At 41.4% G+C, this 65,294-nt stretch overlaps 4 protein-coding genes and 1 non-coding gene across 8 annotated transcripts in view; 3 read left to right on the top strand and 2 right to left on the bottom strand.

The window, feature by feature from the left end:
- Positions 1–8,439: 8,439 nt before the first annotated feature.
- On the bottom strand, positions 8,440–15,855 carry pdap1a (pdgfa associated protein 1a). The gene is made up of 6 exons (XM_012863160.3): positions 15,691–15,855; positions 12,220–12,302; positions 12,072–12,146; positions 11,839–11,963; positions 11,616–11,767; positions 8,440–9,019 (listed from the first exon to the last, which is right to left on the bottom strand). The coding sequence occupies exons 1-6, from the start codon at positions 15,701–15,703 to the stop codon at positions 8,994–8,996; spliced, it is 474 nt and encodes a 157-aa protein (XP_012718614.1). The 5' UTR covers positions 15,704–15,855; the 3' UTR covers positions 8,440–8,993.
- Positions 15,856–16,888: 1,033 nt separating this feature from the next.
- cby1 (chibby homolog 1 (Drosophila)) lies at positions 16,889–19,508 on the bottom strand. Its single transcript, XM_012863049.3, has 4 exons — positions 19,139–19,508; positions 17,775–17,880; positions 17,563–17,675; positions 16,889–17,364 (listed from the first exon to the last, which is right to left on the bottom strand). The coding sequence occupies exons 1-4, from the start codon at positions 19,214–19,216 to the stop codon at positions 17,284–17,286; spliced, it is 378 nt and encodes a 125-aa protein (XP_012718503.2). The 5' UTR covers positions 19,217–19,508; the 3' UTR covers positions 16,889–17,283.
- Positions 19,509–19,900: 392 nt separating this feature from the next.
- trnar-ccu lies at positions 19,901–19,973 on the top strand. Its single transcript has one exon. It is a non-coding gene; the product is annotated as a tRNA-Arg (tRNA).
- A 243-nt stretch (positions 19,974–20,216) lies between these two features.
- LOC105926658 (phospholipase B-like 1) lies at positions 20,217–32,583 on the top strand. Its single transcript, XM_021316846.2, has 11 exons — positions 20,217–20,241; positions 20,740–20,960; positions 22,147–22,230; positions 22,319–22,460; positions 22,535–22,681; positions 24,610–24,754; positions 27,511–27,711; positions 29,045–29,185; positions 29,258–29,443; positions 29,790–29,896; positions 32,383–32,583. The coding sequence occupies exons 2-11, from the start codon at positions 20,803–20,805 to the stop codon at positions 32,557–32,559; spliced, it is 1,488 nt and encodes a 495-aa protein (XP_021172521.2). The 5' UTR covers positions 20,217–20,241; positions 20,740–20,802; the 3' UTR covers positions 32,560–32,583.
- A 6,396-nt stretch (positions 32,584–38,979) lies between these two features.
- Positions 38,980–65,294, top strand: part of kctd17 (potassium channel tetramerization domain containing 17) — a 30,713-nt gene continuing 4,398 nt past the window's right edge. Inside the window, exons 1-6 of one of the 4 annotated variants that reach the window (XM_012863108.3) lie at positions 38,980–39,469; positions 54,364–54,472; positions 55,825–55,916; positions 59,459–59,602; positions 62,417–62,542; positions 62,879–63,020. In XM_012863108.3, the coding sequence (XP_012718562.2) occupies positions 38,990–39,469; positions 54,364–54,472; positions 55,825–55,916; positions 59,459–59,602; positions 62,417–62,542; positions 62,879–62,980 (1,053 nt within the window). In that variant the 5' untranslated portion in view covers positions 38,980–38,989 and the 3' untranslated portion in view covers positions 62,981–63,020. Of the gene's footprint in view, positions 39,470–54,363; positions 54,473–55,824; positions 55,917–59,455; positions 59,603–62,416; positions 62,543–62,878; positions 63,021–65,294 lie in introns of all 4 variants that reach the window. The other 3 variants (XM_012863107.3, XM_012863110.3, XM_012863109.3) reach the window with 3 other exon arrangements.

Here is a 65,294-nt window from a genome sequence, read left to right as displayed (position 1 = left end):
ACGTTTTTACTAAAATGTTTGGGTTATTTCTTCTCCCTTTAAAAATAAAACTAAAAAAAAATAAAAAAATAAATAAAATCTGCATTTTATTCTCAGTCTGTGTTGAAGGGGTTTTGGGCTGCTCTTAGTCTGATCCCTCACCTAGGACCTTTTTGCCATGGAGACCTTATGATGGACATAAAGCCTCTGACAGCGTAGCTCCTAGGATCACAGGGACACTCAAACCCCTCCACCACGATAAGGTGGCAGCCCACGGAGGGGAAAAATAAAAAAAACTTTTGGTGCTTGGGTAGGTCATTTTATTTTTGGTGTTTTTCACCTTTTGACTTTGTACCTTTATAATTTTCATTGTTTATTTTTATCAGTTTTTAATTTTTGGTGTTTTTATTTTATTATATTTTTTTGGTTTAGATTGAGTTTTTATTTTTTTCCATTTTCCCCATTTCTTTTTTGGTTGGTGAGTGGGTTTGTTGTGGGTGTAGGTTTTTTTTTTTTTTTTTATGTTTTTTGATTTTTAGTCGTTTTATTTTTTAGTGTTTTTCACCATTTGACTTTATACTTTTATCATTGTTTTATTTTATTTTTTAATCATTGTTTTAAAGTTTGGGTGTTTATATTTTCTTCGTTTTTTATATTGATTTATTTATTTATTTTTTCAAGTTGGTTATTTCTGTTTTATTATTGTTAGTTTACCACTTTCATGTTTTGTGTGGCTTCTTTTAAAGCCCTTTTTTTGGTGGGTGTAGGTTGAGGCCTTTTTTGTTTTGGGCCTTTTATATTGTTTTATTTTTATCATTGTTTTAATTGTAGGCATTTATATTGTATTGGTTATTTTCTCTTGTTAATTTTTTTTAATTATATTTTAGTTTTTGTTTATATTTAGTTTTACCATTCTCATATTATGTGGCTGTTTTAAAGCCATCGTTTGGTGGGTGGACTTTTTTTTTTTTTTCCCCCTTTAAACAGCCATTGGTGGATGTAAGTTTTGTCGTTTGTGTTTCTCCACCATTGATTTTCAACCTTCAACCTCAGATTCCACCAACATGCTGGTTCCATCAAACCCCCAGCAGATCACAACAGGCCACAGCAGATGCTTCACAAACAGTGCAGCAAACCACAAAGACAGGAGGATTTTTACCACAGCAGAATGACTCTCAGCTCATTTACTGTCAGAGAAAGCAGAAAGCTCTGGCCTTCATCATCATCATCAGCTCCTACCGTTAGGCGTCTCTCCTACCTTTGAACAGCTTGATTGCAGAGATCCTCTTCGTGTCCATCATCGATCTGCCGCAGATTCTTGACGCCATGTTTTCTCCTCAGAAAAGAAATAAAATAAAAAAAATAAAAACTGAAAAATAAAATAGTCCATTTTAAATTTTATTTTTGTTAGTTTCTTAATTTACCACTTTCATATATTGAGTGGCTGTTTTAAAGTCATCGGTTGGTGGCTGTTTTACAACCACTGGATGTAGGTTGTTTTTTGGGTTTTAGTCATTTTTTGTCTTTCACCATTTCACTTTTTACACTTTTACCATTTTCATTGTTTTTTTTATTTTGTCATTTTTTTGGTTTTAATTTTAGTTTTTATTATTTTCTTTTTTATTGCTGATTTTTTAGACTTTTGTTGGTTATTTGTCTCATTTTAGGTTTTTTTGTTTGGCATTTCTCATTTTACCACTTTGTGGCTGTTTTGAAGCCATTTTTGGTTGGTGGCTGGGTTTGTTGTGGCTGTAGGTTGTTTTTTGGATTTTAGTCATTTTATTTTTTGTCTTTCACCATTTCACTTTTATCATTTTCATTGTTTTTTTATATTGTCATTTTTTGGTTTCAATATTTTCTCTTATTGCTGATTTTTCAGTCTTGTCTTAGTCTTTTAGTTGTTTTTTTAAAACATTTTTATTTATTTGGTTTCTTATTTTACCACTTTGTGTGGCTGTTTTGAAGCCATTGTTTGGTTAGTTGGGGGGCTTTTTAAAGCCCTTTTTGGCATTTTTTTTTAAGCCCTTTTTTTTTTTTTTTTTTTTTTTATTATGACTTAATGTCAACTTTCTTCCAGTGACATAATTCATCACATTCACCCACTTGATCACAGACCAAAAATTATTCAGAAAACATCCACCATGTACTTCTGTTACCAGTTTCCTTTCACTCCAGTATTTGAGGCTTTCATTGGTTGAAGACCGGCTACAGGAAGTAGCAAATCACTTCCTGTTTTTTGGGTTTAGAGTCCATGCCCCTTCCCAACATGTTGCTGTCCACATTCCCCACTAGTTTCCTTCCATCTGGTGACTTCCCAGTCTCAACAACAATTTAAGATTGGCATTTCCATTTCTTCTTAATCCATAAATCAACCATGAACTCATAACTTCATTATCCATCATGGACAAATCTTTAATGTGATATCCTGCCCCAAGCAGCTCATCCAGGTAATTAACCTCCTTCGTTGCATCAGCATGTCCGTTAAAGAAAAGGCAACAATCCTGAAGAATTTTCCATCTGGATTTACCTGAAGGCAATGAGAAAGTTGTTGCTGTCAGCGTGTGAAACCTCCTGTTCATTACCAGATCTCCTCTGAAACCATTCAAATCCATCTTTGAACAAACTTCTTCCGCTGGCCTTTAGTGTCCCATTCCTGATGTGGCTTCAGTGGATTTCTCTTTTTGTCTATAGACTCATGGTTTCATCAGGAATGTCCTTGTTTCCTTATATCGTCCAGTAATTAGTTGCAGTCATAATTTCCTGAGCTGTGATTGATGTCCTCTCTCCAAAACAAAATAACAGCTCATGGTGTTTATTGGATCCAGAGGTCCTTCGGGCATTTATACCGGATCAGAACATTCCTTTTCCACATCTTTCAGTTTCACCGTCATGTTTCTCTCTTCAACATTTTTATTATCCACATTCAATGTTTAGATTTACAGAAGTAGAAGCTGATGGTTTTCCTCTTGAAGCTGGTTTATGTGATGCACTTGCTCTGCTTTCCACATCCGATACATTTCTGTTTCATTGTAAAAGAAAAAAGTTAATTGCAGCAGTCGCTCCTTTATCTATTAAAGAAAAAGGATGAAAGGAGAAGAAACTGTTAGATGCAACACATGATCAAAACTCAGACAGGATCCAGTTGGTCTGTAGAAGGAGAACATGGAGTTATTAGCAGCAGCTCAGCGACGCCCCCTGCAGGAAGGAAGGTGTCAGTGATTCCCCTGAAGTACTTTACATTTCTCAGATATTTAGACCCCAACTAAATATTAAGCATATGCATTTCAAAAGTTATTTTGATTTAAATACTGACGGTTGTCTTTAAAATTTTAATAAAATACTTTATTTTAACCCAAAGACATCTTTGGTCATTGACGTTTATGTCAATATAGCTACAATTGTGGCTTTAATATTTTTACTTGAGTTTTATTAGTGATATTTACTAAGCTTCCGATTGACTTCCTGGAGAGAACGTTCTTCCTGCAGCTTTTAGATTCACCAAAGCTTTGGCAGCCATCTTTGTTTCCCCACCACTGATTTTCAACCTTCAACCTCAGATTCCACCAACATGCTGGTTCCAGCAAACCCGCAGCAGATCACAACAGATGCTTCACCAACAGCACAGCAAACCACAAAGAAAGATTTTCACCACAGCAGAATCCTTCTCAGCAAAGCACAACTTCCCAGCACAACACCAGCCAAACACTTTGGCCTTCATCAGCAGCAGCAGCAATCCCCCGCAGCAGCTCCTACCTTTAGGCGTCTTATTGTGTCACTTACCTTTGTAGATCAGTCAAATAGCTTTTAACTAGATTTGCTAAACCCTTAGCAGCCATTATCTTTCCCACCATTTAACCCCTCGACGGAGCATCAAAACCTCCCAGCACAGCAGCAGCCAAACGCTTTGGCCTTCATCAGCAATCAGCAGCACCTACCTTTGTTGTCTCACCTACCTTTGATGATCAGTCGAACTTTTTATTTTATTTTTATTATTATATTCACCAAACCCTTAGCAGCCATATTTGTTTCCCACCATTTAACCCCTCGACTCTCGGCGGAGCATCAAAACTTCCCAGCACAGCAGCAGCCAAGCGCTTTGGCCTTCATCATCAAACACCTTCATCATCAGCAGCAATCCCCGCATACCTTTAGGCGTTTTGTTGTGTCACCTACCTTTGATGATCAAACAGCTTTTAATTATATTCACCAAACCCATAGCAGCCATATTTGTTTCCCACCATTTAGCACATCGACTCTCGGCGGAGCATCAAAATTTCCCAGCACAGCAGCAGCCAAGCGCTTTGGCCTTCATCATCATCATCACCCGCAGCAGCTCCTACCTTAGACGTCTTGATCCGCCGCTCCAGCAGTTTTCTCTCCTACCTTTGCAGATCAATCAGCTTGATTGCAGAGATCCTCTCAGTGTCCATCGTCGATCTGCCGCCGCTTCCTGCCGCCATGTTTCCTCCTCAGACGTTTCAGCCAAACCGCCTCCAGAAGCCGAAGTCGGGCCGTTCCTCGTCTTCTGCGCTGTTTAGACAAAAGAAATGGCTTTAAAACTACATCAGATGGGAAATAAACAACCTAGAATAAGGTATCAGAAATAAAACTTACCGGAAAGTAAACAGCCACCTGCGTCGTCCTGTCACTGTGACCTGAGATTCCAACAGGTGCATTAAATAGGCGCCAAATCACAAAGTCTCCGCCTACCAGTGATGTGACGTTCGCGGCCGATCCGACTCTTTGGAACGACTCTTTATCCTGAACTAGGACTCGACTCTCTATGACAGCTGTTTTTTTTTTTTCACGACTTTGCTCGCTTTAAATTATTTGGACACACATCAACTGCTATCACTATTTTTATTTAATTTGAGATTATAAGTATTTAATGGGAAAATAAATATAATACAACAAAAGGGGGTAAGAGGATTGTTGTTTCTGCCAAAGAAATTAAAGTCCACTTTTTTCTTCTATTACATTTTTCTTTTATTATGTTTCTATATTATAAAGAACCCTTAAAGGTTAATAATGGACACCCTTCTAGTAAAGAACTGCATGAGTAATTGACATTTATATCTTAAAATGTTATGAAAATAAATACATAACCATTTTTTCCACTTTGCATCCTTTGAATAAATATTAATTTTACTTAATGATGATATATTTAAATTCATTTGGGAATTTCACTCAATTTCTTTAAATGGATATAAAACTATATTAGTGATAAACTGGCTAAACCAACTATAATAGTGCATTGCCACCACTGGACTGGAATGTGGACAGGAAATTAGTAAAATAAATAAATAAATTACTAATAATGCTTAAACTAAGTCAGTAACTTATTAGTAGTAACTAAATTATCTGGTTGTGTTTTACAAAAATAACATGATTTGACCTTTTATTTTACTTACATCATCCAAAAATAATTGTATTGTAAATTTGATACTAAATTTATTTATTGCTACTTTTAACAATCTTCTTTTGGATTTATATGATAATGCAAATACATAAAAATATAATTTGCTTTTTCATGCAGACTGCAGTTGTCATCGTCCTGTTGCATGTTTACCACTTACTTCAAGTGATTTAAGTTTAACCTATTAAAGTGTAATTATTTTAGTTTCCAGTTTTTCCCTTTTTTTCTCCTATATTTTTCAGTCTTATCAGTCTTTCTGTATTACTTATACCCCAGGCTGCCACACTATCAGAACCAGCTACATATTTTTACACATAGTGATAAATTATATCATTCTGATTTTCAATCCACTTTAAACTACATCAGTATTAATGCTGATTCTACCATAAATCTGTAGTTATTTAATATATAGAATATAAGCAGCTGCTCCAGTATTTCCTGATTCTTATAGAGAGACAAACACATGAATAACTTATGAAATAATTATTCAAATAAATACAGAAATATTTTTTAAATATATAATTATTTATATTTGCATAAATTATATGTTTAGACTTTGTTTAAAAAAATTAGATAATGATTCTGACCATTTTCTTGGTTGTTTCTGTTTCCATCTGAGCTGAAAAGTAGTTGCTCGTGGGTTATGCAGCACATCCCACAGACATGAATACGTATATGATGTCTATGGCACATCCTGTTAAAGTCAAACAACTTCCGGCTTTCTTTTATCAGAACATTAATTCCATGTTCAAATTGGAATATCCATTTTGCATTCTTAAAAAAAAGAGGAATAAAATAGTTACATACAGGAGGTCAATGTAACGTGTGCAAGGCAAAGGAAAATATATTAATTAATTAACAGGCATTTACATACAAAAGCAATCTCCAAAGGTATAAATATATATAACGTATTAAAATCAACAGTTAACAGAGACAGACCCATTTCAGCAACGAGACAATTTCTTGCATCACATTAACTTTAGCATTTTGTCAAGATAAACCAGAAATTGTGACGTGTCACTACAAATTTTTTGTATATGTCCATATTTGTCAGCTAACAAAGATAAGGAGGAATAGAAGATTTTGAGTGCATTTTTAAAACATATTAATGAAGGTTTTGGATTTTTCCATTTACATACATGTTTATGATATCTTCCCATTATCATGCTAATATTAACCTTGTCAGAAATATCCCAACCAAATATCAAATATTTGGTTAGGATATTATATTGTGTACAATTATTATACATATCAACCAAATATGCAGGTTCTGCCAAAAATGACCTGTGACTACATGAATAGAAGAGATGTTCAATAGTTTCAGGTTCTTCAAGACAAAAAACGCAGAATCCAAATCTTTTCTTAAGAGTTTCTGCTGTTGGGTGATAACTATTCATAATTTTATATTGTACTTCTTTTACTTTTGGTGAAATTGGCCATTTTAAATATTTTAAATATGTTCCTGTCACCTGAATCATTAATTATATTTTTTGTCGTTCCAGTATAATCATGAAAGGTTTTACATTTAAAGGCTTTCCCGATAAAATGATTATAAAAAATGTTATCCCTGACAGGCAATTGATAATTTTTTTATTCTGGCAGGACCGCTTGTATTTCTCATTGAGTGTACTTTTTATTAAACTCAGTAGAGCAACAGGAATTGTTTTGCATACTTTGCTGAATTCTGCATAAGAACAGTGGACTTAAATTTTTTTTTAAAGGTGTCAGAATATAAGAAATTTTCATGCTCATTTATTAGATCTGTGACAAAGATCACATTTTTATCAAACCAAACTTCTTTAAATATGGGTTTCCTGTTAATCATTATAGTTCTATTGTTCCACAGTGTGGAGCCATGCGGGGTAAAATTATGGGAAAATATCTTCCAATAGTGTAATATCTGTTCATGGAATTAAGATTTCACAGGAAGTTTCCTATTTTTATGATCAAATTTCAGCACGAAACCCAGCCCTCTAACTTTCTTAAAAATATTTTTGGGGATATGAAACCAGATGGATTCTGTCTGTCACCACTGATTCAAAATCTAGTGTTTTCAAACCTTTTCTATAATCTTTAACCAGTTGTTATTTTTTAACATGTGTTTTTTTTTTCTCCATATAAAGTTGTATATTATAGAATAAGCTTCTTTGATGTTTTTTGGAGATCGGCTTCAACTAACTTTTGATTTATAGCCCAGGAGGTTTTTTGGGAGCCAATCAAAATAACATCAAGAACCATAAACAGGCTTTCAAACCGTATCCCACTCCCAAAGGTTCCCCCATAAAACTCTGGTTCTGGTCTTCTAGAGCTTGAATAAATTCATTGTTTTCGAGCGGGACAGCAAAAAAAATAAATAAAAAACTTACCTTCTGTAAAGTCAAAGCCACACCCTTAGTGATAACAAGATAACTCTTTGGGCTTTAAGAAAAATAAATGTTTAACACAAAAATTGTATATTTCCATAACACGTGTCAAAAGAGACTTTACTAAATGGTTATATATGAATTTCTAATTTCCTTTCCTGCCTAATTCTACATTGCATGATGCACATTACTTAAAAAATGTAACTTATAAACAACGGGCATTTATTCGGTGTAACCCACACTGCGCTTTGGTTTGTTGCCTCCCAGAGATAGAAGTGTGGATAATGAGCTCTTTGGAAAAACTTCCAGACTACTGAAGGAAACACGCCTGCATTTCATGTGAAACCCATCAGTTCTACCTTGATCGCTAGTGATGGTGAGACCATATGGGTACTATATTGTTTGCAAATGTGTGTCTGCATCTCAATTTGTGTGTGCAGTGGGATTTGAAAATGTGTAAATAAATCTGTAAATGTGTGAGATTTGTGTGTCTGTACAACAATCTGCAAATGTGTAAAACTACTTGTGTGTGTAATCCAGTTTGCAAATGTGTAAAAAACAAAATCCACAAATCTGCATTTAGATCTACGAATGTGTACCAAGATTTGTAAATGCTTCTTAGATCCGAATGAAGGAGGTTAGAGCTGCAGGCCCGTCTGAAGGAATGAAACACTCAAACAAAACCAGAACAATTTTGCTTTATTCCAAGACAAACTGAAACAGCACATGAAAGTAACTGTTTACGGCATATAAACCAAGATCGTGATATTCAAGACTCTGAACACAATAAACTGTAGAGTTGGATAATTATTAGAACAGTCTCCTGCTGTCATCAAAACTGGCTTAAAACCCACACTGTAAAACAAGTCCTGCAAAGGTCGATTACACCAACGGGGGAACATTTGGGAATCCAAAGGAATGAAACTTTTAGCAGCTTTAGACGTAAAAACCCTGGTGAGAAATAACGACGAGGCTGTGAAACACTTAGTAAAGCAGCTCAGGTCTCCTCTTAAACCGTCACATAATCCAGAAGAGACCCGCAGAGGCTTTCCAAACGCTGCATTCCTCCTCGCCCAGCTCTGCACCACCTGGTTTTGCTGTCCAGACTGTCAGAGAAGTCCCACGTCCCTCTGGTCCGAGGCGAGGGACCGGCTGATCAGACGTCTCTCAGTGTTGGTCCTGCTGCCTCCGTTCCCCTGAGACTGAAGAGTGTGTCGAGGCGTCCAGGTGAGGCACTAACGCTTCGCTTGGGCCTCTTCCACTGCAGTAAAACAAGAGAAAGAGTTTAAGCCCAGAGGGATTCAGGAGCTATTTCCACCTGAAATTACACATCTGGCATTAAAAAATTTTCTTCAAGTGGAACCACTATTACAAATGTCACCATGTCTGATTTATAGGTGATTAAACAAAGAAAATCCAATTTTCTGAGCCTCGCCTAAATATTTTTCCAAAATAAACACTGCAGAAAAATACATGAAAAACATAAAAGCCTCAGACTTTGTATATCCACATCTTGATTATAGCTGCAGCACATCTGGACTGTTTCACAGAGGTTTTAGTGCGCAGATTAACAGGCGGACCTGTGATTTTGGTTTATCCAAAGATGCCAAATGTGTTTTTCACCTTATAAAAAAAAAAAAAAAAAAAAGGAACCGAGTCAAATAAAGTGCTGATTTCCATTGTAGGACGCCTTTTGCACATGAACAGGCCTTTGGTACTAAGATTTATCCTGTGCGTCATCAACATGCACCATTGTGCACAGCATAAATCAATAAAATGAAGACAAATCATGACCCATTTCTTTTTAAAACACAGTTAGAAGGGTCTTTTCACGCCTCTGTGTTGCTATGGTGGTAAATGTTGAGAGGGAGGAAAAAAACAGCGCTGCAGAACGTCACATTGTTAATTGGTCAGAGCTGCAGCTCGTGCTCAGCAGCTGGGAAGGAGAAGCTCCGTTAGGCAGTGAGATTACGGCCCAGACGGGCTTTACCTTGTTTAATAGGTGGGACTCTAGTTTTTAATGATACCGACCTTGGGGTCAGTATCAGAATGGAGTTAAGCATGTCTGCAAAGCGAAGCATTTTATTGAGAGAGTCAGCCATGTTTGATAGTTAGGCTGCATTTTGTCTGCTTAAAATGCTGCAAAACCTAAAGCAGGGGTGTCAAACTCATTTTGGTTTAGGGGCCGCATTCAGCTTAATCTGATCTCAAGAGGGCCACACGAGTTAACTCACTGCAAGATTAAATAGAACTAATAAAAGTGGACTTCTTGTTGATTTTTATGTTAAATTAATTTCACTTTTACACAATATATTATGAATAACCTCAGCGTTTTTAAGAAAAATGCAATTTCAACAATACTTTTACTCAGTTAAACATTTACTTGTGCATTATGCATAAGAACTGATCACAGTGATTGTACAATGTTGAAAAACATTTATTCACATTTTTTGGAACTTAAAAACACTGTCCTAGATGACAAAATACATCAAACAGATAAAAATTAAGAAATGATTTAAAATCAATTTTCCACATCTGAAGCTCAGTGCTACCATCTGCTAATTAAAACACAGCGCCCCTCGTGGACAATATAGGAACTGCATATTTTCAATTAAACGAACTACATGTTTTTTTTCAATAATTGTTTCATCATTCTCTTCCTTTTATCTCCTCTTTCTTTCACCTTTTATTTTTTTCTTCTTGTTCTTCCTTTCCTCTCCTACTTTCCCATTGTAGTGTCCATATCATTTGAGATATTCCCCGCATGAATCATAATAAAACTATTCACATTCATAAATCAATCGGAGCACTATGGCAAAAGCAGTACTGCTCCACTTGTGAAAGTCAAATCTGATGAGCTCTTTTTGGCATTATAATTCTTATTGATTTTTTTTTGAATAATGATAATGCATTTAGCCACTAGGTCGGACTAAATTGTTCGGCGGAACCGGCCCGCGGGCCGTATGTTTGACACCCCTGACCTAAAGTTCTTGTGAAAAAAATACTTTGTTTTATAAACATTAAAGCCTCCTACTTGAAGGTATTTAATAAAGAAAAACGTGAACGTTTCTGACAAACTTTTAAAGCTGATAAAACAGCCGTAGCTCTGTTAGTCCCAAGATCAGGCCAAACGGGTTTAACAGGTTAAGCTCGCCTAGCCGTGTTTAATAAAATAAGATTTTTACATGAGTACATCTTTAATGACTACCTGACATATTTGGTCTTATTTGAATTTTATGTTTGCAGAATTTTGTTTATGACTTTTAAACTGAGCAGCCCACCCTGAGTCCCGCCTGCATTCTTGCATCATCGACTATTTTAAAATGACTTTCATTTGTTTTCTTCATTTCCCTTTGATGAAATCTTTTCAAACTTTAATGTTTTATTGTTATTATATTTTACTGATTATAGCTGAAGATGTGTTTTCATGCAACGTAAATTTACTGCTTATATGGGATGGAGGAAAAAAAAAAGAAAAAGACGACTTTGTCATGACTTTTGCACGCATCTCAGGCCAACATAGACTAATCAATGAACCCAACAGTCGTGTTTCTGGGCTGTAGGAAGCTGGAGTACCCGTAGAAAACCCACCATGCACAGAGAGAACATGCAAACTGTTTATAGGTAGACAGCAGACTGGGATTTGAACCCAGGACCTTCTTATTGTGCAGCCTAAATCTATATATAAGCATCTGCTATGCAAGACTGAATTTAATGAAGCGATTCAAAAGACGGCTTTGAATAAACATGTTTCATATTTTTTAAAGGAGCATTTTAGTGTCCCAGTAGCTGAGGTGGACAACAGAAGATAAACTCACTAGTTTATGTTCTGTTAAAGATTACAGGTGTACTCTCACCTTTCCTGAGTTCCTCTCTCTTCTTGGCAGCTTCCTCTCTCTGTTTCTTGATGATGGCGAGTCGGGCCAGATCCGCCCGGGCCTGTTCAGTCTTCCCCTCCAGGTGGAGCTTCATGTAACGTTCCTTAGATTTCTGCTTCTCGATCTCCTCTCTGAGCAGCAGAGGACAGACGAGTCAACGGCGGTGCTAGAAGACCCCCCCCCCCTCAGGTGTGACACCCACCTCTCTCTGCGGGACAGCTCTCTGGGAGCAGCCACGTCTATTTCTGTCACCTTTTTGCTCTTCTGGGAAACACGGTTTGGATTCTCAATTTCTATGAGGCCCTCCACTCCACTCCTCTTCTTAGACTGGGGGGTGAAAACAAACTTTTTTTTTATAGTAAATCTCTTCATGTCAGCGGAAAACTAAAATAGAGTGGTTCCCTTGGCTAAAATCTTTCAAGCGGCTGCGCTCACCTCGGACTCTTCGTCGCTGCTGCTCTCCTCCTCAGACTCTGAGGAGCTCTCCTTCTCTGCTCCCCCCTTCTCCTCCTGTTGAAGCCACAAACATCAGCCCCCCCGCTGTGTGAAGGACAACGCGTTGTGCTGCAGGTCTGTCACTCACCATCTCTCTCTGGAGCCTCATCTGTCGGTCGATCTCCTCCGGGTTGCTGAACTGCTTCCCTCGGCCCTTGTGGCCCTTTTTCCCTGCAAAACGTGAAGGTGTGCAGGAATATATATATATATATATATATATATATATATATATATATATATATATATATATATATATATATATATATATATATATATATATATATATATATATATAAAAACAGTAAGTGATCCAAGATGCTCCACATTTCCTCACCGACTCCCTGATGAATCTAAAATAACACTTTAAATTCTTCTTCTTCCATAGAAATCTCTAAATAACCAGAGTCGGTATAGTCCAGAGTTTTTAGCGCCCGTCCTGCAGGTTTACTCGTGGTTTTTGGAGCATCTTAAATTATAAAAAGAAGGCGCTAGTTCGGTACACCGGTACTAATTTGGTACCGGGGTACTGTGGCATTTAAAACAGTGCTATACAACATTTTGACTTTTCTGTGTTGTTAGATTTGGGCAACAACACATAAAAGCATCGATCGGTCTGCAGTTTACGGTTCTTGGCGATCAGGAAGTGCAGCTGCAAGCCCTGCCTTAAAAAAAAAAAAAGAGATTTAAGATGAGACTATATCGTTTATAACGAGATAGTATATGTTGAGTTAAAATTCTACTTTTTTAATGTATTCCCAGGATTTACACTACATGTAATTGATCGCGGCAAACCGCCACACCTTCAGAATGCATTAAAAGATAAGTTAAAACAACATAAAATGTGTGATATAGCATAGCTACTGTATATTTGTGCACTTATTCTAATCATAATCTAAAACAAAGCTGAATATCATGAAATGTTAAAATTTACTTTATCTTGAAAAACAAACCCCTCAGGCTCCTGTCACAGCGAAACAGGCAGAAAATAAATTTTCCTGCTACCCTTGCTAGCTTGTTTTAATTTAAAATAATTGTATTTGTTCTCATTGTTCTAGCTAAATGCTTTTTAATTATTCACACTGTTCTAAAAGTGCTTTGATCGCATTAAGAAAATGTTAGTGTTTTGAATAGTTTATTTTATTTCAAAATTGTGTGCATTAGAAATGCTTGTCTTTGTATTTTATTTTGTGATAGATATGTTATCATTTTAATATTTATTATGAAAATGAAGCCAGTAATGATATTTTTGTGTTCCTTTTTTATTTGAAAACGTATTGAAATATACTTTTTCATTCAGGTGTGTTGACCACCAGGACTGAAACATGCGACTGACTTTGGACACCACGACCTTAAACTTTCATTTCTAATAAAGCTCCAATTTCTTTTTGTGATGGATTTATAATCACAGACTGCTGGATTTTTTTTCTTATTTCCCCTTAATTCTTGATATTCACACATAGCCACACTAATATAAAAATGTTAGTTTCTTTTTTAACTTGGCAGATCATTTTTCCTGACAGCACTGCCGTTTATCTGCTTCCCTTTCAAGTCATAGTTTCAGGATAAACACGCAACAAAGAAAATATCTGCGACAGATTATGATGATGTTCCTTCCTCCACGTGTTAATTTCTGCTGATCAACGCGCTTCTCTGGGCAGACGGACTCTGGACAATCACCTGGTGGCTCATCATGAGGCTTAAAGAACCCAAGAGGGACTTAAGTCTCCCTGCTGCCCTTCCAAGCAGAACCCTGGTTCTGTTGGGGGGGGGGGGGGGGGGGGGGGGGGGGGTTGTTGCTACCCAACACTCGGTTCACAGTCAGCCTGTGTTTGCTCAGGACAGCGGCGAAGCAACCAGTCAGTGCAACCGGATGGTTCTCCAGGAAACCTGCAGGATAACTCGCTGTTATCTAGAAAAAGCAGGAAGCACTAGTGGGATCGTGTTCTTTGAGTTCTCTAGGACTTCTAACACAACCCAGTCTGACTTTACATGTCAGAAGCTGCAGAAGAAACAAACGGATGGTGAAATAAATGTCAAATCAGAAGTGGAGGAGTTTAAATACCCCGGTGTTAACGGGGTATTCAAGTACGGGCCGCACTTCTGCAGGATGCTGCAGACGGTCTGGTAGGGTAGCAGCTCCAGTGAGTTAAACATAAAACGGGCTTCCTGGTTCTGGAGCCTCTAGACCGGACTGGAGCGACCCCCCATAGAGAGAAAAGCATAACAAACAACCCTGATCCTCCTCTTCAGGAGGCAGTAACTCAACAGCACTAATGATAATGACGTAAAGATAGAAACCTAAACAATGAATCGTTTACATCATATCTATTATTTTGGGGCAAATAAAGTGTTTCTGAACTGACTTTGTTTATTGCCAGATCAATTTACCAAGTGACAAATTTTACTGAAATGAACTGGAATATGTGATTCATGAGTGAGTCTTTAAAAAGAACAAAACATTCACGTGAACCAACTGAACTGAATCACTTCAATAACTGATTTGTTCATTTCTCAATTCAGCTGAGGTCAGCTCTCTGTTTTTTTAAGGTGTTTTATTTTAACCGAATGTCAATCCAGACTTTTAATTGGTTTTTTAACGGATGGAAGGATACGGATAGATAATACAGTGATTTATGTAATGGATTTGTCTGGAATTATATATGTTTCTGGAAGTGATACATTTTTGATAAAAAAGTGTATTCAGAGACGTATGTTTACCTTTTTCCATCTGAGCTGACTGACTTCCGGTTGCTAGAACTTCAACATAAGGTAAAGAGGAGAGGCTTGAAACGCCCTGACCTTTTATATGACCCGCTTTTAAATTAAAAAGGAACAAAAAAAGGCAGGTAAAGTTCTATAAACGGAACACCTATAACCACTAAAGCCATGGTAATTGGCTCTTTTGAATGTAAAGGAACAGAAAATGCAGTCAAAACTCTATAAATAGCGCACTAAATGTGAACTAAGCTATATTGCCTGTTTTAATAGCAGGGAACCAAACGTGTAGTTATATAAACTGAACGAGTCAGTGAACGAATCTTTTGAATAAATCTTTTGAATGTACTGAATCCATAGATTCAGCACACTCAAAAGAACTGTCAAACCATATTTCAAGTTGTTTGCTAAGCGCTATGTTAACAAATTACAAAAGAAGGATGAACCGAATCCAACTGAGTCATACTGAGATGTTTTTATGCTAAGTTGCTAAGCTACCCTGACGCTGTTTATCGTGTAAAACTACCTTCCGTCCACTAGGGGCCACCAACCGAAAACCTTCAAGTGAGCTAATCAACTGTACATTTGCTAGTACGTCTTAATTTATAACAAAATAAACCACGAAATATAGACTCTCAAACTGTTTCCCGCACTGACTTTGACGGCACAAAAAGGTTTGGAAACTGTTAGACTTATATTTTCCGTCTGAAATAATAGCTGAGGTCCGGTTTTCTGAAGCGCTGTTAGCCACTTAGCATGCTAACAGCTAAGCATGTGCCAGTTGAGCGGACTTTAAGCGACTCTAAAGCAGAAACAACAGGTGAATTGCCATTAAAATACTCACCACCGCGCGGCATGATTTACAGGTAAAGACACGGAAGAGGACAGGGTCAACAAAACATCCGCGGAGTCCGACAGAACCGTGTCGCTGTAGGCTGCGGCTGAAATAAAAGGCTACGAAGGAAACTACTTTGTCTCTCGCGCTGTCAGCCGACTCGGCGCTGTCAGCGCATGCGCCAAAGGGAGGAGCGAGCCAATCGCAGCACAGAGCCGCAGAGTGAAGCTGAGATTCCTCCAATAACAAGGAAGCGCCATCTCCAGTAGCCCATTCATAAAGGCAGAATCTGATAGAAATCTGTTAAAAAATGCCCAGCCAGCTGTGTGGCCTTATATTCTTAGAGAAACATTGAGCCTGCTGTGATTATCAACATGCTGTTTTACTTTTTAGAGATTTGAGTTAATAAAAATCATTAAACAGATAAGTCAAAATAGTAAAGAAATATGTGCCTTGTACACATAACATCTCTGAAGTGAACTTTGTACATGACCTTTCTAAAAGGGTCTTTGTTTATTATGCCATGTTATAGAAACCATGTGTGGCGACATAGGACCATCACTTAAATACACCATAAATCTAACTATCATGTTCTGCCTATTTGCTGTCGAGGGTCAGGGCCTTGAGTCATGTTCAAATATTTGCATGTCGATTATCTACACTAAAATCAAATGAAGAGAAAAGCTCATGGCGTGGATGTGAGGAGTTATTGACAACATTCAGCATCCTGCAGTTCTGAAACAGATCCGGGACAAGGACCCTCCGGTGACCCTTTAGTTCCCCTAACTATCCTCTGCAGGAGCCTCTTGGCCTGATGTTGCAGTGTCACGTTTGACATTTTGTAGCGTAACACTTTTCATCACAGCAGAATACTGAGAACCCTTAACATCCTTTCTGCACATTAATTTGTTACCCGTATGAATAATACATTAGAAAATTACCAATACAGAAAAGATCAGTTATAAATAAAAACATCATTTGGATTCCAAATTACATCTTACAAAGAGATGTAAATATGGATATTGCTGTATAATCAGTACTTAGCCATCTAAATACTTCTAATAAATGAGGACTTTTGAATTAATTCTCCAAACTAAGTTGGAAAGTACTTTTTGGAAACTTCTAAAATAAAAAACTATTTCCTATTCCTTCTGTTCCAAAGGCCAAGAAAAAACAAACAAACGCATAATGATGAAATATTACAATGTTTATCCTTTTTTTATTTATTCACATTTTATACAAAGAAAACAAACATGAACATGAGCATTATAAAAGAGAATGGTAACTGTTTTTAAATGCATTTCACATGTAAGATGTATAAAAATAGGCTTTGTAATAAAATAATCACATATTAAAGAAAATGTGATTTATTGAATGGGATGCAGAACAAAAGCAGGAAGCAGCTGAATCCAGTACTTCTTATACAGTGTTAAACGCTGAATTCCTTATTGTGAGGAAAAAATGAGTCGTGATTTTAATTTTATTGACTTTTCTTCTTTTCTTCTTAAAAAACAGTTAAAAAAACACGTATAACCGTAGAACTTTCTTTAAATAAAACAACAAAAACAGGTCATTCAACAACACAGATACCAGACTAGATCATCATTTCTTTCTTCGATGTTGAGTTTTCATATCTTCAATTTCTTTCTCCATCAGATGGTACTCCACCGTAGTTTCTGTCAGCTAGAAAGAAGAAATTAATTCACGGATTTTAATGCTTTAGTGAATTTATTAGCATAACCAGGATAAAGAACAGATGTAATTTGGATAACACATGACAAACACGTTGTAAAGAATTGGAAGTGACACATGTAGGGGTTTGAAATTTCATATAGTCTCTTTATTATCTGGTCATAGTAAGGAGAGAAAATGAGCTGTCACCATGTCCATCAGAACTTCGATCTTTGATTTTAGGAGATTATTTTCTTCCTCCAGCTGCAAATTTCTTTTCTTAAGCCGCTGCACTTCCTTATTAGAAGTATTTCCGCCAGATTCTGGTTAAACAAACACATAAAACTCGTCCATTTACAGCCAGAAATGCTGAATTTTCAGCTTAATATGTCTGGTTTCAGAGTAACAAACATCATCCTGACCTGTTATCCACTGTCCATCTTCAAACTTCCAGCTCTGGCCTCCTATGGTCATTGCAGGAGGTCCATATTCAAGGCCAAGCTCGATTTCTCTTGTTGATCGATCCAACTAAAACACAAACACGAGGGGAAATTTACAGAAAATGTTGCATACGGAAAGGTTTATACAAAAAGAAAATTGTAAACACTTTATTTTAAGAAAGGCAAGCCTGGCCTTTAATTACATTACTTTTTTGGCACTGATTATGCTACAAATAACACTATAATTCAGCGCACTGCAAATATATGCATACCTCTTTAATTTTTTCACATTACGATCACAAACTTCAATGCAGTTTATTGGGACAGACCAACAGAAGTACATAACTGTGAAGCTGAAGAGAAATAATTAATGATTTTCTAAAAAACAAAAAACAAAAAAAACAACTACAATCTAATTTTTGGTGTTGTTTTTTCAGGAGCTGGGCTTGGCCCCTCAGGTCCAGTGAAGATCTCTGAATGCTTCAGCAGACCAGCTTTGTGGAGAACAGCTTGGAGATGGTCCTGGACTGGCCTGCAGAGTCCTGACCTCGACCCGACAGAACACATTTGGGATGAATTTAGGATGAACCAAAGAAAACTCAGCCATCAGTCCTCAATGACTAGACCTGTTGCCACATCATGAAGGTCTTGCCATCAGACACCTGCTTCCAACCCACAGTCATGTAGACAAAGCAGGCAGCGCTGTGAGGATCATGCTCTTTGATTTCTTCAGCGCATTTAGCCAAGCCAACTTCATTTGTAAGCACTTTAAAACAGCACAGCTGATCAAGAATGAACAGCATATCTGATAAACACATGAAATAAGTTACAATCAAGAAGAGCTTCTCCAGAACATGAGAGCCTTCCCGCCTGCAGCCATCAGCATCTACAACAACTTGTTGAAGAAAAGTTAAACCAGCATTTGCTTTCCCATTGGGATTAATGAAGAATATTTGAATTTGAATTGAATGGGAATTAAAGCGGAGACTGAGAGCCAGAAATTCTCGTCCAACATCAGTGTCTGACCTCACACATGTGCTTCTGTAAGAATGGTTAAAGATTACCATTAAAAACTCCAGAACCGCCTTCCCAGAGGAGTTACAGCTGTGATTGCTGCAAAGATGTATAGATAAGTTCATATGTGACAGGGAGCGAATCATTTTAGCAATATTAGAGCCTACTGGGTACGTGACATTTGTTTTGCACATACATTTATACGGGGATATCAGAGCAAAGGGGTCAAAACAAATACTGGCCAAGTTCTCAATGTTGCTTTTTGGTTCCAAACGTTGCAGAATGGGAAAGGGTTCAGAGGGTGTGAATACTTTAGGAATATCTCCACTCACCGTGTGAAGACTGGACAGAGATGCAGATTTGCGGGGCGGAGTCTTCTTGGGACTGAAAGTATTCCCGAACAGCGGCATCAGGGATTCTGTAAGGTCCTAGGAGGATGCTGTGTCGGGTCCAGTTGGGCTCAGGCGGCTCGTTGCTGTTTATCGTTGCTAACGACACCAAGCTAAGCCTCGCGGAACAACACAGACGATCTGAGAGAATTACTGATGACAATGAACCTCTAACGTCTAAATAAACTCAGTTCTTATCGTATAACCTTAATATACTACTTATATTCCACTTCGGCATAGAACATTTATTTAACGCCCCAATGTTATGGTTTAAATTCGCTTCGAACGTGCACCCTGCTGCGCAAGCGCGGAAGTTCCCATCGTTACTCGTGTATGAGACAAGCTGCGTTCAATGACTCGACTTTAGCTCTTCGCTAAATGTCAAGTATAAATACATTTTTGTTGTTTCTGTAATGAATAAAATATCCAGCGCTCCATTTGAAATAGTGGTTAGACTTAATTTCACACTTTAATATGCAAATCCCCCCCCTTTTCATACGGTAATGGTATCGACCATTATGCTATACAGCGAAACTACTAAATATCAACGTAACTAAGTAATCCGAGTGCTTAAAATCCTGCTGAATAGACAAATATTATGACAAGTGAAGGAATAATGAACAACGCTATCAAATATTACCAAAAACAGTCAGTAGTAACGCTTGAGCATTCAAATTGTTTCTCTGGTGCCCTGTCTACTACGCAGCCCCAGTGGCCTAATGGATAAGGCACTGGCCTCCTAAGCCAGGGATTGTGGGTTCGAGTCCCATCTGGGGTGGTTCGCTTTTATTCTTCTCCTTAGATTTTTTTTTTTTGTGTGAGGTGTAAAACTTTACTGAATAATGTTTATCTGCCGTTCATCCTCTTGAGTTTTTGGCCGCAGTCGTAGTCGAACCGCTTTGCGTGTTAAAGTCCATCCAGAGCTGGTATTCTTAAATTAAAAGCTTTGATGGGAAAACCGAGCATCCGTTCGTGCGTCCTGCTGTGCGCTATGGCCGCATCGCTGGATGTAGGCGGGAGACCATTTAACAAGGTGCAGACTCACCGTGAGTAATGCAGTTAATAGATGCTTGAATAACTTTCGATTTATTAAAGCATTGCCTTTGTTGCTTGTGAGAATGTCCCATGTGTTAAGACGCAGTTTAGGGACTTCTTTAATATTTTTGGTCGTTAACATGATTTTTTCATATTTACATATAATTGTGAGACCAACATTTTAACATGAACATTAATCACCACTTTAATGTATATTTGTGTTATTGTTTGACATCAGCTGTTTTTTTAAATGACTTTCAAGTGCGTATTCTTAACATTTTATCCATAAAATAGACTAGAATTCGTGTTTTTATTGTAATATGCACAGATCCATGTGAATTCCTGTTAACAGTGCTTGGCATCACATAAAAGTATAAAGAAATAATAAAATAAAATAAAGACAACATTTGTCTCTAAAGTGCATTCTAATGGTGTCATGACATTATATTATATAATGTGTTATCTAACCTCAACCCTGTAACCCTGTCCATCCTCCTACAATGGTAAAGCTCCAAGAGGCCACGCTGTACTGGGATGCTGCCCAGAAAAGCGTGATCCTGAAGGAGGGGGTGATGGCGAAAGACGGGGGAGCCTATGGTTTCTTCAACGACACTCTGCTGCTTTCTGGATGGGGGGTCCTGGAAATCAAAGCAGGTTTTGGAGGAACTGCACAGGATGATGAAATTACCTTTTTTCTGGCCGGTTACCTGGAGGGTTACCTCACTGCTGGGTGAGCTCTCTAAAACCAAGACACACCCAAATAATAGAAACAGTGCTGACATAGAGATGTTTCACCATTCACTGCATAGAAAGATAAAAACATTTTCTGACACTGACTCGGACTAAACCTTTACTGTTTTGGCTCAGTTAGGATTGCCAAATTATTTCTGGTTACTCCTGACAAAACCAGAACTGGGTCGGGTTTGTAGGTCAACTTGCTCTCCCCACAAATATTCTCTGAGACTTTGTGACGGTCGCTCCACAGCATGGACTTTTATTGTCCTGAAGACAATTTCTGACTTATTTGGTGGTACGTTCAGGGACACTGTCCACGTGGAAAACCCATGTGTGTCTGATGCTGCTTCTGGACTAACGGCTTCTTCCTCTCTGAGCGGCCTTTCAGCCCATGTTGGTCCAGGACTCTCTGTGGATAGTGACTCTACCAGCTTCAGCAGCAGCTTGATAAGGTCTTTAGCTTTGGTTCTGGGGTTGATTCAGTCATTTCACACCTGAACACAGAACGCCTCTCCTTCCTGAACCGCATGGTGGCTGGACATCTCCATGCCGTTTATACCGGCAGATTAATGACCAGTGAACCTTTAGACGCCTGAGAATTGGACCCCAGGATGAACCCGAGTGGCGGAGGTCCACAATTCCTCTCCTGGTGCACATCTTGACTGATTTCTTTAGATTTTTCCACAATGTCCCTAAAGAAAGCAGAGTTTTCGAGGTGTTGTTGTAAAAATAAATCCATAGGTGAGCCTCAATTTCCCCCCAGTGTTGTGATTGAACCTATCAGAAGCTTAGAAAGCCATGACATCATCATCTGGGCCGTTTCAGATTGTTTATAGGGACAGTAATCTCAGGGTGTGTAAACTTCTGACATTGAAGACAATAAAATAATCTCTACTTTGTCGTTAATCGTATCACCTGGACTTTTTAAATCCTTTTTTTCTCTCTTTACTGTTTCCTGAATTATTCAGCGCCTAATAGACAATAAAATCTATTAATTTATTTACGTTTGGTTGTGACTAGAAGGGAAAAATTTAAAATGGGATGGATTATTTTGTCTCATAGAGTGCCGTATAAAACTGTCTTCATGAAGATTTATGTCATATTTTTAAGATAAACTGTGCCACAAGTCAGAAGAGTGAATGGACAAAGCTCATCCAGATGTTCTTCTCTCACTGCTGCAGGCAGATGTTCAGTCATTACAGCAACATGTACCCTGAGCTGGTAAAGGATGAGCAGGTTTTAATCCCCCTGAAACGCTTTCTGAGGTTTGTTCGGTTTAAAAGTGTGTTTTTTGATGGCTGTAATTCAGAGCGGTGATGCATGCTGGAGAAAAGCTTCTGTTCTGACCCACAGCCTCCAGGACTCATGGGCCAGAGAGCAGGTGACGCTGAGGAGAAACAGCGACCCCCTGTGGAGCCACCTGGGACTGATCCTGGCCCAGCTGGACGGGCTGCACGCTGGAGCAGCAGAATGGGCCAAAAGCAAACACAGGGAGGTGTGTGAGTGTTGGAGAGGAGGTTGGAGGACTGTCACAGTATCAGTTCATTAATCTCTCTCCTTCCTGCCCAGCCTCTGCCACTCTTTGCTCTCCAGCTCCTGAATGGTGTGGGCGACCTCCTGGACCTGGTCCCAGCTCTGACACCTCGCTCCAACTCCTCTGCAGGCACGGCCACTTTCCGGAGGCCCGTAATGGGCCTCTGCACAGCTCTCATAAAGGTCAGGCCCAGCTCGTTTGGCTCAAGCTGTGAGGGAAAGTTCAACAGCCCTAATTGCTTTTATGAGGAAAAGGCCAGTCCAAACACAAGTAGGGACACTGAGTCACGCTGTGATTGCTGTTCTAGTGTTTCTCTCTTTGGTCACCTCCTATTAAAGCTGCAAAAAAAAGCAAAAGAGATTGAAAATAAATTCTTATTTTACTGCAGCAGAGTAACCTCACACTGAATATTTTACAAGAGTCCGAGCTTTGATATCAATACATTTAATTATTGTTCCATGACAAGAACTAATTGTTTTTAACACAGTCAGTGGTGTTGGTACAACTATTTTACCACCAGAACGGCTCTTAGTCTTCTCCGGTAATATTTCTCAAAGCTTGCGCTTACAGAGGAACCTCCATGCTCTCGTGATGCTTTCTTATCCTCCATAAAACCCGCAGGTTTCCTGTAGGATTGATGTCTGAGAACTGAGCTGGCGATCATAGGGGGATTTTCTCTCTGGGGGAGCATTGCTGTGTTGATTTTGCCGCATGTTTAGGATCATTATCCTGTTAAAAGACACGCCGATGATTCATTTTTCAGCTTCCCAGTAGAGGTCACCATAGATTACACGATGCAATATGCTCTGACAAAGTTCCTCTGGCATTTGGCTGAGAAATAGACCCACAGCATCACAGGTTCTCCACCATACCCAACACTGGGCATAGGGTGCTTTTTCACAGATTCATCCTTGCTTTAAAAGCAACCCACCTGGGATGGTTGATGGTGAAAAGCTCCATCTGAGTCTCATCTGATTAAAGGAAACAGGTCCATTTACACTGGAATAATGGATCTAAAAATAAGTCAAATGTTCTTAAAGTTAATGTATTTCTCTTTGATTTGAGCAGGTAAATAAGATTATCTGCCAATGGAATGAGCATGTTTACCCCTAAAATAAGAAAATTAGATAAACTGCACTTGAAATAAAATAATGGAGATGGGTTGTTCCTATTTTAAGTGCAGAACTCTTATTCCATTGGCAGATAATCTTATTTACCTGCTCAAATCAAGGACAAATACACTAATTTTAAGAACATTTGACTTATTTTTAGTTTTTGCAGTGTAAAATGTTTCTGCAGGACTAAGGCTACCAGGATCTTGGGAAGAGAAACCGGCCCACAGCACCATAGATCCTCCACCGTACCTTTGTTTCAATGTTCGATCTTGGGGTGCTTTCACATTAGAGCTGTTACTTAAAGAGGCCAATTAAAACCTGATGCAGTTTTCCTGCAGTAGGAACTCCAAAGATGATCCAGTAAATCATATGCAGCCTTTTATGTGCTGGCAGTTATTTTCACTGGCATCTGGTTCTGATACCTTGCTTTGTTCTGGTCAATCAAACCTTTGGATCCTTTGCTGCCTAAATAAACTGCTGCTCATGCAGGGAAGCTTCCTGTCATCCTGCCCCAGACAAGCTGCAGGATGTCGTCCCGGTGTTGAAGCGTCCTTAGTCTTATTTGACAGAACCAAACGGTTCCAGTCAAAGTCCGGATAGAGTTTGTCCAACACCTCTAGTTTTCGTTTGTGATGGTAGGACAGAAAAAGCTTTTTTTACCTGACGTTACTCCACAGCTTGGCGCATAGATACGTTGTGGTTATTATAGACACTTGGTGACCACAAAACGGTGAGCTTTGGAGAAGTTTTTTTTTTTTTACCTCCCCAAACTGGTGTTTCTTCCAGGCCAGAGGCCGGTTCCTGAAAGAAATGTATTCCTGTCAATGTCATTGTATTCCTTCTTAGAAGTTCCTTCAAAGAAGGAGCAACTTAAAAATGCTAAATAGAAAGATTCAGTCCGACTTATTTTAATCATCCCAGGAACCGACAGTTGTGATTCTGAGTTTGAGATTATGCTGCTGGTTCTACTCCATGTTGTCTGTTGGCCTGCTAAGGTGCTGCCAGGCTATGAAAACCTGCTGCTGGGCCACTCCAGCTGGTACACCTACGCTGCCACCATGCGGATCTACAAACACTGGGACTTCAGAGTGTCTGACGGCCATGTCGCCGCTGGACGCATGTCGTTCAGCAGCTACCCCGGTACGTTCACGTAAAAGAGACATCAGATGACGGAGCTGAGCGTCTCTTTATAGACGCACCAGGCATGCAAAGTCTGACGATTGCAAAAGAGAGATGGTCAGTGTGTGGTTAGAGAGGCGATGCAGGAATCAGAGGCGGGTAGTAACTAGTTACATTTACTCAGTTACATTTACTAGAGTAACTTTTAACAAAATGTACTTTTAGGAGTAGTTTTACTGCGCTGTACTTTTTACTTTTACTTAAATCATATTATTACTCAAGTATCGCTGCTTTTACTAGAGTAAAACCTCTGGCTACTCTACCTGCTGTGAGTAACTTCATGAATAAAGAACAAATTAGTTTTAACCAAAAAAACCTGGAGTTTGTGTTAAACTGAGACTTTTTATTTGTACACAACCTTTATTATTTTAATGTTATTTTCTATCTGCTGAGATTATTGAGCCATTTGGAGGTCAGATGAACGTTCAGTAAACAGTAGATATTGTTGCTGGAAGGACTTTACTCTGTTCTAACATACTGGATATACATTAACTGCTGGAAGCGTTGCTTTAAGTTTAATGTTAAAAAAATGGTTTAGAAAAGTGTATTTTTTTAAAAAAATACCATAATTTGCACATAATCTGTCCTATTACATTATTTTTAAATATTAAATCATCAGCTGTTATGATTATTTACTCAGTACTTGAGTCGCCTTCTTACTGAATACTTTTTACTCTTACTTCAGGAACTTCCCGGCTGACGACTTTTTTACTTTTACTTGAGTAAAAATATGTTGAAGTAGAGCTGCTCTACCCACCTCTGGCTGTAAAAGTGAAGTTTTATGCACATGGACACTTTTTGTCTTTAGGAAGACATCCGGGACCTAATTTTATCTATTTAGTGACGTCTCTGTGCTCAGGCTGCTGCTCTGAGTCGTAAAGTAAATGTTAGCTCAGTGAGAAGGCAAAAGAAACTCAAACATGATTAAACGCATTCCCTTGTTGTGTCGTCAGAGGAGACCAGGTCCGCTTTTTTGGCCAAAGATTCGTCAAGTGGCCCAGGCTGTAAAAAATCCTCTTATGGGCTCCACTCTGTCAGAACCAAAGTGGTTTTAAGGTGCTATTTATAGAGAGCAGTAGGCCAAGGTTGTCACTTCAGTATATTAAACCCAAGCAATGAAACTAGCCTGGAATCCTGCAGAATCCTGCATGCTGCTTTGTCGTGTGTTGATAATGTTTAGAGTCGTGCCTTTAGTTTATTTTTAAAAATGAATGTTTAACATTCAACGGGATCAACCTGCTTATGATTCACTGCTGTCTGTGTTAGTTTCCTGATATTTATTATCGTCAGTAAGGTCTTGCCGTATTTAGTTAATTGTTTTTTGAATTAAATAGGTTAATTCCTTTGTTTTTAGCTTCTTCCATCTGTGAGTTTTGATTTATCCTCTTATTTTAGTGTTTTGCTTCAGCTCCCTCTCTGTTTTATTGCCTCCTACCGTCTGTCTCCCTGCTCTGTACCTGCTGATCAGACTCACCTGGTTTCCATGTCACTAATCACACCTTGTCTGTAAATAAGCTGTAAATAATCCTTGGTTTTCATTGTTCCCTGCTGCTTTCTTCACTTTGATCCTGCTCCAGCCTCTCAACCCTTTGGCGTTTTATATTTCTTACAACCTCAAATTAAACCTTTCAAACCATCTTAAATGTTCCTGTGAAACTATGAAGAAATTCAATTCAATTCAATTCAATTTATTTATATAGCGCCAAATCATGAAACATGTCATCTCAAGGCACTTTACAAAATCAAGTTCAATCATATTATACAGAAGAAAGGGACAAAACAATATACTCAACATTTCATTAAGATTAAGCTCTGTGGGAATTATCACCTTAAAATTGTCTCTCTTTCTGTGTCTCTGCTCTGTCTTCTCTAACATAGAAAGTACTCCTGGGTCAATGTGAGCTTCTGTGCTTTCTGTGTCTCTGCTCTGTCTTCTCTAACATAGAAAGTACTCCTGGGTCAATGTGAGCTTCTGTGCTTTCTGTGTCTCTGCTCTGTCTTCTCTAAGCCCCAGTGGGTGGAGGTAGATGAGCGTTCACACTGAGCCTGGTTCTGGTTCTGCTGGAGGTTCTCCTCCCTGTTAAAGGGGAGTTTTCCTCTCCACTGTCGCTTCATGCATGCTCAGTATGAGGGATTGCTGCAAAGCCATCAACAATGCAGACGACTGTCCACTGTGGCTCTACGCTCTTTCAGGAGGAGTGAATGCTGCTTGGAGAGACTTTGAAGCAATCAACTGGTTTCCTTATATAGGACATTTTTGACTAATCTGTATAATCTGACTGATTCTTACTTTGTAAAGTGCCTCGAGATAACATGTTTCATGAATTGGCGCTATATAAATAAAATTGAATTGAATTGAATAGATTATGGATGGACAATATTCTGCGTTTCATGTTGTGTACTTTGGTTTATATTCATTTGAAAGCAGACATTTACATTTACAAAGTATATACAGGTAACTCCTCATTGACTGCATAATTCCAAAAAAAAAAAAAAAATCTGCTAAAGACTCTATTTATTGATTGTCTTATTTCTTATCTGCTGCGTGTGCGCCTCTTGTTTCTGGGTGACTCTGCATCAAAAACTGCTGTGTGTGGAAAAATAGCGATGAAGTATATTCAGTTGAACCATTTTTATTTTCCAATAATCCAGCAGTGAAACGTTCCCCCCCCCCCCCACACTGCCAGCCTGAGATCACACCTTCCTTCCTCCTCCAGGTTTCCTCACGTCTCTGGACGACTTCTACCTGCTGGGGAGCGGCCTGCTGATGACCCAGACCTCCATCGCCGTCTTCAACGGCGCCCTGTTCTCCCGGCTCTCCCCGCGCTGCCTGCTGGCGTGGCAGAGAGTGCGCCTGGCCAACGGCCTGGCACGCGGGGGAGAGGAGTGGGCGCAGGTTTTCTCCAGATATAACTCAGGTGGGATCTGAACTAGACAACCAGTAAATGACATACAATGAAATAAAACAGGATCTCTAGAGTCACAGGTTGCAGGAATAACGGGATAAAAAGCGGAGGGAATGTTTGCAGAGATCCAAACGGAGGAACTTCCTCACTAAACAGCAGCTGGTTGTTAATTGGGAGGCAGCTCTAATCATTTGCGTCACGTTGCGATGGGAACACAGCGGGACGGACTCTGTCAGCAGTCCTCATAGACCCGGCTTTCTTTTTAAAGCTTAAATGTGAGACTTGTTTTTATATTCCATTCTTTGTGATTTTTTTAATTATTATTTTTGTCTTAAGACTAAAACTTCCCAGCTTGTCGTCTCCTCCATCTTACTCCCGCAGTTGCAGACATGACCGTGCTTGTAAGCTTTGTTGTGAAAGTCTCATGCAAGAAGCAACCTGAGATTAGTTTCAGTACTGTACTTTTTTATTTTCTGGGGGAAACTGAAAACACACAGATGTTCAAATATTAGAGCCATAGTTGATGCTTCCTTAGCGGGACGGTTAGATTTACAGACTTCTGAGTATTTTCTGTTGGGTCCAGGCAGAATTAAGAATTAGTGACGCCTTCTTAACATCGGTCGGATCCAGTTTAAGGCCGTTATGCTGTTTGGATGCAGCTTATAATTATTTTGTGGCATTTTAATAAATAAGGTAATAATAATTTAATAAAACGTTCTAGCGTCTCGTTAACTGGTTTGTGCGTCTCCTGACTAAGGCTACGTTCACACTGCAGGTCTTAATGCTCAATTCTGATTTTTTTTGTGAAATCAGATTTTTTGCGTGTCCGTTCACATTTCCAAATATATGTGACTTGTATGTGATCTCCTGTGTGAACTGAATGCGTTCAACTTAAGTGTCCTCAGTGTTTGCGGAAGTAAACATGGATTATAATGCTGAAGCGCATTTTGGGGTCATTAATTTATTTTCTAACCGGAGCATTCTCTCCATTGACTGCTCTCCTCATTGTTGTCCACCATGGGTGTCGTCTTTCTTCCCGCTTCTGCACAGCAGGATGCAGAATAGTGACGCTTGTCGAGTATCAATGACGTACAGGTCAGATAAATGCGACCCGGCCGTACAGACACAGGTCACATTTTAAAAAAATCCGATCTGTGTTGTTCAGACTGTCATAAAAAGATCAGATCCAGGTCACATATGGGCAAAAAAATGGGAATTGGGTCACTTCAGGCTGCAGAGTGAACGTAGCCTAAGACTTAATGTGGTTGAACACATTTGCACGCCGCACTTTTCAGATTTTTGTTTGTAAAAACCGTAACAAACCTGGCATTAATCTGGCGTTTAGGTACCTACAACAGCCAGTACATGGTGGTGGACCTGAGCAAGGTTTCCCTGCGACACAGCATCAGGAGCGGCGCTCTGACAGTCGTGGAGCAGATCCCGGGGAAAGTGGTCCACTCGGATCAGACTCAAGCCTTACGAAGCGGTAAGAAACCATCCGTCTGTGTCCCGCCACGCCTGCGGGGGCCTGGACTGATTTACGTCTTCCACCTGATAGGCTACTGGCCGTCCTACAACATCCCCTTTCATGCTGACGTCTACAACCTCAGCGGCTACGGCGCCATGTGGAGGAGATACGGAGAAGACTTCTCCTACGATCTCTGTCCTCGAGCCAAAATCCTGCGCAGGGACCAAGCCAAGGTGTCCGACCTGAGCTTCCTCAAGCACCTGATGAGATACAACAGTAGGTGCTGATGTTCTGTAGTCGCTTTATTAGCTACGCCTGCTCTGCTGGATGCTAACACAAACACTGAATCATGGCATTAAATTGATGCTTTGAGGCATCTGGAGGAGCTGAAGGCGACTCGCTGAAGTTCAAACCGAGAACCAGAAACATCCCTAAGATGATTCTGGTTCTCGGTTTGAAGAACTAAAGCAGCTCTGTAGGAAAAGGGCAGGTCCAGCTGGGCACTAAGTTATAAACATAAACTCTTTCAGGCTGACACAGTTTCAGGGATTAGACTGAAAACTCTGTATTTCTCTGCTGGCTCCAAACAGGACGACTAAAAGCCAAACTGGTTCTGTTTCAGATTACAGGAGAGATCCGTACGCCAAGGGCCATCCATGTAAAACCATCTGCTGCCGTAACGACCTGAGAACACGGCGGCCACGCCCCGGAGGATGTTACGACACCAAGGTCAGAGAAACACATGGACCCGGTTCTGAAGTCCTCACTAAGACTAAGAACGTAGAGAACATGGACCCAGTTCTGAAGTCCTTCCACTAAGACTAAGAACGTAGAGAACATGGACCTGGTTCTGAAATCCTCACTAAGACTAAGAACGTAGAGAACATGGACCCGGTTCTAAAGTCCTCACTAAGACTAAGAACGTAGAGAACATGGACCCGGTTCTGAAGTCCTCACTAACACTAAGAACGTAGAGAACATGGACCCGGTTCTGAAGTCCTCACTAACACTAAGAACGTAGAGAACATGGACCCGGTTCTGAAGTCCTCACTAACACTAAGAACGTAGAGAACATGGACCCGGTTCTGAAGTCCTCACTAACACTAAGAACGTAGAGAACATGGACCCGGTTCTGAAGTCCTCACTAAGACTAAGAACGTAGAGAACATGAACCCGGTTCTGAGGTCCTCACTAAGACTAAGAACATAGAGAACATGGACCCGGTTCTGAAGTCCTCACTAAGACTAAGAACGTAGAGAACATGGACCCGGTTCTGAAGTCCTTCCACTAAGACTAAGAACGTAGAGAACATGGACCCGGTTCTGAAGTCCTCACTAAGACTAAGAACGTAGAGAACATGGACCCGGTTCTGAAGTCCTCACTAAGACTAAGAACGTAGAGAACATGGACCCAGTTCTGAAGTCCTCACTAAGACTAAGAACGTAGAGAACATGGACCCGGTTCTGAAGTCCTTCCACTAAGACTAAGAACGTAGAGAACATGGACCCGGTTCTGAAGTCCTCACTAAGACTAAGAACGTAGAGAACATGGACCCAGTTCTGAAGTCCTCACTAAGACTAAGAACGTAGAGAACATGGACCCGGTTCTGAAGTCCTCACTAAGACTAAGAACGTAGAGAACATGGACCCAGTTCTGAAGTCCTCACTAAGACTAAGAACGTAGAGAACATGGACCCGGTTCTGAAGTCCTTCCACTGAGACTAAGAACGTAGAGAACATGGACCCGGTTCTGAAGTCCTCACTAAGACTAAGAACGTAGAGAACATGGACCCGGTTCTAAAGTCCTTCCACTAAGACTAAGAACGTAGAGAACATGGACCCGGTTCTGAAGTCCTTCCACTAAGACTAAGAACGTAGAGAACATGGACCCGGTTCTGAAGTCCTCACTAAGACTAAGAACGTAGAGAACATGGACCCGGTTCTGAAGTCCTTCCACTGAGACTAAGAACGTAGAGAACATGGACCCAGTTCTGAAGTCCTCACTAAGACTAAGAACGTAGAGAACATGGACCCGGTTCTAAAGTCCTTCCACTAAGACTAAGAACGTAGAGAACATGGACCCGGTTCTGAAGTCCTTCCACTAAGACTAAGAACGTAGAGAACATGGACCCGGTTCTAAAGTCCTTCCACTAAGACTAAGAACGTAGAGAACATGGACCCAGTTCTGAAGTCCTCACTAAGACTAAGAACGTAGAGAACATGGACCCGGTTCTAAAGTCCTTCCACTAAGACTAAGAACGTAGAGAACATGGACCCGGTTCTGAAGTCCTCACTAACACTAAGAACGTAGAGAACATGGACCCAGTTCTGAAGTCCTCACTAAGACTAAGAACGTAGAGAACATGGACCCGGTTCTGAAGTCCTCACTAAGACTAAGAACGTAGAGAACATGGACCCAGTTCTGAAGTCCTCACTAAGACTAAGAACGTAGAGAACATGGACCCGGTTCTGAAGTCCTTCCACTAAGACTAAGAACGTAGAGAACATGGACCCGGTTCTGAAGTCCTTCCACTAAGACTAAGAACGTAGAGAACATGGACCCGGTTCTAAAGTCCTTCCACTAAGACTAAGAACGTAGAGAACATGGACCCGGTTCTGAAGTCCTTCCACTAAGACTAAGAACGTAGAGAACATGGACCCGGTTCTGAAGTCCTTCCATGGCTCCCTGGATCTCAGAGAATAGACTTTAAAATCCTTCTGTTAGTCTATAAATCCCTGAACTAGCACCTAAATACATCACAGACTTGTTGTCAGGGCATCAACCCTCCAGACCACTCAGGTCTTCTGGCTCCAGCCTGCTCTGCAGAACCAGAACTAGAACCAGAACCAGACATGGAGAAGCAGCATTTAGTTCCTATGCTCCACTGATCTGGAACAAACTCCCAGAAAACTGGAAATCAGTAGAAACTCTGAGTTCTTTAAATCAAGATTAAAAACACATCTGTTTAGAATTATCTTTGACTGTACTGGTTAAACCGTTTTACTGAAACATCATTAGTTTAAGTTTGTAGTCCAACTGTTTTTAATATTTGCTTTTAGTTTCTATTTTCCCATGTTTTATTCTGTTTTTACATTTTATTCCAGCTTTTATTCGGTTTTATTTTCCTATATTATAATCCTGTAAAGCACTTTGTGTTGTCTTCGTGCTGAAATGTGCATTACTGATAAATGTGCCTTGTCTGTGTGGCGCTGCAGGTGACGGACTACCAGATGGCCCTGCAGCTTTCTGCTGAGGCCATAAACGGCCCCACCACGCAGGGCGGCCTGCGCCCGTTCTCCTGGCGTTCCTTCAACCTCACGGCTCATCAGGGTCTGCCACGCTCCTACGAGTTCCCCTTCGTCACCATGAAGCCCGCCCTGCGCCGGCCCTGACAGCCAGCTGCTACCAGATAATCACAATTATTAGAAGTGTTGAACTTCTTTCATTAAATCGGTGAAAAACGGTATTTCTAGTTTTTGTTGTTCTTTAGCCGTCAGGAGTGTTCATGTCTGTCATTTCAGGGATGACAGTAGATGCACAGTTCACCTGCATTCATACTTTATAACCATTTCCTAATTAACCTGTAATGGTAATAAACAGCAGGAATTATTCACTGGGTCATTTACTTATTAATTTATTTTATTAGTTACTGTAACTCTGGCCTACATTAACCAACCGTTCTACTTTTAATTGGTAAAACGGATATTTAAGCTTTTTACAAATGCAACACCTCAACCTCATGACTAGAAAACGACGGAGATGAGAAATTTACACACTTCAGTCACCTTTCTGAGAGCCGACTAAACAGTCAAGTGGTTTAAATTTGCTTCTCAAAAACAAACAAATTAGTGTTTGATATTTTCCTCCAGTAGCTATAAAATGTTTAATCTGATCTTTACTTATTGGCACCCAGTGGCCAGAATAACAGTAAATGTTTTCACCAAGGTTAACCTGCAGAAAGCGCGTATTAGTACCTCTATAACTACTGTAAAAATGGAAGCAAAGCATTTTTCTTAATTTACTGTTTTTAAACTGGTAACATTTCCTCACTTTTTCCCGTATAAATGTGACCAGGTCACTTTTTTTGCCTCTGTTCCACATGGGAAAGACAAGAGAACATACCATTCAGGTAAGGCAGCTGCCAGGGAGGTCTTCTCTCCTAAACTCTCCCAAATTTACCACCAGAGGAGGCTGAAGGTTTTATCTACATCAAAACACGCAGGACAAACAACCCAGCACACCGACGTAACTGTGGGAGGAAGGCGGAGTACCCAGAGTGAACCCGTGCATGCTCAGAGAGAACGTGCAAATCCAAGGCCGGGATTCAAACCCAGGACCTTATTGCTGGAAATAAACAGAGCTAACAACTGCAAAAGGGAACTAAAGTACAATTTTCTTGAAATCAGAATCAGGATCAGAAATACTTTAATAATCCCAGATGGAAATTAGTGTATTTTTCCTTGATTTGCACTTAAAATAATAACAATTCATCTCCATCATCTTTCAAGTGCAGGATATATAATAATCTTATTTTAGGGGTAAAAATACTCATTCCACAGGCATAAAGTCTTATTTAGCAACTCAAATCAAAGAAAAATATATTATTTCAAGAAAATTTTACTTACTTTTAGTTCCCTTTTTGCAACTGCTCCACCACACGGGCCTCGTTCATAAATATACATATTTGTTTGAATAAGTGTCAGGATGATGTTTTATTTCGGCCGCCCGTCAGTTTGTGTGCAGCTCTGACTTCAGCAGACCGCAGCGCTTGATGCCAGTAGCAGGTTAATGAGATTGTGCAGGCCGGCACTTTAAAAGCGTTTTAACCTTCTGGTCTACGAGGCATTTCTCTTAACGGATTGGTTTTCTTCATCATGCAGTGTGAAGCTTCTCGTCTCTCCACTCCGTCATGTTCATGACTTCAGTGTCGGAGCAGTTCTGTCATGATCTGCACGTGTTTATGTGTTGATTTTCATCATTTGATAATTTTATGCCTTTTTAAGCTCTTTTCTGATTATTGTTAGGAGGTGTTGCCGTATTAATCTCATTATTGTCTGGTGTAGTTTAGTTTCTTCCTTTAGTTTTTCCTCTCTTGTTTTTAATTGTGATCCTTTTTGGTTGTTTCCTGGTAGATTTCCATTTAATTTCTTCCCTAGGATTTCTTGTTTAGCTCCATGTTTGTGTGTCTTTTCTCTCCTCTGCTTTAGCTGCCACTCATCTTCCTCTGATTAGATCTTCTGCTTCGCCTGTGATTTCTCCTCCATACCTCAGTTAACTTACTGGTTTGTGTTGCTCTCCACTGGAGCCTGCTGTACAATCCCCTCCTTGTGTTGCAGTTTGGTTTATTCTCCCTGTGCCACCCAGTAAGTTCTGTATATTATCCTTTGTCATTAAATCATTTCTAAATCAGCATGTTTCTCCTGACTGCATGCTGGTCCAACCCTGTCTTCACTAAACCCGGCAGGTTCGGCTGCAGAAAGCCCAGAATTGGCCAGAACGACGCTAAGGACGGCGTCAAGCTGTGAAGCGCTAATTCACCAGATGTTTAAACCAATTTGTTGAGCAGCCACTTAGAGACAGCCCATTAGTTGTACTGTGTTGCAAAACGCTTCACATTCAGTCAAATTTTCCAGTTATTAAATTCTTTCCTCATGACGTTACAGGTTGCCAGTCCCTCAGGTGCTGCATGACTGAGCTCGTTAGCGTCTCTGAGGAAGTCTGGGCTAGAAGCAGCAGGAACTGCTTCCACCACATATTTGTCCAAACATTGTCTAGATGATTGCTTAAGATTACGTACTTTAAAAAAATAACCTTTAAGCCGTCAGGTTTGGGTTTAGTGAAGGATCCAAGTGCAGCCACTGACTGTGACAAAACAGAGTTATTTAATAATAATAATAATAATAGTAAAGCAATAAGGGGAACTTACAGGGGAAGAGCCAGTAATGGAAAATAGAACAGAGCTTCATAGAACGGGTCTCCATGGCTGAGCAGCTGCATCCAGACGTCAATAAGTGCAAAGTGTTGGATGCAGAGGTCGCCATGATGAGTGCCGTCTGTGCAGTCAGTAAGGAAGGAGGAAAAGGAGCCTCTGTGCTTCCTCTCACAGTTTCTTAATGGCACTAAGGAGCTATAAGGAATCCCACAATACTTTGCGTGACGTGACATATGGGCACAATCCACCTCACGGGAATTAAGGAGAAGAGAGCATGCACTTTAGAGGCTTTAGGGCCCGATCTGACTCCATCCTCCATGTTTCCGTCATGTAACGCCGTCAGAGTTAAAGGATGTCCGGAATCTGCACAGCGGTCCGAAGCTCCTTTCCTCCCTGATAGAGTTCTGACTGTTGACCCAGTGGAGCAGTCTGGGTTTGATGGTTGCGAGGAGAACGGTGCTGGTCTGACTGGATTGTGCCAAGAATAGCTTGGTGGAGGAGGAGGTGGGGGGGGGGTTCTGGTGTGGGTGTGTTTGTCAGGAGCTGGGCTTGGACCCCTTAGGTCCAGTGAAAGAATCTCTGAAAGCTTCAGCATAACAAGAGATTTTGGACCCCATGTGTGGCCTATGCGGTTCTGGTGGCTTCTTTTGGTGTTGTAAAAATTACAGACAGCTCAAGCTGGCATCAGCTGGTTTTCTTTAATTCTCCATTTTGTCAATGATCCTCATGGCTCTGCATTACACATAAACAGCATCAAGGTAAGGTCAATCTCTAGCATGAAACAAGTTCCTGCAAAGAGGAGCCATAATGTTACTGTGAGAAATCCCCGCCACACTTTCTGACAAACTAAACGTTTCTAAAACACAACAAAAACGATATAATAGCAAATGTAGCCTAACCTGGATTAAACAGATTTCCATAATATGCAAAAAGAAAACCCATGAACATATTTTATAAAGTGCATAAATAATATTTCTTCACCACATAGCAGAGACATGTTACCTTGTCGGTGATCCTCATGGCTCTGAGGATTACCCATAATACCCCGCTCTTCCTAGGGTGAATGCAGTACCCCGTTTTACCAGCAGATGGTACATTTTACCAGGATTTAACCTGAACCAATTTAACTATGTTACACATGCTGCCAACTTTGTGGGACCAGCTTGGAGACGGTCCCTTCCTCTTCCATCATCACTGAACACTAGACCTCAAAGCAAGGTCCATGAAGACCTGGAGGAGAGTTTGGTGGGGATGACCTGGACTGGCCTGCAGAGTTCTGACCTGGACCCAACAGAACCCCTTTTGGATGAATTAGAGAGGAGACTTCTGGTCTAATGCTGCGTTTAGCCATAACGCCATTCAAGGGTCAAAAAGACGTCCCAATGCCTCAACTTGGACGCTTGTGCAGCGATCTGATGCGCGTTAGGAGGAACTTCCCTATTCTTTTTCTCAAACGCAGGGAAATATTTAGCATGTTAAAAGGTTTGGTAACTTACCCAACATCCCAACTTCCTTGACAAACCTCCCGTCCAGGCGAGGCCCTTTACTGTCTCTGATAGCTCGACTGATCATAGATAATAAGCATATGTGTTATCAAGATGGACAAAAACTAAGGAAGTAGAGTTAAAGTGGGCTAACGTAAACATCCCTTAGCTTACCTGTGTCTGCTCTGCTCTTTGTCTCCTTGGAGTTTTTAATGGAACTTCGTAGCCCAGCCACTTTTCTGCCATTGTGTGGTCTTCTATCAGTCTTTGGTCCACAAAATGTAAAGAACAAACATATGGTCGCTTCAGTGGTTTATTCAAATTTAAAGCTTTTAACCACAGGTAAAGGGATTTGTCATTGTTCGGCTGGGGGTGAAGGAAATAGGGCGCCTCGCATCCGCAGGTCTTGTTGACGGTCGATGATTAAAACACTCCTGCTCCACGTAAACCTTTCTTTTACACCTGTTATTATGACAACATCCACCTGGACTAACGATCCCGGTCTTCCTAGAACTCATCATGAAGAGTAATTTGGTAGGAAGTAGTGAGCATTAATCACGTTTCAGCTATTTACCCAGTGACAGCAAGTGAGTGACCGGAAGTCTCGCACAAAAAAACAACGCGTCATCTCACTGTTTCTGTATTTCCGTTGAAAATAAAATGGATAGGATTGGCACAATCCTATCCATTTATATATATATATATATATATATATATATATATATATATATATATATATATATATATATATATATATATATATACAGGACTGTCTCAGAAAATTAGAATATTGTGATAAAGTTCTTTATTTTCTGAAATGCAATTAAAAAACATGAAACGTCATACATTCTGGATTCATTTCAAATCAACTGAAATATCGCAAGCCTTTTATTGTTTTAATATCGCTGATTATGACTTACAGCTTAAGAAACCCAAATATCCTATCTCAAAATATTAGAATATGGTGAAAAAGTATACTAGTAGGCTATTCAACTAATCACTTGAATCGTCTAATTAACTGGAAACACTGCAGGGTTTCCTGAGCCTTGAAAAACACTCAGCTTGGTTCAGTAAACTAAATCACAAGTATGGTAGTGGTTAAGAGACGACATCAGATTCTCACAGTAACTGGTGTACTGACCATGGCATTACTGTCCTTGATTGGCCTGCCAATTCCCCTGACCTGAACCCCATAGAGAATTTGTGGGCTATTGTGAAGAAGAAGCTGAAAGACACCAGAGCCAACAATGCAAATGAGCTAAAGGCCGCTATTGAAGCATCCTGGGCATCCATAACACCTCAGCAATGCCACAGGCTGATTGCCTCCATGCCACGCCGCATTCATGCACTAATCTGTGCAAAAGGATTCCCAACCAAGTACTGAGTGCATTAATGGACATTTTCAAATGTTTGATTTTGTTTTGCTGTTATAATTTTTTTTATTTTACTTGGTCTGAGGAAATATTCTAATATTTTGAGAAAGGATTTTTGAGTTTTCTTCAGCTGTACGCCATAATCAGCGATATTAAATAAAAGGCTTGCGATATTTCAGTTGATTTGTAATGAATCCAGAATGTATGACATTTCATGTTTTTTAAATTGCATTACAGAGAATAAAGAACTTTATCACAATATTAAAATTTCCTGAGACAGTCCTGTATATATATATATATATATATATATATATATATATATATATATATATATATATATATATATATATATGTGTGTGTGTGTGTGTGTGTGTGTGTGTGTGTGTGTGTGTGTGTGTGCGTGTGTGTGAATGTGTTATGAATATGATCAATTTGTTAAATCTAAACATTGTGGTCTTCATTATTTCATAAAACCGTGTCACATGTGAACCTTTAGGAACAGACTTTTTGGGTGAGTATTAAAGAGGTAAAAATAATAATATGAGGAAAAAAAAGTCCTAGGTCAAGAAAGTAAAAATAAACAAACAAACACAAAAGTGATAATGTTATGATAAAAACATCATATTATGAGAATTAAGGGGGAACATTTCCAGAATAATCACAGTTTGCAGAATTATTTCACTCCTGGAGTAATAGGGCCAGGTTAGATTATTTTAAATATTTTTATTTTATTTCTTTAGGAGAATAAATTCAGGAGAATGAAGCTAAAGGGATACGAAAATAAACTTGTAATATTACAAAAAAAATACTACGAATACAAAGTATATTCAGAGATTAAAGTCCCTCTGATACTGTTTAAGTGACTGAGTAACTGCAGATTTGCCACATTTAAGATGGCGGACGCTCTGACGCATCGCAGCAGAGGCAGAACCCGCCCAATGACGCGTCTACTCTTATATTATGTCTATGGTCTTGAACATAGACAAGAAACGTCCGGGTGGCTCTTATTTTGAAGGGGCGTTCCGGATGTGAAATGCGTGCCTCTGGGAGCCTCCGCGCGGCTGGTGTTTGGGCTCGCGCAGCGTGGGGGCGGGGCTTGCGCGGCAGTTGGCGGACACGGCAGAGAGGAGCCAGCAGTCGCGCTCAGCCGTCCGAACTCGGAGCGTCTCGTTGTTTCCTACAAATGGCAACGACCGCAGAGGAGCTGCGGGAGCCGGCGGACGCCGCCGCGCCGCCCGCCCGGCACCGCCTCAACAGCAACAACAACAATAACAACAACAACAAAGACACGGAGGCGGCGGCGGGGGACAGCGCGACCTCCGCCACCGCCTCCGAACCCGGCGGGACGGCGTCGCAGGGCACCGGGAACGGTTCGGTCATCCACCCCAACGGAAAGTGGGTCCGGCTGAACGTCGGCGGGACGGTGTTCCTCACAACGCGGCAGACGCTGCTGAAGGAGCAGACGTCGTTCCTGTACCGGCTGTGCCAGCAGCAGGACCTGCACTCTGACACGGTGAGTCCGGGCAGGAGCGTCCATCCTCGGGGAGCAGCGGGCTGGGATGGCGGTGAGGGAGCTGGGGAGCGCGGAGAGTTCAATGACCTCCTGTAAAGGTGGCGGAGGTGATGTGTTCACGTCCCGTAGGACATCTACACTCTTGGAATGACTTTGATCAATTACCTATCAGCTCAGTCAGAGGGGTCCGAACCTTATGCCAAAACTGTCAAGTTAAAAGTAGGCCTGGGCCACAAATTAATCTTTTTTTAATGCTAAAACGCTCTAAGGGAGTTTATAAACCATTGTACATTTAAAACATTAAAATTGTCTCTCATGTTTTCCTCTCTAGCTTGGCCCAAGGGTTATAAGTCAGTCTGGTAAGGCTCCATACTCCCCGACCTAAAACAGACCGGGCCAATCACAGGGTGGGGGGCGGGACTTTACCTCGGTCAATTTCATTACCCATAATGCATTTTCTGCTACCATAACAGTTAAGATGCATTTTTTTGTTGCTCGGTGCCTTGGAAAATTAAAGTGCATGTGAGAACACCATGTATCCTCCGTTTTCTTTTTTTAGACAAGTTGCTGGAGGGTTTACTGGATGACGGGTTTTGTGGTCTACATATGACAAAAACAGAGCACCTGATTGGTTGTAACCTGCTGACCCTGTTAGTCCCGCCTTTCATTCGGGGCTCTACCAGCTTCTTTACAGATTGATGCGCCGTAAAGGCTGAGCTAAGGCTACTTTGTGCTTGACGCACGTATGATCATAAAGACGTCTTTATTTATATTCCACGCCCTTTCTCGGGCCAGAAAGTACGCGGACAGAGTCCCGCGTGGAAAACATGGTGGACAAGGAAGCGCCTCTTCTAGCGGAGGATTGTAAATATAAACATCTTTGTGATTCGGCCTAAAAAGATCACCATGATCAACAAATTGTTAACAATTCCCGGACAGAAATCATCACTCTTGGAGGAAAAGAAGAGTCTTAAATGTCGGAAACAACCATATAATGGGGTGTAGTATGCATGACGTAGGAGCGCAACGCTGCCCTCTAGAGTCTAGGAGAATAACGGCACCTCGGAGCATAAATGCTGCAAACGTTGCGTCCGCGCATGCTCAGAGATAAAGGTTGCTTTGTGCTTGACACGTGTGGGTTCCCAGTGATGGCGATTTCTGTGCGGGGATTGTTAACAATTTATTGATCTTTTTTTTTTTTTTTTTTGCGAGAATCATAAAAACGTCTATATTTACGAACCTCCCCCAGAAGGAGCGCGGATACGTCAGACATAAACCAGACTTATGGGGCACCAGACTCTGCGCCACCCTGCGTGTATAAATGGATAAAGACAATGGGTGTATTAACCATTTAATTAATATCAAAACAAAAAAAAGGTTAATTAAAGATAAATAGTTTGTGCTTTCCATATAGGGAGGTTTTAATTTGTCAGCATCGCTGCATGAACGGCCCATGCGGATGAACCAGATCTGGACCATTCTGGAGTTGTGGTCCACGGCGGCACTTTGGACGCCCCTGAGTTACTGTAAACCCTGTTTATGTTTACAGAGCGATTGCTGTTGGCTTCACGTGTCTTTTCCCCGTCAGAAAGAAGCCCCGCTAATCTGGTGGTGTGTGTTTGAGGTGATGACATCACAGGAGGTGGATGTGGCCATCTGGTGTCAGCAGACTTTATGATGGTCATGAAAATAACGTAAATCAGACTATTCTGTGTCATAGGAGGACCATGTGTAAAGGCTGTTTTATGTAGGAAAGGTTTCCATAAATGACTTCTGTTGTGATCTCTGATATTTAGAAAATATCTTGAATATAATTATTGTCTTGGACGTCTGTTGGGGGCAGAGGAAGGGTGTTACAGGAGAGGGTTGCTCCGACTCGGCTCTTCTTACCTCGGCATGCTAGCCTTCAAGGTTTCACTCGCAGATCAGTCTGGCTACTTTCCGTTAAAGAAAATTTGGAGCCGTTCACCAAACGAACGTCCAATCAGCGTTGGCTTTGAGGCGGGTTGAGGTGTGACGCAACGAGAAGCGCGTCAGTTCAGTCTAAACAACATGGCGGCTTCAGCCGATGAAACTAGCGTTAGCGCGGCTATCGAGCAAGTTTTATCGGAATTACAGAGTATTTCTTTGCTGAAAGAAGAGCAAAACGCTGCTCTGGAGGCTTTTCTCAGAGGAAAAGATGTTTTAGCTCTTCTCCCGACTGGTTTCGGTAAGAGCTTGTGGTTCTGTTTTCATCGTCGCTGTTAGTACGTCATATGCTTCGTTGATCTGATTGGTTTATTTGGCCCGTCTATCACCAACATAGGCCAATCAGCTGACCAGTATTTTCGCCCCTTCCCAAAATTACTTCAACGGAAGGTTTCCAGATGGATATGCGGAACAAATCTATCTGGTGGAGTCAGGTTATCGGCATGCTGGATGTTTGAAACAATAAGTGAAACTGAGACATTTACTCACTTTCTGATTAATAAATCTAATTATGTGGCTATTGTTCCTTTAAAAACAAGGAAAAAGCAGATAAATAAATCAAACCAACGTACCTGCTCTGTTTAAACCAGCAAAGCATGAAAAGTGACACGCATACCACAAAAACACGACAGTTCTTGATGTTCCTGAAGATCCCCACACTTAGACGAGTGTAACATCCTTTATTGTGCGAGCATCCAGCAGCTTTAGTTCTTCCTCGCGGCTGACAGGACCGACGGTGATGGTAGCGGCCAGACGTGCCCGGCTCCAGAGCCGCAGAGCTGCCATCCTGCAGCGTTTAGATGCATTCCTGCTCCAGCACACCTCAAACAAAACGGCGAATCCCCTCGGCAGGTAGCGAGACGTTGGTTTGGTTCAGGCGCTGCAGAAGGATTGCATCTAAAGTTGCAGGATAAGTTCTCTGGGAGAGGACTCTGGCCTCATTGGTAGAGGCAGTAATCTAGCTACAAGCATGCTGGGGCCGACTGGTATAATTGGGCTTCTGTGTGTCTTATTTGTTGTATTTCAGGGACGTTTGACAGAAACGTCTGGCTGTTGTCTTCAGACGTAACTTGTAAAGCATATAAACGTGGAGAGACTCAGCGTTGGCCCCTAAATCTGATCAAATCTGACCCGTTAACGCCACATTATCTCCTGTAAGGCCTTAAACGGACGGCTTGTTCCTGTAAAGACATTTTGCTGCAGCCCTGCCTCAGAAAGGCACGTCTTCCTGGTGGGTGTTTCACAGGCTGATGGGGAGCTAATATTCTCTGCCTCTCTTTCTCCGCGTGCGTTTGTGCTCCTGCGTGAAAGCAGCTCGGCTCAGATGGATGAACACGTGCCTCCTCTTCTGCAGGGAGCTGCGCAGTGGGTAGCCGTACAGCTGGCATCTTATGGGGACACAGAGAGGGAACAGCTATTATGCGTCTGCCAGTCACATGCGAGCTGAACACGCTGCAGGGAGCGCAGCCTCTGATAAAGGACGCAGCTTTCCTTTATGCTGCAGCCTTTGATATGGATGGAGAACGGAGGCTCCAGGGCGTCCTGCTCAGACGCCTGTGAGGAGGTGAAGCCCTGCGCCGCCGTAGAGTCCGATGGTTTAATAATGTGAGGGAATATTAGCGGCTGGGAACGTTCCAGAGAAACGAGGTGACGCGCTGTGGTGCAGCCCTGGGTAGCATAGCAGCAGGAAGTTAGAGCGTTGGAGACATGTAGGGAAGATCTTTATACAAACACAAACAAATGAGCGTGGTAGGGATTTACAAGCAGGCAGGTTAATGGCCTGCTGCGTCACACCCGGAGCCAGAGTTGTTGAAGTTTGCCGTCTCCTGAGCTCGCTGCGTCACGGTGGAAACAAACCTGCTGCTCAGCGGTTTATCCTGCCTGCTGGTTCAATCCCCGCAGCTAGAAACGCTTTGCCAGGTTAATTCTGACCATAATTCAATAACAATACATATCTATCTATAGACGTATAGCAATGATAGAAAATAAGGGTCAATAGAATAACAATAACCTTCCTTTTGCATTCTAGCCATGTAGGTTAATATTACATAATTAACCTAAATGGCTAATCACAACGCAGACCCAGAAACTAAGCTCCGCCCCCTTCATAGAGTTAGAGCACACGTTCTTTATTCTTTTTTAAAAACTTGTAGTTTTGGTAAAAAGTTGGTTGAATATATAGTAAAAAAAGCATATAGATAAAATAGAAATAAAACTGATCGGTGTCGAGAATTATCAACAAATTCAAAACATATATTTTAAGTGCAGCCCTGGACATTTTATGCTGTTGCTTAGCAACCTATTTTTAGATAAAGTACCAACAAACACTGAATTCAAACTAAACTCTTTATCCAACCAACTTTTTAGCAAAACTGCAAGTTAAAAAAAAAACAAACAGAAGGCGTTGTTGCTGAACTCTGAAGGGGGCGGAGCTTCCTGGGTCTGCCTTGTGATTGGTTGGGAGGATGTAATGATGTAATATTAACCTACATGGCTAGAATGCTTAAGGAGGGAAAACTGTTATTCTATTAAACTTTTTATTGACCTTTTTTATATCACCAACACGTCTATTGATTGATATATATTGTTATTGAATTATCGTCCAGCCCTCGGATAAGAATTCCTTTATTGTCCCTAAGTGGGAAAATTCAGGTGTGACTGTGGCAAACACACAGTTACACACAATTATTAGCAATGAAAGATAAAAAAAGAGCAAACTAGTCTAATTTAAAATTATCTCTAAAGAAACACCATGAATAGAAGATAAAAAGTAAATATTGTCCAGAGTCCTGTGACGTCGGCACCCCTGAGCTGAAACCTGGACATAAAGCACAGCCTCATTCATTCACTCAGAGTAACAGCAAATGGTGAATAGACTGAACTTATATAGCGTAGTATAAAAGTTGTAGCTTGTAGCGATGTGGAGCACTTTGTTTCAGCTTTTTTTAAGCACTTTATAAATAAAGATGGTATGGTAGTAATCTACTCAGAGGCACATTTGTTTAAATCTGGGTACGGTGTTCTCTGGTAACTTTGGTATTTTGTCTTTTTCTTATGCTGTAAATTATCCCTTATTTCTTGTTTTTATATCTCTACCTTTGTGTGACTCGCTGCATTTCCCCTGCTGCCGCGTCTTATTCTGGCTTTTATTCTGGTCCTCTGCTCACCCTTACTCCCTCTGGCTCTGCGTCACCAGATTGTCTCGTTTTTAATCATTTTTCATGTATTATCCAAAGTGTAACTGGCTCTATCAGAGAGGTAATTTGTTGCCTTTAAAGCTTTAAATGCTCACTGAGTCGTAGCGTCAGGCAGGATAGTTGCAAAGCATTCAGAGTTGATATAGAGAGCTGAATGCAGGCTGATAAATTTGCCTAAAGGGGTTTGTGCTGCAGGCTTTTGAGGGCTCTATCGATTGGCCCACATTTCAACCCTGATGCTCTTATTTTTCTGTTTTTTAGGGATTCATTTAAAGTCCATGAGGAACCAGAACAGAACTGCTGTAGCCACAGATGAGGTTTAGCTGGATAATAGCCGTGCGTTAGCCTCTAAATGAACCGACGGATCCAAACAGCTGTAAGTGGGTCCATGAATCAGCAAGAAAAAAGCAAACATGCATTTAGTTCAGGCTTCATGTATCAAACGCCTCGCCAGCCGAGCTCTTTATTCCCCTCAGAACTAGAGCGGCCAGAAAGTTAATATTAGCAATCCAGAGGAGCACATTTGCAGTTCATGCTTCCAGCTAAATGGGTCGTATCAGATCATCATCTGACTTTAAACGGCTCTGCAGATATCGGCCACACAGAGGTTCATTCAGTGATGAGAACGCAGCCAACAGGGCGACTTAAAGAAGGTGTTCTGGGTAAAGACATTAACTCTCCTGACTGCAGTCTGTCAGGCTACGTTCCTGATGCTTCATCCTGATTTTTATGTTTTTCCTTAAATCTATTATAATTATTTTTCCTGCGTGGTCGTTGCTTTTTAAATGTTGTCTGAATTAAGTTCAGCGTGAACTGTTTACGGTTCCAAACTGACCCGCATGTGCATAAGAACCATAACAATGAAGTCACGCCCAGCACGCTTTGGTCCAGGAAACCTGGAAGAAAAACTTTTCAAACCGTTTCATGTCTGCAGCTGCTGAGCAGGAGACGCACGGATAAAAACGCAGCGAATCTCTCAGTTCTGGCATTTTGTGCAGCTTCGGCAGCAAGTTCAGCGCCGTTCCAGTTTGACCCCTTATATTAACGAGATCCAGCGTCTCACCGTCCCTCCTCTGTGTCGTTCCCTCGGGGCTGATGTCCACTGCTGTACACTCCCCCCGGTGCAAAGTTTTAAATTTTATTTATATAGCACCAATTAACATCACGTCATCTCAAGGTTCTTTCCAAAGTCAGACTCCATCAGATCCTCCAGGTTGGTGAGAAAGTTTCCTCTCTAAGGAAACCCAGCAGGTTGCATCAAGTCTCTCCAAGCAGCATTCACTCCTCCTGAAAGAGCGTAGAGCCACAGTGGACAGTCGTCTGCATTGTTGATGGCTTTGCAGCAATCCCTCATACTGAGCATGCATGAAGCGACAGTGGAGAGGAAAACTCCCCTTTAACAGGGAGGAGAACCTCCAGCAGAACCAGAACCAGGCTCAGTGTGAACGCTCATCTGCCTCCACCCACTGGGGCTTAGAGAAGACAGAGCAGAGACACAGAAAGCACAGAAGCTCACATTGACCCAGGAGTACTTTCTATGGTAGAGAAGACAGAGCAGAGACACAGAAAGCTCAGAAGCTCACATTGACCCAGGAGTACTTTCTATGGTAGAGAAGACAGAGCAGAGACACAGAAAGCTCAGAAGCTCACATTGACCCAGGAGTACTTTCTATGTTAGATGGTAATAGAGGATGATCTGCCTCCCCTGATGATGTCACAGCTAACAGAACACCAGACCAGGTGTACCTTCTATGAAGAGAAAATAGTGACTCAAAAGTTGCACCAAATCCTCCCTGGTTGTCAGATTCAGGACCGCGAATGGAAGAGGCTCAAATCTGACTTGAGAAAATCGGATTTAACCCACAATCCCCTGCAGTTTGAACGGGGCTTTATTCTAGCGCTGCGAGTCTGAAGGGTTCTGTCTGGAGAAGAAGAAAGTGCTCAGACGTATTCCTGAAAGCATCGTATCTGACTCCTGCTGCGTTAACCGGTGATCACCTCGCCGTTCCCTGCCTGCTCACTGAACACAGGAGGCTGCAGGAGAAGCTGAGACTGAGGTGGAGGTTCTCCTTCCAGCAGGAGAACCAGCCTGAACCTGCAGCCTGAGACATTATGGGATGGTTTCATGGGTTAGAACGGGTACCTTGATTTGCTAATTCAGTTCTCATCTTGGTGTGCAGGAATGAATTCCAGCACATGTCCCAACTGGCGTTATCGGTTCTGAGGACGAAACCCGAGGCGCTGGCTGGGAGCCGCAGCCGTCGATGGAGGACGGTCCTCTCTGTCCACCGTGTGGACGTGTAGCCTGGTTACTGCATGGTGCGTCATTTAGACAACGGCTCGTATGGAAGGACAGTTAAGAAAATAAAAATCAATTAAGGACGCAGACTAAAGCTGGAATTTATCCAGAGAAGGGGATTTTTTTGCTTAATTCTTGGGCTGTTCCTACATGTTTCTTTCTTTCTCTGATCTGAGGCGTTGCCGGCTGCTGATTGGTTGACTCAGTCCAGCGTTCGTGTTTTCCTGTCGAGCTGCAAACTGTTGCAGGACTGTTGTCTCTCTGCACGGCGTGCTCAGATGCTTCTACATGTTTCCTCCATGGCTGCATGCTTGTTACCTGACTCCGCCAGATAGATTTGCTCCGCATATCCATCTGGAAACCTTACGTTGAAGTAATTTTGGGAAGGGGCGAAAATACTGGTTAGCTGATTGGCCTATGTTGGTGATAGACGGGCCAAATAAACCAATCAGATTCGTCGTCGCTCTGTTACGAGCGACGACGAAAACACAACCACAAGCCAAGCTACTCTTGCTGCTGCAAGTAAAGGCTCGTTAGCTCAGCAGAGAAATACTCTGTAATTCCGATAAAACTTGCTCGATAGCCGCGCTAACGCTAGTTTCATCGGCTGAAGCCGCCATGTTCTTTAGACTGAACTGTCGCTCTTCCCGTTGCGTCACACCTCAACCCGCCTCAAAGCCAACGCTGATTGGACGTTCGTTTGGTGAACGGCTCCAAATTTTCTTTAACGGAGAGTAGCCAGACTGATCTGCGAGTGAAACCTTGAAAGCTCGCGAGATCAGGATGGTCTCACGAGGCTAGCATGCTTGTGCTTCACGTAATAAAGTGGATTTATTCATCCCTCCTGTGGGCAGAAACATTCAGAAAACTTTAAAATCCTTCTAAGTTAATTGTTATAAAAGAAAACCGCTCCTCCTGTGGATGGACCGAGTCTGAGCGGCCGGTACCTTCAGCCTCTGCATCTCAGCTCTGCAGCAAAATGGTTTCAGTGTGTCAAAAGAAATTTGCAGACTAAATGCTTCATAAATAAGTTAAGAAAAAAGGTATCGAACCCTGAAAGGCTTTTGTCCTCCTGCAGCTATTATTTCAACTGTGCAATATTATCTCATTCCACTTTAACAAGTATTATCTAACAGTAAGGAGCCTTGGCTCTGGTGCTCATTATTATTGATATTATTATTTTATTTATTATAGGGGAAATACATTTTTGCCCGGATATAGCGACAAGTTCAGCTTTAATTTTTACTGACCTCACATTAAGTTTTACACGGTGATGGGACTAAAATTATGACAGCTTCAGTTCTTAAATTAGATTTAACCGACAGAAATCCGTCTTACATTTCATTTTAATGATATTTGTTTTAATAATCTGTTTTTCCAGGTAAATCCTCGTCATCAGATTGAAGCTGGAAATGTAAAAGATGCTCAGAATCACACAGATGATGCGTTTTGTACTATTTTTCATAAACAGATGTTGTCCTCTGCCGTCGCTGCGTCTTTTTCTGTCAGCGGATTGAAATAGTTTTGGTTTCCAGCAGAGTTTGCAGCACATGCTGTTTTCTAAATGGGTTTTCCATTTCTGAAAGAGCGAGGTAAAAGAGAGCAGAGTCTTTGAACGAAGGATTTCATGCTTTAATGCACCTTTGAAAAGGATAAACATCAACATTTCTGAAAACTGGCCAAACCAGAAGACCGGATTTTAACCTTGGTGGGATAAAAATCAGAATCGTCCTGGTAATCTTTAAGGTCTGGTTGTAAAACCAGTTTTTCTCGTAACGATTCGTCTCCAAACAAGACGATAAACTAAGGATGCACCGATTATATATTTAACATGTCTGTTCTGGCCGATAAGCGATGTTTACCGACCCTTTCGACATCATGAAGAGGCAGCCAACCACTGACATTTCTTCTCTGCTTCAGTCACATGACCAAACAGACGTCACATGACCAGGAAGTGCCTCACAGAGCGCCTCACTGGGGTTTACTGAACATTTGTACAGTCTCCATATAAAATTCTACAGCTATAAAATTTGCATTGGTGAATATAAAAAAGACAAAATAACCTGCAGGATAAATGGGCATGTGAAGAGGAGGTAAGCTCGACCTAAACGATGAAGCAGGATCAGCCGTCCAGGTGTCACCGCTGGGAGGCTCGGTTAAACGAGCGTCCTGCGAGGGCTGTCACGATACTAAAATCTCAAACTCTATATGGATACCCAGGAAAATATTCAATATATAAATAATCAATAAATAAATGAGAAATAAAGTTATAAAAAATATTTTACTAACATGAAAAACTGACCTTTTTCAGTCTCAACATGGATCGTGCTCAACAGAATCACAGATGCTAGTTAAATAAGCGTATAAATAAATGCTAAATAAATTACCCAAATAAAACACGTACCTGATAGCATGCCGCGCTAACATCAGTAATACGTTTCATTTTAATTAAATTATGAACAGGAACTTTAATTTACTAACCTGCAGGAATTCATCATGGAGGCAATCATATTTAAGCATTCTCAAATGATTAAATATTTAGTATCGATACTAACCTAAATTAGTGTCGTATCCAGATACAGCATTTGAGTATCGATACTTTTGACAACCGCTCGTCCTGCAGCGATAAACTCACAGCAGCTGAAACAGCAACAGCGTCACAATAACTAATATCTTCAACATTGTTGCATGCTGGACATATTGCTAGCAAGCTAGCATGAGCCTCACGTCATCTAGCTCGCCATTCAAAAAGGGAACTAAAAGTAAGTAAGTTTTCTTGAAATTAGTATATTTTCCTTGACTTGAGCAGCTAAATAAGATTATCTGCCAATGGAATGAGCATTTTTACCCCTAAAATAAGATAATTAGACATCCTGCACTTGAAATAAGATGGAGATGAATTGTTCTTATTTTAAGTGCAAATATCTCATTCCATTGGCAAATAATCTTATTTACCTGCTGAAATCAAGGAAAATTACACTAATTTCAAGAAAAAATAGCTTACTTTTAGTTCTCTTTTTGCATTAATTGAAATGGTTTGACGTCGGTGAGTCAACCCTGGGTTTCGGACTCTGGATGATAAATGTTTAGATGGTGGCATTTTAATTTAGAAACACAATGATGGTTAAGTTTCAGCTTCTAACAGGAACCGACACATTAGGGTCAGTTTTAGGTTCGGCGTTTAAACTCGTGAACCTTTGCCTAGACGGGAGAACGTGTCCGGCGTGAACCGAGTCTGTGGCGTTGGTGCTGGCTGTCTTCTGGAGTCTGCAGGTGGAAATGTTCACACGTTCTCCTGGCCTCACCACCTGCCGCAGGTTCTTCCTGTTCTCCTGAGAGCAGCTGGAGAACCACACGGGGCAGCAGGTCACCAGGAGGCTTTAAGCTTCTGAGGAAATAACGTCTTTGTTGGGTTTCCCCGTCTGGAGGAGAGATGTGTGCTCCTCCAGCTGAGATCAGCAGAGATCTGGACACCCGGGAACTTGTGGAACTTTCTCAGCCTCCTTGCTGTGTTTTGGAGAGGGGAGAGTGTTTGGCGTGTCCTGGAGATGTTGAGGTCCAGGTTATTTTTCCAGCACTGGACCTCCTCTCTGTAGCCGGCTCATTATTATTATCAGAATTATCCTGTAATTTACTGTAATTTACTGCAACTCACTGTGATTTTTCAAGCTGTATGCAAACTAAATTTCGTTCCGTACGCACTCTGTGCATACAACATGACAAATAAAGTTGTCTAAGTCTAAGAAATCAGACCTAGAACAGTGTGAATATTGAACAGGGCTGAGGACACAGCCGGTGGTGCTATTGTTATTTTGGATTTATCGTTCAGCATTAATTCAGAGAAGACGGAGGAGGAGCTGAGAGATGCTGGAGACGGATTCCTGCCTCTGACCATCCCAACGGGACGCTTGGAGGATGAAGCAGACTCTGGGTTTGAGAGATTCTTTGAAATCTTCTCTTGATGTTTTCACGCCCTGGCTTAGAGTTAAGTGACGTTGGCGTCGGTCTGCAGCTCTCTCCTGTAGGACGGTGTGTGTTCGCTTCAGTCTGTCTGCGAGCTGCCATCGCACCCCTTCCTCTCTAATCAGTCGTCCCACATGCTGCGTTTCTCCACCTTTCCTCCTGGTTTCATCTCACATCCTTTCATCTTGTTTCTGTCCTTTCAGTCAAAGTCGCCGTTTTACCCCCCAGAGCATCGCTGTCTGTAATCTTTCCTCACTAATCCCCATTTTACCGATTGCTGCAGTCTTCAGTGTGACGGGTCCTCGTTCATAACTTCATTCACAGCTCAGGTTTGAAAAGCGTAGAATAAAATTAAACTGCGTGTTGAAGACGTGGACCTGCTGTCGTTAACTAGTGTCTGAGCTCCTCAGGCGTGTGTCAGATCACGCTTCACGCCGATGATTGTCGCATTAACGCACCAAATCAATGCGTGGTTAAACTCAGGAAAAGGTTTTACTAACCTTCCCTCAGACAACCCGGGGCTGCACCAACACGCTGCTAATAAAATTGTTCAGTGGTCTGATGAAAATGCTCTGAAAATAATCCAACAAATACCGAAGATGTTGTTCTGAATGTCATTAAGCCCTCGTTAGCGTCTGTTACAGAGAAATCAATCAGGAGCTGTTCTGTAGACGCTCATGATGCACCATCTGTTTAATTCGGTTTAATTTATTGATTTATTTGGCAGGGACAATGAACAAGAAATAACATTGCTTTAAACACACCAGAATTAGCCAACAGGCTATTTTCCATCCATTTTACGTGTCTGATAACGAGTGTTTTGCAGGGCTGTAAAACCACGTAGTATGAATGTCTGTTAGTTGCTGAAAAGTCTAAACTGCTTCATCAAATGATTCTTTGCTCTAAAATTGTCGTCCACCCTGTCCAGAAACATTATAAATCTTCCTACAGCAACAATATTCTGGTGAGATTAACCTTCAGGGCTCCACAGTTTCAGAAAGTCAGACTGAGAAATGCTTTTTGCCGTCAAACCAAACGTGGAGCATTAAGCATCGCCATCATCGGCTCGTCTTACAGCAGCTCTGTCTGTAAGCAGCAGCGCTCTGATGACAAACGGCAGACTTGTTCTGCTCCCTGCAGAATATTTCCTTTATTTTTCAGCCATCTGTGTCAGTTTTCTTGCCTTCATTGGTCCAAACAGCTTGTTTTGGTTCCACGGAGAAAAACTGATGTTTTTGCTTGACTTGAGAGGATGAGAGCTGTGAAGATCAGGACTCCACCTTGCTTCTGGTTATTTAGGGAAAGGTTGTTTCCTCAGGAAGTGGTATGTGAGCAGCTGATTATTACGATCTGGAAAATGTCCAGGTTAGAAATGTGGAAGAACCGGCGTCCCTGGGTCCAGATTCCTGACATTAAAGAGAAAACTGAGGCTGCAGGAATGACTTCCTCCATGCCGTCACCATCAGGCAGCTCGTTATGACGAGGAGAAGGAGAAAGACCGCATCGATCCAAGTCCATCAGCTTGATTTCCCTTCCCTAAAAAGCTTAAGCGGCTTCGCTTTATAGTTACTCTTGAAAAACCTCCAGAAGGGATTTGGTTACAGTTGTTACTCAGACCGACTAAAAGCACTTTTACTTCTTCTCTGGTTTTGTTACGGTGTAATAAACCAGGAGGAAATGAGTCGACTAAACTGCCGCATTAAAGTTAATATTTATTCATCAGTTCCACATGAACTAAAAACAAAACTAGTTTTAGTGGAACGGCATCGCTCCTAATCGGTTTTGTCAATAAGAAAATAACTTGGGGGTTTTTTTTGTCCCAATCAGGGCATTATGTCTGAATATTTTCTGATAACGAGTCCCAGTCTGACCAGATTTAAAGTTAATAAAACCAGGATATAGGCAGCAATTTTTAAAACTCACCAATGGCGTTCCACATGCTGCAGTTTCTCCGGTTCTTCTTAACTTTGACGGATATTTTTTGTCACAAGTTTGCTCAGATTTCTTGTAAAGAAATATCTGGCCGTTTACATCCAGTTAGACCCGCGTCTTGATCCCGTAAAACATGGCGGCATGTTAGCCGGCTTGTTGAAGCTAGGCTAGCGCTAACACGTTTCCTCGCTATCATTGGTTTATAATAAGGTTCATCAGATTTTTCAGTTTCATTTAATCAACAAAACTTAGAGAAAATATGACGCGTCTCCTTCATAGACTTTATGTCCTGCTCATAAAACGCAACAACGCGTTTTTCAGCTGCAGGGAGCCACAGCAGCCAATACGGTCTCACTTTCACGCTGAACATTATTAAAAAGTGATGCTCGGTGGCTTGTTTCATGCTGCTGTTAAATTTGTCGAATTTAGTCGCTTTTATGCTTTACTAAAACTGAAATACAGTTGCTTTAGTTTATGCAGTTTAAAGAATCGGATCATTACACCCCCAGAAAGCATCATTTCATTAAAGTTTTGACCAGCGTAGCTGAAAGGAAACCTGTCTGGGTGCGTTTAGTCTTCTGGGTTATGCGACTCTCTTGATGATGGCGAGTTTTAAAATGCCTCCTTTTAATGAGCTCTGTTGTGCAGGAGCTTTAATTAAAAGCTGCTGTTTTAATCTGCTTTCAAAGAAGGAGCAGCTTAAGGCCAAAGTTTTTATCTGCTTGCATCTCTTAGCTGCTAAAAGAATCGGTCACATGGAGACAGAAGGCTCTCGCCACGCAGCTGAACATCTTCTCGCTCCTTCTGCTCTAAATATAGAGGAGAAAGATATCGATGCGCCTATTTCCAGCCTTCTGCCACCAAGCTGGGCCCTGGGAGAGTGAATGTTGGGCCCACGTCCATCTGAAAACACTCTTCTCTTGTCAGGTAACCGTATTTTTAGAGCAGGTTCAGTCCTGGACGTGTTGCTGTGGATCTGAGCAGACAAAGATGGAGTCGCTTTGAGATCGATGTTAATTTCCAGGATATCGACGCACGCCTGAGTGCAAATTCAGCTCAGATATCCATTGTCTCCATCATTTCAGCCAGGGTGGAGCGACCCAGGGGTTCTGTCAGCAGCAGAACCCGTCCGGTACCGCTGCTGGAGCTGGATTTGTTCAGGCATAGTTTCGCTTTTCCAGCGCAGTCATTTAAATATACGGGCAAAGAAACGATCCAAGCAGGATGTGATCTTCCAGCTGGCGAGCTCCCCCGTCTAAAAATAGAGGCTAATGTTCTGAGCAGAGGAAGTCGCTCAAGAAGACAAAAACATTCAATCCGCCGGAGAAACCAACTCAGAACAACAAGTGCAGCGAATAGCAGAGCAGAAGGTTCACTGATGGGATAAAACGGGGATCGTTGATCCAGGGATGGAAAATGTGTCCTTCCTCCCCTTAAAGTTTGTGATTTTGTAGCTAGCAGTGAGCAGGAACCATGCATGTGATGTGATAACGGGGTAATTGTGCTTTTCTCCTCTGTCCCTCTCTGTGTTGCAGGATGAAACTGGAGCCTATGTGATCGACAGAGACCCAACCTACTTTGGTCCCATCCTCAACTACCTGCGGCACGGCAAGCTGGTTTACAACAAGGAGCTGGCGGAGGAAGGTCTGGGATGTTCTGACTCTTCCTCAGACGTCTTCAGGGCGTGGCGGGGTTGTTCTGTTGGGCTGGAGCAGAAAATGTGTCGGAATAAGTCACTATATTTGCTAAATAAGACGCACTCTTTAGGACTGGATAGTTTACACAGCTGAGAAGAAGCAGAAAAAGCTGATTTAAACGGACCATAGGGTGTGTGCAGTAAGAGTGTCGGCTATTATCCTGCTTTAGTGTTTTATATAGCCAATGGAAACATGCAGGGATCGCAATATATTAAATCTCAATAATCACCTCAGTATTGGGAAAAATAAAGACCTCAGCGTCATGCAGGTAAATGCTGCATTTAAAGGCAAGGCAAGTTTATTTATAAAGCACTTTTCAGTAAGAAGACGATTCAAAGTGAACAGAAAAATATCACAGAGGGAAATATTACATAGGAAAAGAAAAACATTACAGTAAGAAAAGAATAAGCTTAGTAAATCCTGGACTAGACTTCTTTAGTTTCACTGGAATAAGCTTCATCACTAACATTCAAAGCTTAATTGTTTTTATGCATTAACAAACACACTGAAAACATAAAATCACAGTACTTAACTGTTTCTATTCATAATAAGAAATAAACTCGGTAAATTTGTGGGGGTTTCTGATTTAAAGTAATTTTACCAACATTTTGAAAGGTAAAACAAAAATAACGTCTTTTTTTTGTAATTACAATAAGAAGTAAATCCTGGATTCAACTTCTCTAGCGTTACTGAGACAAGCTTTATCACTAATTGTTTCTATCCATATTAAGAAAGTAAATCCACGGGGGTTTCAAAGCTAAAGTAGTTTTGTCCAACTTTTCTTAGAGCTGCAATTAACTAGACTTGTTTTTGTTTCATTGTAATAAAAATAAACTAAGTAAATCCTTAAAGCTACAGCTTGAGGTTTCTTTGATCTGACCTTCCTGACACTACAGCTAAACCCAAAATCAGCAGAATTAACGTATAATGAACATAATAAGGTCAGATTTAATGGTGCTTCTTATCCTAATGAGACAGCTCCCATGATTCACCTCAGGTTGCTTTTTGAGATCGCTTAAAAAATAAGAATGAGTTGAGATGCTAAAACACGGCTACCAAAATGCGATGAATATTACAGATATTTATCTGATATTAATGGCACGAATGAGCAGTTATGAGGGGAAGGATGCCGCCGCCTACAGGATATATGACAGAAATAACCAACAGTAATGAGGTTGTAGCTATAGAAAATCCAGTTAGAGTTGAAATATATGTTGTTGTATTGTTTGTGTAATTTTATGCAGAGAGATGGAAATGTTGCAGTGTAACTGAGCTGGCGGGTGTGTTTCTGGTTTCAAGGTGTCCTGGAGGAGGCAGAGTTTTACAACATCACGCCGCTGATCAAACTGATAAAGGAGAGGATCAGTGAGAGGGACTCCAAAGCCACACAGGTAAACTCACAACTCATTCAGAGGTCACAGCGTGGTGCCAAAGATCTGAGCCTCAGCGCTTATTAATGCACATTTTGGCAGATTTTTCTCCTAATATGAAGACGTTTCACTTAAGAATACTTTAAATGTTTTCTGAAGCCAGTTCGGATTCTCTGTTGGACATTATCTTCTGTTTCACCTCATTTTCAGTCCAGTCCACCTTCTGGACCATGGTGGACGGGGCAGGTTTCATGTTCAGCCTCTAATGTGTCAAACTCAAGGCGCGCGGGCCGAATCTGGCCCATCAAGGCAATTTCTCCGGCCCTCCAGAGCCAAAAAGGCATATCACATCATAAAGTAGAGGCATATCTCCTTTTAAAATGTATAAAGTGGCTAAAACAGCTGTTATTACACTTTTAACTGTGTAGTAACAGCTGTTACCCCTAAAATAACTCAGTTTCCCCACAACACATTAAAATAACCCAGAAATGTCCAAGAAGAGAAGAAGTGATGCAGGATGATGAGTTTAAAGGGTAAATCAACCCAATATCATATTTTTTGCAGATAAATGGTATAATCTGGGACTAATGTGCTACTTTTATGTTACTGTGCATTATTTAATATTTCTATGTGAACTTAAATTAAGTTATGAAATCAAAAGTCTCATCTATACAGGAGCAACCGGCCCTTTTAATGACTTCATGATGCCAAAGTGGCCCCATGTAGAAATTAGTTTGACTCCCCAGATCTAACCTGTAAATCATTCAATCACAAACAGGAAACCTGCCGACGCACAGACAGCTTACTTTGTAAAATGTGTTTAATTGCTGCATTTAGTCTAATCAGCCCAAACCTCGTCCAAAGCAAATCATGTTGTCAAACTCACAATAATTCCCAGACATACTGCTTGAAGTCTCCTCAATGAGACCCCAGAGGAAGCGCAGACTGACGCAGTTTAATCTGTGTGCATTAATGCAGCGCTGATGAACCCAGTTTGTCATGTCAGCCATCGCTCTGGTTAAGGTTTTAAAGCTTTGATTCTCCTGTTCAGCAGCGGGCTGCAGGCTAGCAGCTGGAGCAGATAAACAGCCAATTTTCAGCCTTTTCAGCAGCGTACAAACCGTAAGCTTGGCGGGGGTCGAGGTCTCCTGAACGGCCAAATGATGACTTGTAATACGGCCCATACTTTAGCACATTGTCCACTTATTCTATGTGACTTTGGGCTTATAAAGTTGCTTGTGAATTTTGTGAGCAGTGGTTGTTTGGGCAGCTGGCTATTACCTCACGCAACAAGAGACCGGCGGAAATCTGTGTCCACATGCTCGCCCCGCCCTGAAGCTCTGTCTGCCCTGTTTCTCTATCGGCCCCACGGAGCCCAGAGCCGCTACCAGTGACCAGCTTTCAGAACGAGTATCCCTTTAATTGTTGTCCTGTTTGTTGCAAAAGGTCCCAAATGAAATCAATAGGAGAGCAGTCATGTTTTCATGATCAATTTTAACATCACATAACAGCTCTGTTATGTAACAACACAGCGGCTTTTGTGTGAACGGTGCGTTTAATGCAAATGGGACGTTTTATACAACTAGTCTAAAGATCTCAAAAAAAGATGAGATGGATAAGAAATTCCTTTATTGTCCCAGAATGGGGAAATCCGGGTGTGACAGTGGCAACGACAGACCAAAAAAAACAAGGGAGTCTAATCTAAAGTTGGTGCTAAATAAACGGCAAGAATACAAAAGTAAACACCAGAGTAAATATTGCACAATTATTGTTAGTATGGCATACTCAGGTGAAAAAAGATGAAATATTCAAGTTTAACAGTGGAAAAAAAAACAGCAGCCTATTTTCAGAACTTGGGATAATATGTATGAATGTGCAGCAACGTCTCAAAGTAGCTAGGCCTGTGCAAGTTTGCTTTAGTATCTGGAAGGCAGTGTAATGACTGAGCTCTAGAATGCCAGGGTATTAAAGCTAGGGTCGACGGTTTTTCTGGAAGTTTCCCCAAGTCCCTTTTTTAATAAAAAAAAATCTCCCAAATCCTCTCAGGTCTTTTTTCTTACTGAGGCCTTCCTCTTCTTCTCATAAACATGAACGTGGTTCACTTCATGCGACTCTCAGCCATGTTCAGAGTCTACGGTGAGAGCAGCGGAGCTACAATGAACGGCTAACTGCTAAGCTAACTGCTAAGCTAGCCGCTAAGCTAACCGGATACATAAACACAAGAAGTGCGCAGCCAGCAAGCGGAAGCTAACAAGGAATGAGCACAAACACTGGCGTTAGTGAGCGCGGACCAATCCCTGCGATTCGGACCAAACAGCATGGATTTGTTTTTACAGGCCTGCAGCTCCCACAGAGATAAAAATGTTTAACCTCGTTTTTCTGAAAACGTAATGCATTAATTACATTCAGAATACAAGGACCATTTTACCCTGTATAATAAAAAGTGTTCCTGAACAGGAATATAAAACAATTGCACAAAAGTTCCCAGACTGCTCTTTAAAGGCATATGGATTTATTTTTGGGGTATTCTGTTGATTCAAAAAGTTGAACAGTTCTAAGATGTTGAACTGGAGGCGATCCGAGTCGGACCAGATGCTGCGAGAAGATTCTTTAGCCCAGTTTCAGTATCTGTGCAGATCAGACCAGCAGCTCTACAGGGAGGTTTCAGGTTAATATCTTATGTTTTAACACGGGGATGCACTATATACCTGCATCAGCATCAGAATCTGACGATGTTAGCCATTTTTTTTATCATATCAGTATTGATACTATTAGCAAAACTGGTCTGATATTAATAACGGATGTTTATTTCCGTCTTATTACTGTTTATGTTTCAGAGGGTGTTGTTTGGTCATGTGGCTGTGATAGTGATCCAGTGGGGGGGTGTCTGCAGTGAGGTCTTTTGACTGTTGAAAGTGTAGAGAAATGTACAGACATACTGATAAATATCGGTTATCGGCCACATCAGCTAAATTAATATCGGACATCAGAATTGGCCTAAATTTTCAAATCGCTGCATCTCTTGTGTAAAAGCTGCATGATTATATCTAGAAACTTTACCTTTACCTCATCTCATGACACCTGAAATGAAATATAAATCCTGAATTAGAGATTAGATAAAAAAGTAAAAGGCTCCTGAACCTTCAGCAGTTATACAATCTTAGATTTTCATGGACGTTTGCGTACAAAGACTCTTTTCTTTAGAAGTCGATTTTCTTTTCTTACTCAGTCTTACATAATGCCTCTGAAACATTCGCCCACTTTCTCTGAAACTGACTCACTGCAGCGCTCCGCTTTGGGATAAATGTGATTCAGAAATATAAAAAACGAAGGATTTTAGCCTCTGGTCACTTTTTATATTATCTGTGTTTGATGAGCTGCTTATAAACTCGGCTTTATTTAGGTTCACTGAACAAATTAGCTTGAGCTGCAGTTTTTGGTGCATCAGTTGCATTTAGTTATGGAGGAAAATCGACTACAGGCTGCAAAGTGTTACGTATTTTCTGCGTGTTGTTGGACTAAATGACTGACCTCACCTCTCTGCTGTCCCCCCCCCCCAGCAGGTACCGCCCAAACACGTCTACAGGGTGCTGCAGTGCCAGGAGGAGGAGCTGACCCAGATGGTCTCCACCATGTCGGACGGCTGGAAGTTTGAGCAGGTCAGCGTGCGCACCTGCAGAAAGCCCCGCACCGGACTGCTCTGGACTGTGGGTTGGACTCACGCTGCTGCTGACCCTTCAGTTTGATCCTTGGTCTGATCCCCTGACCTTAGTCCTGCTCTCTGCACTCCTTAAATTTAAGGTGGAAACAAACTGAGACGGTAGTTTAGCTGCAGGTGGTTGACATCAGTCTTGTTGCACAGCTTTCTGTTCGGTTGACAGAAAACATTTCATAATTGGAGAATACGGCAAGAAACCAACAGTCAGCCTTGGTGTGATGCCAGTTGAACACTAGGTGGCGCCAGTTAGGAAGTAATTTTAATTGTTGGCAGTTTTAATAGCAGTTTTTAAACTATAGGTTGTAAATAGTTAACATAAATTACCTGATAGGAAGGATATTGAATAAATACACAAATGGCTTGCCATACTGGCCCTGTTATATGACCACTGGGTTTCCACTGACTTTACTTATAATGGGTATCACTGATGATTAAAAACAAGCTGGCTGTAGATTAACCTCATGGTTTTTAGCAGCTACTTGCATTAATTTGCTGTGGATTGCTTCCCTCAGCATCTTTCTAAGGCGTCTTTGTTTATTTAAACAGTTTATTTGAATTGTTCTTAGGGAGAGAAAAAGAGCAAAGCTGCCTGGAAAACCCGCTGGCACCGACTCTGATATCTGAGTTTTTCACATGATAAATAAATTCTAGAGGGAGCAACACAAAGCTGGAGGTTCTGGTGGCAGGGAAAGTCAACAATTGATCATTTCCTGACATCTTTGGCATTTTACAACCATAAACAGTTTAATTTAGCAGGATTTTATGTGGCTGATCGACACAAAGTAGCACAGAAACTAAAATGTGAAATGGAGTGAAAATTATTTCTGGTTTTCACTTTTTAAAGCGCATCATGTTTTTGTTGTTACTTGAATCAGAACTTTGTAGAACCGCCTGTCTTCTGCGGGTCCAGCTGCAGATCCTTCAGGGTTCGTCTCCACCAGCTTTCAACATCTAGCAGATCTTTCTGTGGAGGGCTTGATCTTATTCTGGACCAGAACCTCCTCCCTGACTCGTCTGCTGGGTTCCCTGGTGTCCATAACGCAGGTCGTTCTCTAAAGAACCTCTGAGAGCAGAACCGGAACAGCTGGACTCTGGGTTCTGGGATTTAATTTAGAGGTTTCAGAGTGAGTCTGAATGCAAAACGTTTATCTGGGAAACAAATTAGAAAAATCACGATTCCCAGTCATCTCTGCTTTGTGTCTTTCACCTGAAATCCCGTAAAAGGCACCGAGGTCCGAGGTTCTACGGGTCTGAACTCGATTCTGAGGCACTGATCCTTCATCCTTGCTCAGAAAAAGACAAATTTAACATTCCAGCCTTTTTATAAAGCAAAATGGTGAAAATACAGACGGCACACAGGCCTAAATGGCGTACCGCGCACGTGACGTCACCGTCTCAAGAGCAACGCCCCTTTTGCCGCTTAGGTAGGACATACAGGAGAGAAAGCACGGATAACCCAGCTATTACAAGCGCTACAGAACCAGCAATATGACCGACTTTGCAGCCGTTAAACTTTCCCAAGACGATGTCCCAGGCACACGGTTTACTGGTCGCACTGTGGAAGAACACACCAACCTTCAGCTCAAACGATGGCTTGAGGTTCGAGGGCTTAAAAAAACTGGAAAACTGGCCAAGTTGATCGAACGGTAAGCTTTGTTTTTTTTTCCTGCGCGGCGGTCATGGCGTCATCGGCTGTTTTTTTTTTGTTTGCAATCACCGTCCAGGAATGGGTATATGTTTAATGTTTGTCTTATTTGAAATGTTTTTGAGTAAGCTATCCTGGTAGCAGGCTATCATGTTAGCGCCTGCTACCATGATAGCCTATATGCTGTCATGGTAGCAGGCGCTTCATTATTAACATGTCGGCCACCAAAATACTCTTACCTTGACTTGATGTCGCTGGAATTGGGTCAGGATGTTCTTCGGTTGGGCCCTTTCCTCCAACAAAATGCTTGCTACATATGTACTTGAATTTGGTAACTTTTTCCGGGCTGAACTGTTGTGTAGGCCGACCGCCCCGGTGTCACACATTTCTCCTTGGCAGTCTTGAAGAAAACATCCTTCATATGCGGCCGATCAGCGTACCTCGAGTCGCTGTTGCACGTTCCATAGCAACAATGTTTAAAAACCATGGTTTTAGATTTGGAAAAAGCAGTCGTTTACCGAGTAAAACCAAGGCTAACGCACGTCTCTTTTACAGCAAAACAGCGACGGACTATGCAAGTTTGCCCCACTGCGTACCACGTGATGTGACGTCATCGTGACGTTACGTTTCTAAAAATAACTCGCTCGCGGTACGCCATTGGACTGAACCAGACTTTGGGCCTGTTTGCTGTTGATGAGCCGGATGAACATGCTCAGTTATGCTGCGTAGAAACGATGTAATATATTCAGATTTAAAATGTTTCTGCATCACAACCACATCAGCTTCTCTCTGGTGTCCAGAACCAGACAAGCGGACGAATCTCTGCACACAGAGAAATAAAGCGTTAGGATGAGACGCGTTTCAGAGGGTACCCGGTCCAGTCTCTCTTTTTAGTTATTGGAACCAAAGTTTGTGTTTAATCATACCATAAAAGAAGAAGAAGTCCAGCTTTGCTCCTAGAACCCCCCCCCCCAGCTCCACTGCATGCTGCGCTGCTGCTTCCAGAACCCGGACTAAACGTCCCTCCCTGCATGAGCTCCAACACAGTTTGCTGCTTTCTTTTCTCTGCCCCCCCCCTCCCAGTCTGAACCCTCTCTGACGACCACAACGTCTCTGTCTGTCTCCGACCCCCCCCCCCCCCCCCCCCCCCTCTTCCAGATGGTGAACATCGGCTCCTCCTACAGCTACGGGACGGAGGACCAGGCTGAGTTCCTCTGCGTCGTATCCAAGGAGCTCCACACGGCCGGCTCGGGCCTGGGGACGGAGCAGAGCCACAAAACCAAGGTGAGGCTCCGGGTTAGGCTGTTGTCCGTGTGCTTTGGTTCATCCAGGCCCGTTTCTGCTGTAACGACGGATGCACCAGAGAGAGAAGGGCTCCTGTAAGTGGAGGACGCCTTGATCCGGTGCATCAAATGCTTCAAAGTGTCATTCAGACTCATTCTACACGGCTTCTTCTTCCTGCTGCCCCCATCGGCTCTGCTGCTTTCACACGGATATGTTGTCCCTCTGGACGCCTCCTGACACTCATCAGCATTTACATTTTTATTTTTATTTCTGTCTCGCTTTTTTTTTTCTTTCTCTCCTCTGTGTTTCCTCTTCCTTCCCTCATGCTGAATCAAGCCGCCAGAGATGCCGGAGGAGGAGGAGGAGGAGGAGGAGGCAGCGAAGGAGGCAGAAGCGGGAGGGAGAGAAACCACACCGAATGAGTGGCTTAGAGAATGAGGGAGTCATGTTTCTTTGTGCCAAAGGGAGGCAGGAATGGGTGAGGAACACGTGTTAGTGGGTAGATTCTGTCTCTGTGTGTTTGTCCGTCTGCAGGAACGCCGGCCGCTTCACGACACACACCGAGAAACGCTTACCAGGCGAAATACAGCGAGTCAGACGATAACAGTGGCCGTTGCTCAACATGCGTACCTGCACTGTGAAAAGGGAACTAAAAATAAGTCAACTTTACTGCAAATTAATGTATTTGTCCTTGATTTGAGCAGGTAATTAAGATTATCTGCCAATGGAATGAGTATTTTCACCCCTAAAAGATAATTAGATAAACTGCACTGGAAATAAGATGATGGAGATGAGTTGTTGCTACTTTAAGGGCAAAAATCTTATTCCATCGGCAGATCATTTAAACTTGCAGCTCAAATCAAAGACAAATTCACTCATTTAAAGAATATTCTACTTACTTTCAGCTCCCTTTCTGCAGAGAGAACGTTCTCACGTTCTCGTGACGTCATGAGAACGCACCAAATCCCCGCATGTTGTTCTCGCCCCGCCCTCTTTACCCAGCATGCATCAGAGCAGACTGGTGCGTTCTTCAGACTGACCGCTTTCCCAGAATGCACCGCGGCCGCAGCTTTTTTTAAGATAATTTTTTTAGGCTTTTTTAGATATTAAAAATATTGTTTTAAAAATGCCTTCAATAAAGTATGCAGTAGTGTATAAATAGTTTTGTATGTTAAAAAGTCTAAAGAACTTAAATTATAATTTATTTAACACAGAATATCACCTCTCACATTCAACAATGAATACTTTATTCATACAATTATTTAATTTTATGATCAGTAGTAGTTTATCATCTAAAGACTAATAACAGGAGGTGAAATGCAGTAATCACGTTCTCCTGAATTGAGAAACGGCCATCGTTTAAATGTTTGGGTTCTGGTGGGTTTAGGACAGCTGCAACAACTGTGAACATCATGAAACGCTTTAATAGATTCCTCACACACAATTAAACATTTCAGGACCTTATTTCTTGTTGTTTTAGATGATTCTTGGTTACAGAGAATGGAAATCAGTTAACTAGTTAATTATTGTAACTCGTGCTGCTCCACTTTGACCAGCTGTTCAGCTCCCAGCGCCTGCAGCTGTTTCTAAGGGGGGGGGGGGGGGTTCTTCTGGTCCGTCCCACTGGGAGGAGACCCCAAGGAAGACCCAGACCCCCAGGAGGGACTATATGACTATCCTGGTCTCTAATAGGAGGAGATGATGGATGGAATGGACTTTATTTATGGGTACCAGAGAGGAAGCGTAGGAAAGACTGAGATCAAGTTTCCCTGAGCTTTAACAGACACAGTGCAAAGAAGGGAACTAAAAGTTAGTAAAATTATCTTGAAATCAGTGTGCCATAGATTTGAGCAGGTAAATAAGATTATCTGCCAATGGAATGAGCATCTTTACCCCCAAGATAAGATAATTTTACTTACTTTTAGTTTCCTTTTTCAATTCAATTCAATTTTATTTATATAGCACCAATTCATGAAACATGTCATCTCGAGGCACTTTACAAAGTCAAGTTCAATCATATTATACAGATTGGTCAAAAATGTCCTATATAAGGGAACCAGTTGATTGCTTCAAAGTCTCTCCAAGCAGCATTCACTCCTCCTGAAAGAGCGTAGAGCCACAGTGGACAGTCGTCTGCATTGTTGATGGCTTTGCAGCAATCCCTCATACTGAGCATGCATGAAGCGACAGTGGAGAGGAAAACTCCCCTTTAACAGGGAGGAGAACCTCCAGCAGAACCAGAACCAGGCTCAGTGTGAACGCTCATCTGCCTCCACCCACTGGGGCTTAGAGAAGACAGAGCAGAGACACAGAAAGCACAGAAGCTCACATTGACCCAGGAGTACTTTCTATGGTAGAGAAGACAGAGCAGAGACACAGAAAGCTCAGAAGCTCACATTGACCCAGGAGTACTTTCTATGTTAGAGAAGACAGAGCAGAGACACAGAAAGCACAGAAGCTCACATTGACCCAGGAGTACTTTCTATGTTAGAGAAGACGGAGCAGAGACACAGAGAGCACAGAAGCTCACATTGACCCAGGAGTACTTTCTATGTTAGAGAAGACGGAGCAGAGACACAGAAAGCACAGAAGCTCACATTGATCCAGGAGTACTTTCTATGGTAGAGAAGACAGAGCAGAGACACAGAAAGCACAGAAGCTCACATTGACCCAGGAGTACTTTCTAGGTTAGAGAAGACGGAGCAGAGACACAGAAAGCACAGAAGCTCACATTGACCCAGGAGTACTTTCT

Source organism: Fundulus heteroclitus, unplaced genomic scaffold (assembly GCF_011125445.2).
Source record: "Fundulus heteroclitus isolate FHET01 unplaced genomic scaffold, MU-UCD_Fhet_4.1 scaffold_47, whole genome shotgun sequence".
NCBI classification, from domain to species: Eukaryota; Metazoa; Chordata; class Actinopteri; order Cyprinodontiformes; family Fundulidae; genus Fundulus; species Fundulus heteroclitus.
Note: the sequence above shows the minus strand (reverse complement) of the source record. Positions and strands in the feature narration are given on the sequence as shown.

Bases quoted from the DNA above. Each gene is read 5' to 3' on its own strand.
- pdap1a (XM_012863160.3), bottom strand. The intron at 11,768-11,838 runs GTGGGTGTCACA...TCTGCTGCTCAG, and splicing joins GAGCTGTCCCGCAGAGAGAG to AGAGGAGATCGAGAAGCAGA. The intron at 9,020-11,615 runs GTGAGAGTACAC...GTTTTACTGCAG, and splicing joins GAGAGAGGAACTCAGGAAAG to TGGAAGAGGCCCAAGCGAAG.
- cby1 (XM_012863049.3), bottom strand. From the start codon at position 19,216: ATGCCGCTGTTCGGGAATACTTTCAGTCCCAAGAAGACTCCGCCCCGC. The intron at 17,676-17,774 runs GTCAGGATGATG...TTGTTTAACCAG, and splicing joins AGATGGACAGTGGATAACAG to AATCTGGCGGAAATACTTCT. The intron at 17,365-17,562 runs GTGACAGCTCAT...TCTTCTTTCTAG, and splicing joins TCGAAGTTCTGATGGACATG to CTGACAGAAACTACGGTGGA.
- LOC105926658 (XM_021316846.2), top strand. From the start codon at position 20,803: ATGGCGAAAGACGGGGGAGCCTATGGTTTCTTCAACGACACTCTGCTG. The intron at 24,755-27,510 runs GTACGTTCACGT...TTCCTCCTCCAG, and splicing joins GTCGTTCAGCAGCTACCCCG to GTTTCCTCACGTCTCTGGAC. The intron at 29,186-29,257 runs GTAAGAAACCAT...TCCACCTGATAG, and splicing joins GACTCAAGCCTTACGAAGCG to GCTACTGGCCGTCCTACAAC.